Source organism: Sceloporus occidentalis, unplaced genomic scaffold (genome assembly GCF_023333645.1).
Source record: "Sceloporus occidentalis isolate IW3139 unplaced genomic scaffold, rSceOcc1.0.p SCAF_370, whole genome shotgun sequence".
Lineage (NCBI taxonomy): Eukaryota > Metazoa > Chordata > Lepidosauria > Squamata > Phrynosomatidae > Sceloporus > Sceloporus occidentalis.
In genome coordinates, this window is record NW_028317350.1 from 184,122 (window position 1) to 245,968 (window position 61,847).

Sequence of the window (61,847 nt, forward strand, 5' to 3'; positions counted from 1 at the left end):
CTGCAAGCAAGTAGACGTGGCCTGGTTATTCCAACCAAGCTCTATCCAAACCCTTCATCATATATTTTCAGCCCTCTCATTCTTCCGCAGGATTACTTGGATCAGCTAGTAAGACACATGGGAGTTGAGCATTACTAATGACCAGTCCTACTCAAGATGGAGACTCATTGCAACGTCGAGACAAAGGTTATTAGGACAAACCAGGCCAGATGTTCTGCGTAGGAGGTAATGACTAACATCTCCAGGAGGCGAGTTTAACATTAAATGGGTGAAATTCTTGTTTGACGCCCCAACTGGCAAAACCAACGTTTCCTTTTGACGTTGAGGTTTATTCCCAGATCATAAATTAGGTAAGGTTTATTCCCTCATGTTATCTGGAGGGCAACCAGACGACAATACTTACAGAAGTGGTGGATCATCTTCGGAATTGTTAAACCGAGTTTCTGATCTGAGGTTCTATCAAGAAACAGAGTTTCCCCGACTCGGGCACGATTCTTAAACACTCAACAGATTCAACGACCAAATATCTGCTGACCCAAGACAAGAAAACAGCAAAACAGAACCTATTTTTTAAACAATATTTTTAATTTAACACTAGGCCAAATTTTGATTAAAAAGAGGCAAAAATAAAAAAAAAAGTCCATCCTAACTTGCCTACCCTCTCTAGACAATTTTGTTTTGAAACGGCCAAAGTATCATTATTTGGCACGGAGTTCCATTCATTGTTCTCTCGGTAAAAAAAATAGTTATATGCTGCCTACTATAAACATGGCGTGAGAACGTTCAACAGCCTGCTGTGTTGATAAGACCACCTTTCAAACTTTGTATTAGAATTACCTTTTTTGTTTAATATGTACGCTGTTTCTGTGTCATCTGAAGGGTCTTTTTAAGGGTGAAAAGTTTTTTGTTTTTTTTTTATTTATTTTAGAATTTTTTCTTTTGCTTTACTTTCACATAAGCTTCCAGTGAGGAAACAAAAAGATGGCCTATGTTACGCTGACAAAATACAAGACAAAGTAAAGGATATATCGATGACGTAACAAGATAATCAAGCTTCATACTGTAAATTTTCTGAGAGGAAAGAGGATGCATTAAATCACATCTCTGTTGGTTCTTCCAAAAACTTTTTTTAAGGCAGATTTTGGCGTGGTAATGCAAGACATTCTGGGATCTGCTCTTTAATCCATAACAGATTTAAGATTTTTTTATATATATTATACTTTTTTAAAACAGCATTTCCCAACCTTATTTAGGGACTTGATGCTTTGTCCGTGTAAGCTTTGTCATGTTGAATTAACATTATATATAGGCTTATATAGCACCATCATGTTCCGTGGTGCTGTATGACATGCTGGCAACAATGTTTCTTACAAATGTATGTCTGCGTTTAAGAAATTGTCTTTTTATTTTTCTAGCTTTTGTTGTAAATGCGTGTTTTTTTTTAACTTGGAATAATTGAAATGTTAGAGAACTCTGGACATTATCAGGATTAAAATAAAGTTGCTAATCTTAGATAATACTTCTTAGTAGACAGAAGATTTCGGTGAAATCAACTTTCACGATCAACTGTGGAACCCAACTTTTACTCCGAATTGTAAAGGTTCTGTTCCACTTTGTACAACTTTTTTCATGGCTATTTAAAGCACAAAGGAGAATCATCCATGCTGACATATGAATGTGAACTCTCTGCCCATAGTAATTATAGAACCATGTGAAGTTGTATGCATTCATATATCCTCAAATGTAGGTTGAAAGGCTTCATGATGTTCCAACGATCAAGGAAAGGATTATTAGACAAGTCTTCTGAGTTGTCTTCACATAACATGAATAACGTTCAATGTCTTGTATAGGTGGCATATAACCTTTTGTATTGCAAGTGATGGGTTTGCAAAGAAGGGTTCCTATACTTATAAGCTTTACCCATTACCCATTTTATCTTCTATATTGTAAACTCACAAGAAGGCTAATCTAAAGCCCACCATTCTTGCCAGGATCTTTGTGTAAAAGTGCCATAAGGCTAGATGGTATTTCGCAGATAGGGTGCTCAACTCCTGTGCATTTATAATCTTACCTATGTATTTGCCAACCCCTTTATATTTAAATTGTACAATGATGCACTTAATAAATAAAGAAGAAGAGTGATATTCACCAGACAATTATATCGGCTGAGTTTGTAGCCGATCCAGGTTGCCATAGGGAAAGAAAATTTAAGATGAAAAGAACTAATTTAAGATGCTGACCCTTTAAAAAGAAGCAATCATGCTTATTTCCTGTGAATTTTTTTTCTTATTAAAACACTTTTTTTTGTATCCCAATTTCTCCACATATTTTTTTTCCTTCAAAACACATGTTGACTTAAATATTTTAAAACAGTTTCAAATACCATGGTAACTGTTCTGTTGTGTGACGGAGGATGATTTGTTTAAACCGTGGGCTTTGTGTGGAACTGGTAATTCTAGCTCTGTGTGATTCGATTCCTGATCAAAACCAGATTGCTCGTGATAATCAGTTTCTGCGAGGGGCTTCTTTTTAACTCCCACTCATGGGTTTGCTTGGCGTTCTGCGCTGGACACAGATGGGGTTTGGCGGAATTGTTTTAATTTCATGCTTTGGTGGAATAAATTGCTTTAATTAGAGCAGAAAGTTCTATGATTAGTTAAGTGAAGGGTACTGATGAGGGAGTATTTACTAAACAATGTAATTGCAGGTGAGTCAATGTTAACGGAATGATTAAACCCACTGGATTCTCTATACATATTAGAAGACCAACCCGAGACGCTACAGAGATCCCTTCATAAAGATAATGGCTGTCAAGTTTATTGAAAGTAAAAATTATAATTACTTATATATCACCAACATAGTTTGCAGCATTGTACAAAATAACACCTACAACTTACCCTTGCCTAAAGCAACACATGTCCCCTTAAGCTATCTCAGGAACTGATCTTCTAAGTGGGATGACCAAGCTTCCTTTGCTGAATGAATGTATGAATATTTTTTCATACAGGGCACAACAATCTGCATATGGGGCTGTTATAATTTAAACACTGGCCCAATTCAGTCTGATCTGGTGGCCTTGGCCCCCTGTTGGAGGCCAGCACCCTAATTGGACTATGCATCGAATCATCCTTTGCCCAACAAACACATATGGCATCTGACACATAATCTCTTTATGGGCCAGATAAAGCAATATAAAATGTATGGCTTGCTATCAGGACGTGAACATTTTATGTACAATCAGCAAATTGCAAAAAAAACCCCAAAAATTGCAAATTTCTAAATAATAATGACTGATTTCCAGCAGGATCTGCCAGAGGAGTGGAGCGAGTGGGAGGCTTAGTGCCGATCCCTAATGCTCGCTGTGTGTACATGCAATCTGGTTCTAATTTGGACCGTTCCCTTCTGCTTGGAAGGCCGTCTGTAAGATTGCTACACAGCCAGCGTGCCTTTCTGTCCTTCCCAAAACATGACTTTTTCGTGCTCTGTTCGACATGATAATGAGCTGTTAAGCCTGGTGACAGTCGGCAAATGCGTTGGTGGGGCAGAAAAGTCAGACCGACGTTGCATTGAGGCAGATTAATACTTTGGCAGTCAGGGAATGGGGTAATAGATTGTTAAAAAAAAAAACCCTGCAATAAATAATAGGGTATTTTTTGAAAAAATATGAATGTTTTAATGTTGGCTTTTAGGGAGCCTGGACTAAGTGTGGGTTTATGTGCCAGTCTCCAGTTCCATTTACTGTCCCAGATTGGGGTCTCACACCCAGTTGTTAACCCACTCCTGAGATCGCAGGCATGGTTAGGGCTCAGTCCTGCAATAGAGGGCAGCTGCCGGGTTCGGCAAGAAATAATAAACATCCATATAATCCAAAGGGATTGCGGGGTAACATTAAAACGCAAAGCCCATAGTCTAGACATCTTGATCCCATTAGGGACGTCTGTTTCCGAGGACACTAGGATGTGTCATTTTTATTAGACATGGAAAACACTTTCTGTAGACCAAGGTGGCAATGTGGTGACCTGAATACTACATATTTTACACCATATAAACTCATCATGGATATTTTCCATTCTGTTCAATTTTGTCTTCGAAATATATTGAAATTCTAGATTAATGTATCGTGTACAAATATAACGTGCCTTCTGCGCCTTTTAAAATGCCATATCAACAATAAGATTATTATTTATAAAGAGCCAACAAATTACGAAGCGTTGTACAATTTAAGTGGGATGTTTAACACATACAGACACATCAAGGGTTGGGAAGCCTGCCTGTGAGCTTGCCATCTAGCCTGTGAGATTGTTGATTTCACAAAGATCCCAAAATACAAGACTTTATTAGCAATGTTCTCAACGAAATGTATCCCTGGCCTCTGGAAACGGCACGCAAGCCATCACAGATGCTAAAAGATGACTGCCCCAGAGACCACAGATCTGCTTGCTATACTCATATGCAGAACATGTTAAACTCTATGACTCAGGAATGTTACCCCCCCCCCCAATCCCGTGTACTGGACCATGAACCTTTCTCTAGGGATTTTGGGGTGGGTGGTCTGGACCCACAAAACATTATCCTCCTGTAGGAGAGGTGTAAGGTCTGATTGAATGTGTTTCCTGCCTTCTGGGGCTTTGTTACTAATACGTTTAGTGAGAAGTATTATTAAGGGCTTAACAGAACAACCATTTCACTGTAGAAAGAAAAATATGTTACAAATAGAAAACTTTTCCTGGTCCTAAATGTTCTCAGGTGGTTCTTTGTTCTCCTGTGAGTTGGATCTGAGTTGGACTATTGAATAATTAATGTCACTATCCTGAGAGATAGTGTCCAGTAAGATATGTGTGCACATTGTCCCAAAGTACACACTCCATATCAAGGTCCATCTCAGCCCTTCCCAGCATAGACTAGCCATCTTCTCATTGTTACACCAACAAGAGGAAATGTTTATCCACAATTCATGTTTACTGAACAGTACTCAAGAAAAATATCCCACATCATTCATCTAAGGCACCCCATTACCTCTAGCTCTTAAAACTAAAGATATGAAACGCACCGGGTATCAAAACGGAGAGACAACAAAATATGACATGAATGTGTCTATCTTATGTAGGCTTCACCGAAATAAACATGGTAAGTTCATCAGTGTTTTTGGGATCCTGATTGCAGGACCAGTAAATTGGTCTTTCCAGTCTGCCTCAAAATGTCATTGTAATTCCTCACGTATGGTATTCCAGGCTACAGTGGATGGCGAGCGTAGCGTTCAGTAAGAGTATTTTCCACTACTTAGGGAGTACATTTGTGTCTTTGAAGAACAGGAAGCCGTCTTGCTAGACACTGGGGTGGGGAGCCTACAAATTCCTTGCTGTTAAGACTTAAGAAGGAAGTGAAAGCCATCAGGTGGCGCTGCACGCAGCATTCTTTAATGACCGGAAGGGTAACGAAGAACAAGCATAGTATCGATGACGTTATGATTACGGAATGTTAGACATCTCCAGAGAATAAATTCCTGCCCCTCATTATCCATCATATACTGCTGTGACAAGCAGTCTACATACACAATGTCTTATGACAGGATGGTGGGACCTCATCTTCAAACGTATCAAATTATAACAATATAACATTATAACATCCAAAGCTGGGGGTCCCTATGCCACCAGATGACCTGTAAGAGTAATTTACATATGATGCAGGTTTGGCAATAATCCAATTATTTTTATCATTATTTCACTGATGACATCACGCCTGGCCCCTAACACGCTTTATTTGTGAGTGTTTTAGGATAATTTTTTCCATATGTTCTGCCGTGTGATAGGATGGAGAGTAGTTGTTCTTATAAGAAACCACCATAGGCCTGGAGAGTAACAGATATTGGGGAAGTTTATTTCAATCCATTTCTTTTTTTTTATTTAACCCATGTGCCCAAAGAGACGATGTATAACTCGGGCCCCACGCTCTGGCCTTTAGGCCTCTTCCCTTTAAATTTCGTAACATGCCTGGAATTCTTCCCCTCTGACTAATGGAATAACATTGCGTGGATATTCACAGTGACATCAGGCTTAGCGTTGCACCCAGTTTTGTAGAAATCTCATTTCCTCTTACACAGAAAAGCTTATCGCACCGAGGCCATGGGTCTCGTGCTGAATCATTTCTACATTGTCTGTAAGTTCTATCACAGAACTCTGTAAAACCCTCAACAGAAACTTTTTTTTGTAGGTCAGAGACCAATTTAGAATGTTTTTTTTTTAACACTTTAAGTACTAGAGGTCTTAACTTGGTCTGAAATCTCTTAGCTGTGATTGGTTGAAATCTGTTTTTACATTTAAACAAAAGCTTCCATGGAATTGAAGTGCTGGCTGCTGTCAAGGACGGAATGGCAATGGTCGGGTTGCCCTGACATTTGAAGGCTGGTCTCATAATTTGTGGCCAGGCATATTAAGCTGGAGTATGCAGTGATGTTGGCCAGTGTCTAGGCATTTGCCCGGTGTGCCAGATGGCCAGTCCAGGCCTGGGTGCTTTGGTCAAGGTCACAAAAACACAAGAGGTGTACTTAGTGAACCCGTGACATAAAAAGGTAGCAAGGCTTATATCCTTATTAATGAAAAACTATTCATCTCTTCCTTTATTGTTCTAAAGAACCCAATTTACTATATGTTCTAATGTGAACTGAAACACAGAGAAAGAATATGCAGCCTAGTTATCATTTAAAGGGTTAAGACTCAGCTTTTCATATTAAACGTTTATTAACGGCCCAAGCACTCGGAAAGATGATCACTTCCTGAGGCTGACAAAATATTTGTCACGATTTGATATGTGTTTCCATTCTGCTTTGTGACCCTTTGGCGTTCGTCTAATCTGCACTCAATGCGTAAAACAAGGACATATCTGCTAGCAGCATCCTGTCGCTTGCTCTTCAGACGTTACATCTTGGGCCCCACAATGTAGTCTAATTTACCCCTAAAACTTATGTCTTGATTGACATATGACAAAGCTACTTGACTTCCCTGCAGGGGCTCGGGGGATGAACATCTAACATTACCCAGTAGCTCCACAGCAGAATACAGCGATTAAAAACTTACTGTAAAAATGAACCCGGAAAACAGTCTGTGTACTTGGCAATAGATGAGTTTATGAAGAACGAGTTTTAATTACACACTACAATGTCACATTTCCCGCAGGTCACACAGCTGGGCACGCTGAGCCCGTGGGGTGGGGGAGATGCTCCAGCAAGTTTTTATTCCATTATGACTGTGCATACACCTTACCTTGTGTATGTATGTGTGTGTATATGTGTGTGTGTGTTTATATACATATATAAATTTAAATTATATATTGGTTTGTCTTAGTATGTATTGCAAGAAGTGCTGCCTAAATTGTTGGTGCTATATAAATAAAAGATAATTATTATATATATATATATATATATATATATATATATATATATATAAATAATCCTCCATGGAACTCATGATACAGGTGAACTTAGAACACAAACATAATTCTATATCCTGTTTTTTTAATTAGTTAGAAAGCAAATTCCTCAAAATTTGGGGCACTCAATAAGAGGAATCGTGGTGCTGGGGATTATATTTTTAATAGAAACGACAGGGAGTTAACATGTAATTAAAGTGTTTGTAAGTGTATGTGTATATGTGTGTTAATGGGCAGGTGTGTGTAAGGGCAGTGTATCTGTATATGTGTGTTTATGGGCAAGGGTGTGTATAGGCAGAGTGTAAGGGTAGTGTATGTGTGTTAATGGGCAGGTGTGTGTAAAGGCAGTGTGTGTGGGCAGTTGTGTGTAAGGGGAGTGTATGTGTATATATGTGTGGTAATGGATTTTTTTATTTTATTTGAAAGTCCATTATAACATTAACAGGTCCCATAAATTCTAGTTGTAACTGGGGAAAGTCAACTGAAATACATTCCTAGGGTGACCCACACAGTATTGTAGACGTAGCAATCTGAACCCTCAGATATGTCTGTATAGTAAATAATTTCTTATAATGCTAAAGATTTCCCTTTATGGCTCTGCCATCCGTACCGAGGAATGCAGAATGGATACCAGAAGAAGTCATGGAAACTTCAGGGGGTATTTATAGTGCGTTATTAGGAAGATGCGGGCAAAGTTCAGACTTGAGAATGTTTACAGGTCATGCTGAATTTAAAGTGTTTACAGTGTTTAGATTATATGTACTAAATAGTAACACAGTGACCTAATACGTCCCCATATTATGTCACATCCACCCTGTTCCTGTCCTGGTGCTATCCTTCTGTCTTTTCCTGCCCTCTCTTCTGAGGTTTGGCTGCAATCCTTCTGTATTGTATCTTGGTGTGAGTATGTTCATTGAGACAGAAACCCTTGAGTTTAGTCTGATCAGTTCCTCTTTGGCACCCAAACCCCTATTTCCCTCTTTCTCCTCCTCTGATGTCCTTCTTTTCTAGGAGCTCAGAATGTTTGCTGGCGATGAGGGTATGACAGGGTTCTACAGCCCCAAAAGCCCCAATAATGTCTATAAAAATAGCAGGGAGGGTTTATATATGCAAGTAAAATCCATTATCATTTTTGGAAATCTCTTCTTAAAGGCTATCAATAAGCCATAAAGTCACCTAATAAGTTTATGTAAAGCCACACCCTGGCCGTACCTCTAACCACACCCCCTGAAACAACTAACCACTGAAACAAAAGTGTCTTCTTTGGCCATTTGGAATGTTGTGAAGCTCGCAGATATCTCTAGATTCCAGATTACGTTGCAGCCTTAATAGACTGACTAATGTTGGTGTCGCCAGACATTTCCTGCCCTGGATGGTGTTGATATCATGTACAGATGTCACTCTGTGGCTTTTAAGTACACAGAGTCCCCGATACCCCTTTGGTTTCACCGAAGAGCTGATCCTAACCGTGTCTCAAACACTGATTCTACCCTTGTTTTTGCTGCAGTTAAGATGCTAGAGTGGGGCTTTCTCATGAATCATTTTCAGCCCTCATTGGGGTTATGAGAAAGCATTTATTGGCTCTCACCCCGTCACATTTTAGATCACATGTCATTATGGGAAAGTGGCTTCGTGTAACTCTAGCATGAATTCTGTTTTAGGAGAACATTTGATGACCCGGGGCAAATGCCAGCTACGAGAAGCTGAAAACGTAAAAGGAAATGTAAATCCTTAAAACAGACAGACTCTGTATTAAAGGGAGAACTATCAGGTTTTTTATCGCTACTATCAGATTAAAAAAAAAAGTTTTCTTTTTATAAAGCAGTTGTCCTTTTGCCCCATAATATTATGCTACATTTCAGCCATTTGCATGAGTTCTCACTCTGTTATCAATCTACTAGACAAACATTGTGGGAAACAACAGAATGGCTCAGTCTTATTCACCCAGATGGACACTCTTACTAATAAAAGCATGAACTCAGTGTTGTGTTTGAGCCGGGAAAGTCACCCAAAATATCACATGACTGACAACAATGGTGGCCTCCAGGTCTGCATTACTGTATACAACACTCTAGGTTATTACTGTATATAGCACCAGGACCGTAAGAAGGGTGAGGCGCAGCTGCGAGGGCATGCACTGCCGCCCGATGGTTGGGGGGCTGGTTGGGGAGATCACAATCTCCCTCTAACCAGCCCAACATTAGGGAGCGCGAGGGTCCCTAATCACTATGCGCCAGCAAATGATGCCAAGTGCCGAGATATGACATCATCCCTGCACTCTGCATCATAGTGATGAGGGAGCACTAAAGCAGAGGCCTTGAGTGACAGACCTCGCGCTCCCAAAATTGAATGGAAGGTGGAGGGTGGAAGATGGAAGATAAGAAAGGTAAGATATGTGTGTGTGTGTAAGAGCAGTGTAGGTATTTGTGTGTGTATGTGCATATGTGTGTGTAAAGGCACGGGTGTGTAAGGGCAGTGTGTGTGTGTATATGTGTGTTTATGGGAAGTTGTGTGTAGGGGCAGTGTATGTGTATATGTGTGTTTATGGGAAGGTATGTGTAAAGGCAGTGTGTGTGGGCAGTCGTGTTTAAGGGCAGTGTATGTGTATATGCGTGTTTATGTGCTGGTGTGTGTAAAGGCAGTGTATGTGTATATGCGTGTTTATGGGCTGGTGTGTGTAAGGGCAGTGTATGTGTATATGCGTGTTTATGTGCTGGTGTGTGTAAAGGCAGTGTATGTGTATATGCGTGTTTATGGGCTGGTGTGTGTAAGGGCAGTGTATGTGTATATGTGTGGTTATGGGCATGTATGTGTAAAGGTAGTGTGGGCAGGGGTGTGTAAGGGCAGTGTATGTGTATATGTGTGTTCATGGGCAGGTGTGTGTAAAGTGTGTAAGGTCAGTGTAAATTAAATAGCCTCTGTAAAAAAATAGCTGGGGGGCGCAATTTTCCATTTTTCCCTCGGACGCAAAAGGAGCTAGCTACGGCTCTGTATAGCACTATGGGTTATTTTTGTATACAGCACTGGGGGTTATTATTGTATACAACACTCTAGGTTATTACTGTATACAGCATTGTTTCAGTGGGATGGGCTCAGTGTTGGGTTACTTTTGTGCTTTTGCCCCCACCCCCCTTTGGTCGTCTCTCACCATTCTCTTTGTGGTACAGCTCTGTGCCTTTTTTCCCAGAGTGGTGGCTAAACCTTCCCCGTCTCTTTCATCTCGATGTAGCATATTGAATTTGGCAAGTCGTGAACTCAATGTGTTTAACGAGGAAGTACATGACAATTCACACACTGCTCAGGAAGCACACGGTTTTGTTTAAAGTTATGAGGCACGCCGCCCAGAAAAAAATAAACTGTAACATGTATACTGGCCTGTAACCCATCCAGTATTCATCAGAGATACAAAACACAATTTGGCTTCTCAAAAAATGCCCATTTTGTATTTGTAGAGTAAATTAAACTAGAGTGTAATTAACCTTTTTTTTTTTTATAATTTTTGTTGCCCATGTATTATTATTTAATTAATTAAATGATTGTAAGCCTTTTTATTATTTTTTTTTGTAACTGTATCAGTATTTATTTATATTAGTTTTGCCCATGTATTATATAATGTTGTTGTTTTTTTTTAATTGTTATTATGTATAAGTTAAACTAGAGGAAAATTTTTAGTATAAAAACTTTATTAAAAATGTTTATTGTTTTCAAAATTTTTTTTATTGTAACACTGAATCAGCATTTCTTTTTTTGTTTGTATTATTTATTTGTGTTGAAATGTTGGGTGTCCAGTGGGTACAAGTGGAGGAATGCAATGCATCTATTTTAACAGATTTTCTAGTGATTAATCCATTACAAAAAAATGAACATTCCGTTTCACCAAAAAGTGGAAGGGGGCCACAGTTGAACCCCTTCCCAGCCACAAATACTTGCTGAATTATTTACTCCTCAAAGCCTTTTTAAAGGGACACTCCAGATATCATATTCACTTTAATGCATACATTAGCCTAGTGTAACCTTTAACTTAACGTTCCCCCCAGGCAAATGTGTTTCTCCTGGTTCTTGGCCTCTCCTACATATAATTTTGGGTAGTTTCAAGGAAATCTAACAGGCTGCAGACTGTGAATCTTAGTTTTGTTTCCAGAATGCTGTCCTAAAAGGCTTGTGCTTATTTACATCAGTCAGTCTTATTTCTTCTCTTCTAGACCTTCAGTCCTCAAATAAGACCCTGTACTAAAGACTGCATTCAAGAAGCAGAGTTAGCAGAAGGCACCTTAGGGTGTTTGGGCTTTGGGCACCTGCCCCTGTGCCCGGCGATAGGACGGAGACATGATTGAGTCCTTGGCGATTATCCGAGGTAGGTACGTATGTTTCTACTAGGATCTATTATTAATGTATGCCTTGTTAAGATGGGTCAGGAGTAGAGGAGGACGAAACAGGTTCACTAAATCATATCATATTTCTACTAGAGAGTAATATGACCGCCTGTGACCCCAGCTGGTTGGAAATGGCAGGTTCAATTTAACCATCGTGCTAAAGTTCATTGGCTCGTTCTAACAACATCTGAAAATACATTGCAATTCAGTCATATATTATAGGCCCCCGATGCCCAATTAACAGCATATAAACATATAGAGTTTCTTGCACTAATTGACGATATATGTGCCAGTCGAGGAGGTTTTTTCTAACATAGCTAGTAACTCATTGGCTGCTTGGCGATCTGTTTTGGAAACTATGGCCCAGCATAAGACATGATCACGTATTTCCACCCGATGCTGATGCTCTGCTAGGGAGCAACTCATTGAATGTCCTATCTGTCAAAACCTTTTCTTTGATATCATATCATTCCATCAATATGTAAAATTTATACTTGGGTGTAGACTCCTTTTATTTGGGTGGCCATTACACTTGACTGCTTGAACATCATAAACTTAGTGTCTCTGACATCTTCTGCGGCAGAGAATCTTACGTAACGATTGTGTATCTAAGATAAGTTACTCAACTATATCACTACGTGTACATTTTATCTGGTACGGTTACAGCAGGAGTACAAAAAGGTTGTGGTTCTAGGGTTTGCTGCTGTGGAACCAACCCTTCTTGTATCTGCTCAATTTGGACATAGCATGTTCTATTCAAGAGGACATTAATTCTCCTGTAAGCTTACGTGGGAAATTAGTCGCGGCTATTAAATATGTATCCTTGAGACCTAAAAAGTTTCTTAATATCGCCTCTACTCAACGGGGTCTCGCCCAATGCACTGGCAAGTGGTCTCAAGCGTTTGGAACCTAATGAAATAAACTTTATCTACAGTAAAATGAGACCTTACTCACCATGTTTCATCTTCAGTGTGTAACTATCTCTATAATTTGTTTGCACACCTTGTGGCACGTTAATTTTACAGTTATCAATATATATATATATATATATATATATATATTATATTCCAAAAACGGCTCATCATTTTTTTCATAAGTATTGATACACTGTTTTTTTAAGAACAGGTGTTGAAGGCACCTGCCTTTTATCACATAAATCCATAAATCTAGATTTTTTTACCTATTTACATACAGCTGACTTTTTTCATGACTTTGCCATGCAGATGACCAAACATTAACATCCACGTGCGCTCAGCTATGAATTAATTCCAACCAGGTCAGCAAAAGGATTAATGCATAGCCATTGTAAAGACTCGGTACCTTGCATCCAGGTGAACAGGTGCATTGTGGGACATACAGCTGATTTTAGTGCAATCGTAACTTGTTATTCCAATACATAGACTTTACCGAATCCTCAGTTTTCAAATAATGGAATTTAAATTGTATTATTTATACTTTTAATACAGTACTTTTGAAATCTTTGGAATCATCCGCATTATATGTTTGTATTATTATTTTTAAGTTTCATTATAGAAAATGTGATCAAGTGGACTGCTAAATGCCACGGTGCTATTAGGCTGCCCAGGGTTTAAATAAATACTAGAGTCCACCTAACAGAAGGTGTGAAGTTCTGTGGTTTTAAGAGCTAAAGCAGGTGGGAAAGGTGTGTTTGAGACGATGTTGATGGCACAGTCAGGCATAATAGTCTGTATTTTAATAATAGGCTCTTTGAGACTTTGCGCATTCTGTATACCTAAATAAAACACAATATTTTATATGAAATAAATAGTTTTCTGTACATTCCAACACAACACTACGCCCAAGCAATGATATCAGGTTATCACCAAAACCGGCTGTTTAGGGGCCCCAGAAAACCAGAGTTGGCTCCATTACCCCAGTACTGTGGCTGTAACATATCACATGATGGCTTTACTTGCCGAGAGTATAAAGTTAAATAAAACTCACTTTTCTGTTGTCCCGTCACCTCTTTATTGGATCCTGAAAGCTTCCCGTTACATTCCAGGGGGATCAGAGACTCTGACCGGGTTCAGGGGACTCCTGCTATACAGAAGGTGCTGCTTCTTAGTCGGACTTCTGCAGTATTTTCTTTTTTTAATCCGTTTTCGTGTGAGTATCGAGGCAGCTCAGTGCTGAATGCCTACAGGACAGCGAGATAATAACTCGGGAAAGCGTTTGTGCCGTGCATTATCTGGGGCAGGGAGGAGCGGTGCAGGAAAAGTTGTTGGAACACAGAATTTACAGGAAGTTTTGACAAGGAAACTCTACAGAGGATGCTCTTAGCAGGAATTCTGTGTTTTAAGCAGGGATTGGGAAGAGAAGTCACAGGACAGGCAAAAGGCACTGGAATGAAGAGCGTCTGGGATGGGCAACTGTAACCCTTTGCATTCTGGATGAGTTGCATAGCACTCTGGCATTTGTGGTGTTAAAGTACATCCCTTTCACAATATCCCACAGCTCTTTGATTCGCTGGAAGCCAAAGGGTGGACAGTGTCATGCAAAGGGTTATATTTACTTTTGTCTCTTTTAGTTATTTTCTTTTTTGTTAATTTCCTTCTCTCTTTTAAAAAGTGTATATATATATACATATATATATATATATGTGTTTTAGAGTACAAACTCCAGAGAGATTTAACCAGGTGGATTAGGACCAGATTAAACAATTATACTTCATGGTGAATCGATCAACTTCATGGGGGACACACTGGGTAGTGAGAGGGGTTAACAGTTCCCTGGACAATTGAATCAACAGGCATTTGTCAGTAGATCCCTGAGGCTAACTTCTCATTGTCACAAGATCCCTCTGAAGGTTTTGATCAGGTCATACTGTAACCCTTATTCGTATTCTGTTATTCACTTGCGGTTCCTTCCTCTCGCAGCAGCCAAAAAGAGATAAGATATTTTTTAAACAGTCTCTGATAAGGGTATTCTCTGATGCCTGAGTCAGAACCCATATTGCTTGATATATCCATAAGCGAGAGGTTTGCTGGATTTACTTGATTTACCTTTTCTTTTTCTTTTTTTGTAAAATGATAAAATAACTGGTTGTGACTTTTGTGTCATTAATCATTTACAACATTTAACAAGCTTTTGTATTATATGTGTGTATATATATATATATATATATATAATTTAAGTTTGTTACCAGTTTGTTATAGTTTGTGATTTTAAATTTATCCTGCCGCCTCTGATTGTACAGCGCTATGAAATCTGCTGGTGCTATATATAATGTAGTATTAATAATAATAATATATATACACTATATATATATATATCTATCTATATATATACATATATATCTATCTATATATATATATATATATATATCTATATATATATATATATATATATATATCTATATATATATATATAGTGACATCTAGTGGAAGAATTGCAGTATGCATGTATACATGTTATTTACTGTTCAATCAGATGACAATTATGCGGCTTTTTATTGAAAAAAAAATAAAAAAGCACCCTATAATGTTGAATATAATAATTACAAAACACCAAAATCTTCTAACAGCCCCCTACAAAACCCAAATTAAGTCTACCAATATTCATCACTTTTTTGTTGTTGTTTTAAAAATGTCTTCTTTAAAAAAAATTAAAGAAAAAAGATTTAATAACATTAAGATTGTGCCAAGTGGTATATGGACATTATTAAAGACTGTAATATATATTCTGGGTAGGCGCATGCAAACAAGGTCAACAATGATCACCTTTTGCCTCTTTCCCGAGTTTTGTCTAAAGGCTGTCTTGTACAGCAGGCAATTACTTTCAAGGGATCCATGTATAAAGTGGATATAGAGGCAAAAGGTGATCATTGTTGACCTTATTTGCATGTGCCTACCCAGAATCCCTTGTGGTTGTGGCAGCACCATGAGATTTCTGAGGGAAAAAACAAGCCTTCTGGCTTGTCTGGTGTTTGTAGATTAGTGTTTAGCAATGCTTCTACTACTCCCTTAATTTTAAGTGGAGGGGTTTTCCATCACCTTTACCCACTATAACTTTTGCTTTTGGCATTATATATATATATATATATATATATACATATATATATATATATATATATATATATATATATATATATATCCATTCTGGACAGCAGAGGGCAGCAATAATCCATATGGCAGAAGTAGGTATCGGGAATACAGTATTAGCCGTTGAGAAGAATGCATTAGGCTTAGTCATCATACATAAAACCGAGCACAAATGTAAGTATTCTTACAATTGCAAGCTGCTTAGGTACCAGTCATGGAGTCTTATGCCTTCTTTAATGAGTTGACTCATGGACTCTTAAATAGCCCACGTCAAGCTTGCGTTTCAATGCAAACATGTTTCCAATAGAGGTTCTTGTGGGAAACACTAATATAGCAGGACTTTAAGATATCCTTGGTAGAGTAATCTAGATTTCAGCAGTTTCGCTATTATTATTATTATTATTATTTTTACCATCATCATTATTATAGATATAGCATCATCATATTCTGCAATGATGTACACATACACTGCCCTTGCACACTACATTTACACACATCTGCCCATAAACACAGATATACACATGCACTGCCCTTACACACGACTGCCCTTACACACTGCCTTTACACACACCTACCCATTAACACGCATACACACATACACTGCCCTTACACACACCTGCCCAGTCCTCGCATTCACTATTGTTGGTCCGGGTTAGAGGGGGATTGTGATCTCCCCAACCAGCCACGGGGGCGCCCGATGAACAGGGATGGTTGGGGAGAGCACATTCGTGCGGCTGCGTCGGCACTTCCCTGATGACCGGCCCAGGGAAGGTGGCCTTTCTGCTCGCCCCCTCCCCAATAGATACACTACTGTTTTTTTAGGGGCTTCGTGGTGAATCACATTGCTGGTAGCAATGTGATTCACCACAGGGCCCCTAGAATGCTGGGCCCCTGGGCAACTGCCCTGTGTGCCCAATGAGTTTAGAAGGCAACCTTAATGTAGGCTGGTTAGAGAGATCCATGATCTCCCCAACCAGTCCTGGAGGCTGCAGCTGCTGATTATGTTATGTGTGGGCACTTTGTCCTATGTGGCTCTCACACATATGATCCCCAGTACTATACGTATGTGTGTGAGTTGAATAGTACAGAAAAGTCACTCTGCTCTTGCTCCTTATTCACGGTCATCCATCAAGGAACTCTGACAGCATCTTGGAACGGCACCAGGAAACCTTTTGGTTTCTCTCTGAAATAATCCATCTATTCCCAAACCGCTCATCAACCATCTCCATCAACCATCTGTAACGTACTCGAAATGCCTAGGAAGTGAACCTCTTGGGGGCCATTTGTACAGAGAACAATTGATGTTCCTAAGAAGCCCTGCCTACTTTGTAGGGACCCCCAGTCTTTCTCAAAGACTAGGTTGGACTCATTGTTGGTTGGGCCATTTACCGTTTCGTGGTATCCATTATTTTTCCATCATTATTTAACGGGCAATAGAGACAGAATTTGGGGATACAATCATAGGACCCCTGTGTATTTCATACAAGAGAAAAGACGGACACTTTGGTTTAGGGGCCAAGGGTTTCCCAGGACAGGGACACTCAGGTCAAGGAAGTCTCTTTGAGGAGGAACATGAAGTATTCTTGAAGATTGCCTTTAACAGAGAAGCAATAAGAATAAATTAACAAAATAAAAAATTCTTCCTTGTATCCCATCCACAAAAACCCGATATTTTTTTCAAGATGTAATTGGCGTTAATCATGGGTCGGTCCCTACAGTTCATGAGAAGTCTGGTAATGAAACGGAATGCTCAGCTTTCTGCTACCTTCGCTATGCTGCTACACTTAAGGACTCAGGAGAGGTGCTATCAATATCCTTATTACCTCCCATAAACTGCTCCTTCAAGTCGCTATCGGACGGTTATCGCTTTTCTAGTAAAACACTAATCATTGGTAATGATTTTTCACAATTCAAAGAAAGACCCCCCCCCTCAAGCACATTAGAAATACCTCGGTTTAATTCCCAATCCCCTCACAATTAACAGAAAATGCACCTTTAATGTGTCTTTGGAGGGAATTGCTCCATGTCCATGAGCTCCAAGCCCTTAGCCTGAGGAGGGACGATGGCGGGAGGCATTAGGCTGTCTTCCTCGTAAATCACAGCTATTCGGACTATAGCGACAGCCCCCCCTCCGAATATGGAATTGCCGTTCCACGTAATGTATGTTTCTTACATAATGCAGTAAGCAGACGTCGGACCATTACAGGGAGAGTACACATCTACCAAAACATAGTATGAGTATGAGCTCACCACCATTCTGGCTTTATTGTAAGCTCATAGGGACAACTATTATGAGTAGTATTTTAATATTATAAGAAATAATATTACAAATATTATGATAATAAAGTATTAAAAAATCATCTAATATGTTGGAGCGAAGTACACCTCCACTTAAAGGCTGCTGCATATGTGTGTGTGTATATATATATATATATATATATATATATATTTATATATAAAGTCCTTGCAATCATTGTAAAAGCTGCCTACACAACAACTGTGAGTCCACAAGCTTTACTTACAGCTCCCATTTACAGCGTCTGAATCTTTAAATTAAGCTTTTCTCTCATTGAGGATGTTGACAAGGTATAAAAACTATATAGGCATATATCGATCTTGAGTTTGCTTGGCATCCCCCTCCTCGAATCCTTAAGTACAGTATATGCAGAATAATTACGGTCTTGTGGTAAGGAGAACCGACCTGTTGTGTCCTTCGATGGAGCCGACGGTTAATTATAATCCACCGAGCCATACTCTAAGTGATTCAGATGCATGGAAGCCCTGTATATAGGTATACACCGACGGTTTCAGAAAACATTTCGCCCATTTAACCATCAACCTATTGATGCAGAGAGTCTGTAATTCTGGCCAGCAGCACTTAAAATAAAATAAAGTTCATTATTTGCCGGGGTGATAGAATTTCACAGATTCTATTGGATTTTTGGGAAATTCACCCCCTGCTTGAGCCACATTACTCCTGCCTATTGGATAATTGTAACTTATACATTGCAAATACGCTTTTAATCAGTAAATATTTTCCACAGATGTTAGATGTTGAACGGGTTAAACATGCTGTGCTTGTGAGTCCCTTCACCAGTACAAAAAATGTAAAACTCTTCTATAGGTTATAGAATGTATATGGAAAACGTGTGGCCAACCATAGTTAGAACCATGGGTTTTCCATTCCATTGGTGAATTGATATTTTCCGCCGAGCTTTCTTTTACTAGGTCTCCCGGAAACTACGAACTTATTGACCTGGAGTTTTGAATATTTGGAATATGTCATACCCTCGTTATGTCTGAACCATGTAATTACCAACAATGATTCAAAACCTCATTCTGGAAGAGAATTGATTTTTCAGTCTACGTTCAGTTTCCATAGCCCTGTATAAAAAAAGGGATCAAAGGAAGCAGACCATAGCAGAGCATCCATAAATTGTCTCAAGTAACTCTGCACTGCACATAAATAAAGCAGAGAGGCGCTAAATGCTATATTTTTATAATGTGCAGGAGAATTGAAATACTATTCTAGAGACAGGAGGCTCCATTTAAATGACCTCCCTCCCTGGTAGAAAGGCTTTTCCCGGACCCCATGGAGATGATGTTTGCAGGTCAGAAGTGAAGTGAGAGGCGCTCTCGTAATGGCCTTAAGTCTATAAGAGAGTGGAGGCTACCAAGAGAACGCAGGACAATAAATCACACTCTTATCCCCTACGTGATTCATTCTGTAGTCTGTAATACTCAGCACGTCGGGAAACACAATGATTCTTACAAAGATTTAAAATACGTTGCCCTGTTTAGATTTGATGTATTAGATGTCAAGGAGTTGATGGGACCTCAGAATCCCAAAACATTGGTCTGGTGAGGCATAACCGAATGTCATGAAGAACCGAGCATGCTAACCCGATTGAGAGCCTCTTTTTTATTTCGGTTAAAGGTTGGACCTGGGCAACCCTCGGTAACATTAATATTCCAAAGATTTATTATAAATCTACACCATAATAATGCATAAGCCATAAAGTAGAGGCTCTCCTGATGCAATAAACTGGTGGCCGAGTACAAGGAGACAATGCCACAAAAACATGCTGTATGACAAGCTTCTAGGCCTAGGGGAAAAATAATAATATTGATAATCAAATAATGCATTTGTGATCAGGGAATTGATTTTGTTTCCTTGACTTCATAGTTTTCTATTCAGAGGCAGTTCTATTGTGATATCTTAGATAACATGTCATGTTTTCAGCTGTCTGATCTGGTTATCCATCTTTCCAATTACTTGACATTAATATGTCACCTGTCAGACTTTACTATTTATTCTTTTGAGACTTTACTTTACAAAAAACGAAGAATCCACTGGCTCTTCCTGAAACTGGTTCTTGTTGGAAGGCTACAGGCTATTAGATGAAAAGGGGTGAATAGATATTACAGCGGATGGATATGTAAGTACAGATATGATATATATTTATCTTATTAACATATGTCCCTCAGAGACGAGAGTCCAGGTAATGGCTTATGAAGAGTAGTGAATAAGTAAAAAGGTTAGTAATCTTTTCCCTACGTGGTGTCTTATCTCCAGTGCTAGAAGCTCTAAGTTCATTGTGGTCAGGGATAATGCACTCCACTTACAGAGAGAACCATATTAATGTCCACTCCGTCTAGATGAGTATTGATTGGACAGGACAAAGAGGAAAAAAAATATAGGTTGAGATTTTAAGATGATCAAGGCTCGGTTCTGAAACAAAAGTAAGGTTTTCACACAATCCCCAAGCCTAACGTCCCAGCGTAGAAGAACTTTAAAGTGGGATCCACAAAATCATAGCATAGGTTGGGGTTTTTTGGGTTCCAGTTATTGTCATTTCAGCATAAATCTGTGCCCCTCGCTATGCGACATTAATGGTTTCCACTCCAACTGGTCACAATATAAAGTATCTCTGGTTGTGGATTCTCAATCTTCATGCCCATCCTGCTAAATAGATATAGCTCTTCTTACACCTTGTGTAAGTCATATTATGTTCTGGAATTAAGAAGCCTCCATAAACATTTTGGATAAAGAAGTTTCCATTTTATTAATCCCATGGGCATCAATTCATGTCTTAAAAATATAGGTAGCAGTTTGTGAGACTGGCCCAATTTGGAGAATATCCAATTACTAAATTATTTAAAAACAATATTTCTCTCTCTTCTAGAACTACAAGGTAACATTTGTACTTTTTAGAATATTGATTTTTATTTAGACGACACGTTTGGTTTTCTAGTGAACTTTGAGTCCATGGTGTTCATCAAAACTGGTGTGTCTTGGAGTGACCGCCACTTAAAGTACAATGATTAAAGTTCAACACCTTGCCCATAGTTATTATCATTTATAAAGCTTCATAACTGTCTTTTCCATGTGTTTCGATAAAAAAAAAAATGTGTTCTAACTGCCAACAACTGATACTTTAGTGCATATTTGCACGACATTGACCAGTGTTTTAATGGTTTAGAGACAGAATATGACCGTGTACGATTCCACCAAATGTGACAACCATTGGAAATCAGAAAGATGTTATGGTGCTCCGGTGGGGGTAGTTATAGGAGGACCTCAAAGTATTGCGAAAGGACAGGTCACCAGACTGATGACCACCATCCCCAAAATTGCCACAGGCTGCCTGCTGTGCTACACATCCCCTTTCTTATGATAGAACGGTGGAGAGATTGCACAGAATGTTGTTTCCACGTGGACAGGTGCCAAGGCAAAGTGGCTCCGAGCCAATAAATCTAATTTCTCCATCACTCCGTTAATGACCCTATCTGTTCGGCTCGCTGGTTAAATACGACGAATGTAAGTTTTCACGAGTACAACTCCTGATAGGCTTTCATTTCGAACATGAATGCCAATTTTAAATACACTCTCTTATCGGCAATCAATTAATTTTACATGAGATAAAGTCAGCCTTCGATTTATAGCGTAACTTTTAATGAAAGATGGAAAGAACTCCTCCTGGTCTTCTGCCATCTGTAGTTATGGAGAGGGCAGATTACATTGCAGTAAACATTTCATATAAATGCAGTGCATTAAATATAAGGTTCTCTTGGCTCATCTTCTGTTTGTTACTCTTAAAGACAAAGTTCCGTGGGAAAATATTCTATCTCTATCGGAGCATAAGTTGCATAGAGAAGTTGCGTCTTATGGTAGACAATTATCTGTGGGTCCAAGTTGGTGACAAGTATAAGTTTCATTTCCAGCCTCTTAAACTCTGATTTATGGTCCACTGGCCTTCAAAGAACGTTTCTTTTCAGAAATGACAATGTGTCCAACCCAAATGTTTAGTAATTGGAATGTATAACATTCGTAACATTATTATTATTATTATTGTTATACTAAAGCAAAGTGCCTAGATTAATGATTATTAGGCGGTTTCTTTATATTCTAAATAATTTAGAGATGATTTTCTTCTCCCTCAGCAATTCTATAACGCCAAATGCCAATAACAGATAAATAGATCATAGATCTCTGGTGTAAATAAGTCATTTGGTATTCTCCAGCCTGCATAGAGGTTAAAATAATTTCCGCATTAACATTTCCACCGACATATAGGTCTGATCTCAGCACCCTGATCAGTATCAGTATTGGCTTAAGTAGTTTTACATTTCAAATGGAAACTGTTTTTTTTTGTTTTTTTTTGGCTAAATGGGACCAACCCTAAAACGTCCCTAATGGAGACCATCAGAATTTCCATTTTACTGTCCGAGCGTAGAAAGAATAAGCAGAGGAGAGGGCTTTTGGAGGAGAGAACAATTGATTTTCCATTTGAACGGCTAGTGAAATATATTAGTTCTACTACCGTGACTACAAAGAAAAAAATTGGGAGTAGAAATAGGGATTCACAGGAAAACTGCTTTCAATATATATATATATTTTTAATATATATATATTTAATATAATATTGTGGCAAAAAACTTTATTTAGTGTTTAGTTATTTGTATTCACCTCTATTCTCTGGAAAAACCTCAACTGTCAACCTTTCCTTTACCCTCCCAAATAGCGTTGGCCATCGTAGTCTTTTTATATACATTTGTGTTTTCATTTCCCGTCTGAATGTAGCATATCTGAATTTCTCAATGGGGTTTTACAACATTAACCGTGAAACCCCCCCTTCCCCAAATAGCTAATCTCAGGTGACTACATATAAAATAAAGCCAAATAATTGAAATGTATTATTTTTCTACGCCATTGGAAAGTCAAAGGCATCTGAACGGATTCCTTTGCCGTGGCTCAGAATTCCATAAGAATTTTGCTAGGCATCTTTATAGTCTTTATTTAAGGTTCATCTTTCACGAAATATTCATGGCATCCATAAACCCTGCGTGCATCAGGGAGCAGCACCATCTGTTCTCATACTCTTACCGCAGGAGAGAGGACATTTCTCCCCTGGGCAGTATACGTCCTACAGGTAATAATGACAGATTCTGCACTCTCGCCGAGTCTTCAACACTCTCGGAAGAGCCTGGCATGTCTCACCTGTATGAAGTAATCAACGGAAGGAAGATTTACGGCGTGTTACCGGTGGCAGGAGGGAGTGCGGCTCTGATGGCTTTGCAAACCAAGCCCAGAAGAATCAACAATTCCATTTCGTCAATAGATCCACACAATCGGAGATTTTATCAGGAACCTAGATAGTGGAGGTAGAACGTGTTCATATGGCCCGTCTACCTATCCTCTTGATGTCAGTTAGTTATGTTTCCGTTGCAGGCATTCAGAAACAATGTCTGTTTTGTGCAGCCACTGCATTATCTGTAAATAAATGTGATATATATAAATTGTCCGGTATTATTTCTAAACCCACTCAGTCTATTGTCTGTACATAGCTTGTTCTTCTTGACATTACATTTCTAAAAAACAGTTTCTTCTTGTGCCTTGTCAGAATCCCTTGATATAGGTTATGTTTATATTAATTCATTGTCTCCCTCTCTTTGGATTTCCACATATTTGTTTCAGGTGAGTGTGATTTTATTTTCAACAACACCCATGTGTTCCTAATTCTAACCCCTCTTCCTCCACGCCCAGGTATCCCGCCAGCTTCATCCTAGGTATTCTCTCATTGCGCACTTTTATATACCAATATTATGAATGAATGCCTTGTCCATGACTGAAGAATAATTTCTTGAAAGGGATTATCCAGCAGTACTAGGAATGGTGCGTCTGTTTAAAAAAATTGTTACAAAAGTGTTAAGTTCGTCATGGTAGGTGGAACAGCAGCTTTAATAGATCCCCGGAAGCCCTAATATCTTGGAGGCAAACGTTTAACCCGTCAGTCTGTAAATCGTGACACTGTTGACCCATTCAATAAACACTCCGGCACCCAGGCATTCAGATATACCGTTTATTCAGAGAACTGATGTACTTCGAGATGCGTTAAAACGGCAATAAATATTGTTATAGGATTACACAACAATGACGGCCATGATAAGTGCTACTGACATTAACAGACACGAAGATTCCCTGCTCAAAGAGCTTACAGTCTAATACAATGACATATGATTACAGCAAGCAAAGAAGTATGAACCTGTCCAAGGCGGGTATACGCGAGCTGTGCGTTCATGGTTTTGGATGAAAGACATATTATTGTGCTATGAGATAACTTTGGCACAGAAGATTCCTTCCAGTTCTCTTCCTGCTCTATCGAAGACCTTGAGTCTCCCAGTTCTCCCCCTTGCACGCTGTGTTTCAAGGTGTATTGTGTGGAGGATAGCTATCCTACTTTCTGCATCCTATGTACCTTCTCTATATTAACTATTTTTGTGGTGCTCATCGCTACACGCCAATGGCATATGCTGACCTCGACTGGCTAGGTCTACGACTGCCGGTCCCTGGGAAAGGCCTCTGTACTGCATTACCAGGGGCAGAATGCCCTATTTGGAGATTGGGCCCCTCCAGGACTGTGGCCCTGCTCCTCGGACAAAGTCTCCATAGAACCTCCCCCCTTTCACCCCTTTTAACAGTCTACCAGCACAATACAGGGAGGGAATTGAAACATGTATGAGATAGGCATATGGCTCCCGAATCTAAGACGAGAGCAACGACCGATTAAGGGTTTTGTCTTCACAGCAGGAAAAACGGGCCAAATGGATCTGATCTGCTGGCAGATTCTAGCCTTTCATCACATTCTGAAATGTAACTTTAATTTTATTATACTCTCAATCTCAAGGGCATCTCTAGGCACATTAGGAATACTTCTAATTTCCACTATATTAGTAGGAATCAATTCTTCCTTGGATCATAAATCCTTTCCTGTGCTACAAAAAATACATTCAGTGACAGCCAGTAGTTTGTAAAGTTTTTCAGTTTTCAGTTCAGTAGTTTCAATAACTTGTAAGAGATTACCCAAATGGATAATATTCATTATTCAGAAGAGGTCAGTTATTAAGGAATTGGAGGGTTAAGAGTTGTGTTAAGAAAGGAGAGAAGATAAAACCAATCGGTGGACCATTTCTCTAAATGTTAATGGAGCTTATTCAACATTTTGGTTGAATGGAATGTTTTTTTGGTGACCGATCAGCTCTTGGTGCATTTGGTTAACAAATTTGACTAAAGCAAATAAATATTAATTGGAAGAGTTTTTTTATTTCTACAATTCTATGAACACTTACCAATTGAGTCTGTTCGGGGGGGGAACGGATATGTTTAACCGGAAAAAGAATATTTTTGAAGTGGAGTTTTGCGGAATTTGTTAACTCTCCAGATCTGTTACAATGAGGACAATTCTAGAATTATGACTATTCCTTCTTCCTTCATTTGTGGTGTCGAAGAACATAATGTGGTTAGAGATAGTATACTGGAATGTGTCCTTGCCAACCAAGGTGTCTTGGAACCACATAAATTCAATCTGAATACGCTTTATGCGTGCAAGAGCGTAACTAAACAGCCCACCAGCCAGAAGGACATTGGTGAAGGTCGTCGGACAATCCTGAGCAAAAAAGGAAAGTGATCATGTATAGAAGTACCTTTGAAAGCCATTGTTTTCCAACTCCCACCATTCTTATATACCTAAGCTCCAAGTTTAAGCGTAAACCTCACCGACCTCTCTCATCAGTCTCTAAGATCAGCAAGAATATTGATATTTCTATGGCATTGAGATATTAAAGGCTGCAAACACGTTCGGCATCGGATTACATCGCGGAACCTGGTATCATAGGAGTAAACGCTAAACATCTGTACTTTCTTGTTTCTGCCCAGAAGCTATTTTATTGTACAAGAGTTGGTTAATTATCATGGACTGAGGTTGGGGACTCAGCCCATACTTTTGGTCATTTATTCTGAACTAACATGCTTTTATGTACCCTTAATATGTTTGTAGACCCCCCCAAAAACAAAGTTTAGCAGCCGTCAAGTAACGCACTGCGGTCCTTGATTTTTCTTGAATACGTTAACATTAGTTGTCCTTATGCCAGTGATGTAGGCCTCAGATGCCTATGAGCTTCGGATGTAGGAATGGGATGGAGGTATCGTAGGACCAGGCGGCTTCGACAAAGGTGAATATCTGTCTTCGGCAGCATTTGCTGCTCGATATATGAGCAAAGCATGAGGCTGTCACTGTAACCCATTAAATAATGCACGTCACGGAGGAAAGGAAACATTGATATCATCTTCAGCAGCGCCCGTCTTTGTCAGGTTGACCCACATTATCTGCGGACCAGCAGCGACACAGCTTTCTGTCCATGCAATACCAATGTGATACTGCCTTTGCGACATACATTAATAGAAAGCGGCAGGGAGTGGTAGGTCCCACCTAAACCACAAACTTCACAGATCTAAGTTTTCAGTCTTACCAGGTAGTGAATAGTCTTTATAACCAGCCTTTCTGACGTGCCAACACTTTTTCTTTCCTTTAAATATTTTTAGCTTGTATTTCTATTTCAACCCATCAGGTTTGACTTCATCCTCGTTTATCTGGAACTGTCCTCCAGAAAAGAGTTAAATTGTAGAATTTAAGCATTAGCAGCCTATAGAGTTATATGATGGTATTGAAGCTTTTTTTTTTTCTCCTTCTTCTTCTTCGAGTAAAGACGTTTTTTGCCTTCTGAACGAGTCTTCTTATCACATTGTTAAGTCTGTTCATTCCAGGATGTCTAGGTATACCGGTGGGGCCTTCACCAGAGCCTGAAGCTTGCTGTGGACCACTTTGATGTTTAATCTCTGCTGAGGCTCTCTGTGCCAGCAACCCTGCATGATGTTGTACACCTCCGTAGGGCAAGTCCGAGGTCTCTCTAACTGCCGGCCTTGGGTGATGCATTCAATAGCCTGGAGTGAGAACATAAAAAAGTTACGAACATTTCTAAGTGCGCCAAAATTACTCTAAAGTGCTACAAAATATCTATTATCCCTTTTAATATGGGCTTTATGATTTTTTTTCTTTGAAAACAACATATAGACTCTGTATTTTTTTTTTATTTTAGGAACATTGTTAAATTGCACATTTTATTACAATTTATAAAAAGAAATCTGAAACAAATGATCACATGTATCCCAATTTTTTTGTTGTTTTTATTTTTTCTTTAACATTTTTACTATTCTTATTAAAAAGCTAAACTTTGTCCAATACTGTCCTTTTAAAAAAAATTCTGACTATCCGTACCTTATCTGATACAAGGCTGGGATTCTGAAATACTAAGGCATCTGTTTCCAGAAGTTCATATCAGATAAAAAAAAACTAACAACTTATCTGTTGTCAAATTCCTCAATTATCTGATTTACAACGTTAGAACCTGAGCAACACTCGGCTCATTCTGGCAACGGAGAAGTTAATCTTTCATGCCCAGTGGAATTTAAGAATTGCTAGTATCTTTAAATGAAATTAGTTGTCAATTTGTTGTCAAAAATAAATAATGTTGTGTTTGCAAATTCCCCCCTCTCCCGGATAAGACGCCCCAGGCCCAGGGTAACCTGATGCTGCCTGATGGAGAGAGAAGGCACTTATCTGGGTGTCTCTCGAGTTCATTAGTGTCTGTAGTTCCTGAGAAGGTTGGTTACTAGCCCCACAGGGAAACAAAATTGAATTATCTTGTTCGCGTATTGGAAAAATTAAAATTACATTTTTTTTACATTTATTATTTTTTTTTTCAGAAAGCTTTCTTGGCTGTTGAACAGAATGTCATTCTTTGTTCCCAAGCAAGAGCAGGTGGGGTAAAATTCACAGGCATGAGCCCTTTTTGTTGAACAATTCTTAGGGTGGGGAGTTTCTGGGGCTTTCTTGGACTTTCCTAACATGAGCGCTGTGACATTTAGGTCACGTGAGCTCCGGAGACATCCAAAGTTCCAGAAGAGTGACACACATTGTGACATCAGCGGCCAGAAGATGCTAACTGGACCCTCCTTGGGGGAACGTCCCTGTCCCTTTTTTGTTCCGCTTACCTCTGTGTTAGAGAGCTGGTACCATGGCTGCTTCCCGCATGTAAATATTTCCCACAGCACAACGCCAAAACTCCAAATGTCGCTCTCAGTGGTGAATTTTCGGTACAAGATACTCTCAGGAGGCATCCATCGAATGGGCAGCATAGTGCGGCCCCCAACCTGTGACAGGAGACAGAAAAGAAAACTAATAAGAACATGCGGCAGGCGGAATTTACCATGAATTAGACAAAAGAGAGGAGAATTATTTGCGGTCCCTTTCAACATGGGACACAAACTGTAAAATATTTTTACTTTAGTTGTTTTATTACTAGGACGCACACCTGGACTCCGATTTTTGTAATTCTACACATTCGAAACCTTAGTTATTCCAAATAATTTAATATATTGAATGTCCGCCTTATGGGGAAGAAAGTCAACGGGGAGGAATAGGAATTATTGTCTGGAACTGGATGAAGTTCTGGTTGATAGATCACGTCGGACCTCAGCTCACCAAGAAGTTGAACGTGAGAGCATACTGTATATCCAGAAAAATGTTAATTAATCAGGATACACAACTGGATTTATGGATTTGCGATGTAATTAAATATATTCTATAATAAATCTAGCATTTGGTTAATGTATCCAGGATGCTAAGACAATATACCTGCACTGTAATCGCAGTGATGGCGCTCCATCCTCTCCATCCATCTATTTTACTAGAATAAGACTTTATTTTCCATTCACTAAGTGATTTATTTCCCCCCTCATTCCCATCAAAACACGACATTAAATATGAATAGGACTCTTGGAAATAGATGCACTAAAAGGGAAAGAAAAGACCCTTTCCATTGAGGATGTCACAAGATGAAATCCCGACTGGGCTGTTAAAGGTGATGAAGACGAATGGCCTGTTCTGGTCGCACAGCAAGCATGCCAGTTACTTAAGATTAATTCAAGCAATAAAAATCTCCACTTCTGGACAAACGCCACGTACAGCACATGGCAGGCTTACAACCCATCCTATCCGTTGTTTGCAGACGCTAAGCTGTTCTTGAAAGGAGGTCGAAGATCTAGAATGGAATCCTATGATTTAGAGATTTATCAACCGGAGCAAGGACATTATTATTGTATCATAAAACACTACATTTCTAATGTAAGGATTTAAAGAAATAATTTATAAATACTAATTATGTATTATGATAAGTCGGCCACCATTGTTTAGTGAGGATACATCTTGTAAGGTTCTCAGAGCTTTCCCCATCTAAAGAACCTCTGGGGTTCAGAAAGCTCATGTGCCATCTATATCTATTTCTAAATTGTCCCAAGAGAATGGATAACCTAAACTTAACTAAAGGCTCGGCTTTTCCTGGACCGATATGGCCATATCCGTTTTCCTTTTTTTCTAGATTTTAGGTCACAATATGGCTTTGGGGCAAATGTTTTAGTGACTTGCAATTATTTAAAACGACTCAATTCTCAGAATATTTATCTAAACAGCTGTCCGCAGTACATCTGTGTTCTCGTCCCTGGAGTCTTATATAATTTTCTGTTGAAAAGTCAAGTGGTTGGTGATCACCATTAAGCTCCCGTGTCGGGGAACTTGTGTAACACAGAATTCCCTTACACAAGCTTTCACCGATAGATTAGGACTTCGAATTTTTGGCGCCGAGGCCACAAAGCACTTGGCATTTAAAAAATGACAGACGTTAAAACAAATACATCTTCTTAGTCCATATTTATAATAACGGGCAAAGTTTGGGAAACGTCATTTTCTTAGCTGAAGTTTCATATCCCTTTTTTTTTTTTTAAATTGACAACTTAACAATGCACATGAGTAACCTTTCTTCTTAATTGTTCTAGTGTGGTTTTTTTACATAATGGTAAAGTGCATTTTTTTAGCATGAGAAAAATAGAATTGTAATGATTTTCTTGTGGTTTACCACATTTTGAACTTAGGGTTTTTTATTTATCTGGTTACTGGGTGTTTTCCGTGGTGGGGTAGCGGGTTTAATGAATAATATGTTTGTAAACATTTAAATATCGTATAGCATGGTGATGATTATTGCCACTAAGTTGTATTTCTCGATATCTTTGAATCTTTATAGCCTTCGCGCAGAAGTTATTTGTCATGGAGAGGCTAACATGTCTCTTTTTTTTCTTATGAAATCAAGTTATAGAATCGTACTAAGGAAAAGAAAAACCAAATCTGAACCCGGGTCAGATAAAATTGAAATAACAATTGAGTGGTTAATTGTTAATAAACTTTGTTACAAGATTGTAGGCTCTGTTTAAAGGTATTGGCTGATTGGATTGACCCTGCTGGAGTTTTTGGCCACGTGTCTGTAACCCAGGGTGTTATATTCTCTCCTCCTTTACCCCCAGCCACCTCGATGCTGTGATAAGGATCAGCCGTGTGGGATTTTGACATCGATCCGAGTCTGTCTGTCTCTCTTTGCCTACACGATGTTAGCGAGGACAACGTTGGTCTAACAAGCTCTTGTCTGATCATCTCCTGCTTCTCCGTTACAAAGCCAGAGGCTCTGTGTCAAAACCATGCTCCTGAACGAGAGGCAGCATCACAGCTTTGTATGGGATTACAGAGTAAAACAAAAACACAAACGAGGTCTTAAAGGTGATATCGCATGAGGGATTTCCTACAATTGTAAGATTTAAAAGGACTGTCCTCCTTGTCCTTCCCCAACACTTCAATGATTTAAAGTACCCTACCTAAAAAGTAAAATACTTTTATGATGTGGCTCCTCTTAAAGCCAATGGTGGGTTCTATAAAAGTATTAAAAGTCGAATTGTAGCAATTCTATACTTCAACTGGCATTTTACCCTGTAGTAATCTGTACTGTAGATATCTCTTGACATTCCAAAGTCACCGATCTTGACGACCAGATTGTTGCCCACGAGACAGTTCCTTGTGGCGAGATCCCGGTGCACAAAGTGTAGAGAGGCTAGGTAGACCATGCCAGAAGCTATCTGAGTGGCAATCTGCAACATCTGTGTTAGGTTTAGCTGCCCGTATGTCTGTCCATTACCGTTGTCCAGAATCTTGGCATCTGGTCCATGGGATCTGGTGGAAGAAGATGACAACAATATGTGAATTGTGAGGACATCAACCTCACCAAAAGTCTAATTATCATTGGGCTTGAGGACCCCCAACAATGCCTTCCATAGGTACAAAATACACACCTATGATATTATACCTAATTTGTATAATATAGTTAAGGTACTAAAACCCGACTCTGTACCACAGGGCAAACAACGTTTATGTCCTTTATTTAGAAGCAGGTACATGCTTCCAAAGTGGTTTAATCTACCCATATATACACGCTCAAATAACTACATGAGTAGATTTGATAAACCTAATCAGATTTATACCTCACATGCTTTATTATAATATAAAATATAATATATATTATAATATTTTTGCCCATTGAAACATCTGTGATTACAGTTTTTAATAGTTGCTATCTGTAGTAGGACGTGTACTTTTGAAATGAGATCTTTATATCACGCTGCACTGTAACAATAATCATAAAAGGACTATAAAACAGTGTCTCTGAGATTCTGCCATCAGAACCTGGACACTGTGAGATGCCACTGGCAGCACATCGTCTGTCTCTAATACCTGCGGGGCCAATCAAAATGTCTCTGTTTATTTCAACTGATGGACAATCTCCTTCTATTTAAACCTCTCAGACAGCTAATCTAATCAATATTGCAAGCAGTACTGCATTAGCTGAAGAGAGATGGCAGTCTGAGAGACCGTTAATAATGGAAAGAGAGCGCCCGGGGGGGGGTCCAGGGTGGGGTTGTGTTGGCAGGGAAAAATGATAAGAGAAAAGGAAAATTACAAGGAAGATGGCGGTATCCTAAACAAGCCGACGGCGTGCAGATATCCCATGGTATACAGCCATTCCCACGACTTCCAAATGAAGACAAGTGTTCCGGACAAGTCGACCGAACTTCCTGCTGGACACGTGGTCCAATTCCATACGCATTTGTTATATAATGAGTCATAAAGGGGAATCTCTCCTCTAAAAAGCACGTCTAATGGAAAGATTCCATTGGAACAGTATTAATGTACTGTTTATTAGCAGAGACTTCCTTTCGTGGGTCCACTAAAACTTGTATACTACTGCAACATTAAGCCAAAGAAGTCACAACATTACATTTTTTATTAAAGGGACCTTCTCTCCAGCTGAATAACAGGAAAATATACAGATTGAGACAAAAGGGATGACAATAGAACAGTTGACAAAGAGCATATGAAAGCATCGGTAAGGCTATGGGAGTTTGTAACCTTGGCTACACTAGATTTATTAGAACATTATCAAACATGAGAACAAAGAATTATGTCATTATATATATTCCAATCTGTGTAAAAAGCCAAGTCCAGACGTTAGTTGCTTGCAAAATCCTTGACGTTCTCACCTGAGGAAGCGATTGAGATCTCCGTGTTTCATGTACTCAAACACCATGATGAGAGGTTCCCCATCCGTGCAGACCCCGTAAAACTTGACTATATGTTCGTGCTGAAGGACAGTGAGGAGCTCCGCTTCCCGTTGGAAGTCCTGGCGGGCATTTTCTGTGGCTTCTTTCAGAGCCTAGAACCAAACAAACATTAAGTACCAAATATTCTGGTTCTTATCATTTTGAGACTTTGCATCTTTAATTTCAAACCAATGGCTCCACCTCATATGGTTTAGTAACTACTAAAGACCGTCGTAGGAAAAACCTTGAAAATCGGCTTTACATAGACTAATAGAGATTCGATGTGCTTCTAGAACATGACAAAGATTGAACTTAGCAAACTATGTGACCATTCTACATGCTGGTGTCCCTTTTCATTTTTAGAAGTGCTGGTCCTGTATGGTGGTCCTGTATAAATACAGTGGAGCAAAAAAGTATTTAGTCAGCCACCAATTGTGCAAGTTCTCCCACTTACAAAGATGAGAGAGGCCTGTAATTTTCACCATAGGTACACTTCAACTATGAGAGACAGAATGAGACAACAAAGTCCATGAATCACATTTTGAAAGAATTTTTTTGCAAATTATGGTGGAAAATAAGTATTTGGTCAATAACAAAAGTTCATATCAATACTTTGTTATATACCCTTTGTTGGCAATGACAGAGGTTAAATGTTTTCTGTAAGTCTTCACAAGGTTTTCACACACTGTTGCTGGTATTTTGGACCATTCCTCCATGCAGATCTCCTCTAGAGCAGTGATGTTTTGGGGCTGTCGCTGGGCAACTCGGACTTTCAACTCCCTCCAAAAGTTTCCTATGGGGTTGAGATCTGGAGACTGGCTAGGCCACTCCAGGACCTTGAAATGCTTCTTACGAAGCCACTCCTTCGTTGCCCGGGCGGTGTGTTTGGGATCATTGTCATGCTGAAAGACCCAGCCACGTTTCATCTTCAATGCCCTTGCTGATGGAAGGAGGTTTTCACTCAGAATCTCACGATACATGGCCCCATTCATTCTTTCCTTTACACGGATCAGTCATCTTGGTCCCTTTGCAGAAAAACAGCCCCAAAGCATGATGTTTCCACCCCCATGCTTCACCGTAGGTATGGTGTTCTTTGGATGCAACTCAGCATTCTTTCTCCTCCAAACACGACGAGTTGAGTTTCTACCAAAAAGTTCTACCTTGGTTTCATCTGACCATATGACATTCGCCCAGTCCTCTTCTGGATCATCCAAATGCTCTCTAGCAAACTTCAGACGGGCCCGGAGATGTACTGGCTTAAGCAGGGGGACACGTCATAGTTGAAGTGTACATCTGGTGAAAATTACAGGCCTCTCTCATCTTTGTAAGTGGGAGAACTTGCACAGTTGGTGGCTGACTAAATACTTTTTTGCCCCCACTGGAAACAGGGGTCATTTATTCACATTAAGCTGACATTTAGGTCAGACTCGCCTGGTGCACTGCGATACACCCTAAAAGTGGCAGAAAGATAATGGAGATCTTCTAGAATGATTAACGCAATTTACCTTTCCCATATGCATGTTGCAGAGGCGCCTGGGGATGTCCATCATTCCACACACGCAAATAAAATAAGTTAATAAAGTCATTGATCTGTAACTTTGCTGCTATCAATTTCTTGTTTATTGTATGGTATTTTTCTAAGTGGTTATTGTGAAATGATTCTAGATGAACTCTCAAAGAAAAAAAAATCTAATTTGCCAAAGTAAAATTCTATAATTTGATTTCTAGATCTATATTTACGCTTACAGTAAACACATTTAAGATTGAATACATATGGATTATATCCTGTACAAGCTAAACAGCTCTTTAAACCCTGCTTTATAGAATAATTATAATTTTTGCTGGTATTATTAAATATAAAAGTAAATGAAGCATGCAGGCCAGATTTCATGAAAGTATTGCCCTCTTAATTGTACCTAAGGTCACTATAATTAAGGTGAAATACTAGTTTTATAGATGCAGTGTATATTTAAAAGAGAAGTTCCACTACTTTTATGACATCATGGCTGTTGTACGTTTCTGTGTAGTGGAAAAGAAACACGCAATGACATTGAGAATTAGCATTCCATTGTCAAAAAAAGAACTTAATACCATTAAAATATTAATATTGGGGGATTCTGTTCACTAAAGGTCCAGTGGGCAATTAAATCAAGTCACCAAGGGCAACGAGAGTGGGTTTCTTTTAATGAAGCACCGTGGTGTTTGGTAGAGTTATCTTGACTGCCAATCCAAATAGTCTGGGTGGCTGACAGAGATGAGAACAGGTTTCAGTTCAACAAAATCAACTCAGCTGCTGAAATTAAGTTGACCCAGAACTTGCTTCATTAAAGCCAACTAACGAACTTGACCGTAAACTCTTGCTGTTTAGCCCATCTTGACAGAGCTGTTGAATGAAAGATGCTGCAACTTTTAAACCAAAAAGTAATTAAGAGACATGAAGCCACATCACCTTTACAGCCACAAGCGTCTTCTCATTCTCTGGGGTCAGGTTATAACATTCGGCCAAAAACACCTTCCCGAAAGCGCCTTCTCCGAGCTCCCACTTCAGCACAATATCTCTTCGTTTGATGTGTTGGACGCCTGCGCATGGAAACAGGGTTATCATGCTTTCATTGAAGGACCAATACATTCCACTCTGCTGAGTCCAACCGCACCAGTTCTCCTCCGTGAACATTTAGATGTTGCCCTGGAGGCTTGGCAGTTGTTTGCTACGTTTGGAGCCGCTGTGTGATTATATGGCGTGTATTTGGCGTCCAGAAATGGAACATGATCTGACAAAGAGGAAATTGTATAACTCACAGGCATCACAGAAGTACTGTGGGTTCTCGATGAAGTTGGGTTTAACCCCGTCCAGTTTTCCCTCTGCTGAGCTCAAGGGACTGGCGCCAAAGTTCATAAAGTGGAGGGACATCGCCAGGTCGTCCTCTTGAGCCAGAACGGCGGCTCCTGGAAAAGTAATCATCAAAAAACGCTTATCTTGTTGTATATAAATATATACAGCGCTGTATTTAATACTTAAAGAAGAATATTAATTTATATTTCTCTTTAAACAGACACATAATTTTTTAGTGCTGAAGCAGAACTTGCTTTTTCTACTGTGCAATCTCTTCTCCAACAGCCCAGCCCTGTGGGCCCTTGGGATACAGACGGATCAAACCCATTTAGGCCTTGAATCAATTTCAAAAGTGAATTAACAGCTTCTTATTGCATAGCGTGGGGTGGGGGGGGGGGGCAAACACTAATGAAGAGTAGCTCTCTAAGCTAGAAGATGCAGTTAGAGAGTAAGATGTACCGTAGGCAGGTCTTGTAAATTGAATGTCTACTACAGAAAACAATTGGGACCAATAAACATTACATGAAAAGAGGTGCTGGTGAACATGTAGTATCAGGGGGACTGAGCTGTCTGGGACAATAGAGGACAAGGACTTGGCAGTAATTATTCCTGAGGACTAGGCAGGCAATGCAATACAGGGGCAGAAAAGGCTATCAGGGTGCTGGGTTGTATAGCGAGAAGCATTAGTAGCACTAAGAGAGAAGTTGTACTGACACTTCGCATATCTTTGGTTGGACCTTACCTAGGGTATTGGGGACAATTGTGGAGACCCCAACTCGAGAAGTAGATTAACATTCTGGAGAGATCCTATGCATGCTTAAATCCCCTTACTGTGTTAACCTCTACAACGTCTACTGGAAGGCCCCTCCACTTATCTTTGTTAAATCCCCTTATGCATTTTAATATTTCCGTCTCATGCCCTCTCTCATCTCTCCTTCAAGTCGTACATATTGAGACCATTGAGAGTCTTTGCTGATCATTTTTATCCTGCAAACCATTCACCATTTTAATTGCCCTCCTCTGAACTCTCTCCAAAATGTTAATATCCTTCTGGAAATGGGGTCTCCAGAACTGTCCCTAATACCCTAGGTGAGGTCTGACCAGAGAGTGTCAGAGTTCTCTCCCTCTTCCTGCCACTAATGCCTCTCGCTATAGAACCCAGCACTCTGCTTGACTTTTCTGACCGTCTCTACCATTACCTACCTTTCAGTCTTCAGAGATAATTAATCCCCCGTAATTATTTCCCAATTGCCGTAAATATTGATTGACCTGTAAGTACCCATCAGAGGTCAAGGTGAAGCCACCCTAAACGTTTTCGCTGTAAGGGCAGGATTGATAGTAAAGAGGTGATGTACGAGCAAATGCATATTTAAAAGGACCAGATGTTAACAGGGGGTTAAGTCCTATTTATTTTATGGTTCAACAGCTCCTTGACCTCAGCCCTTGGGCTTAAAAAAACAAATCTACTGTATGTCTGGGGTCACTTAAAAGAGGTCTGAAGACCATAATACTATGACAGGTGTAAAATGGATTGAAAGCTCCATAGAATGTACTTATTCCCACCATGTAGATAATTTATGGAAATATCATTAGATCTGACACTTGGAAGGTCTTGGAGACCATGTTAAGGTTAAACATTCATCTCTTGCACTGTCCATTTGCTTGTATTTTACTAAAATATGAGCCTCAGATTATTATAAGAAGAATGAGAGGGGGGAAAAAGGGGTCGTACCGGATGGACAATTAATTTACTAAGGGATTCCGTTATAGACAACATAAGAGAGATACAGTTTTAAAGGGACATTAAAGTTTATATTTGAAGAGAACGTATGCTTTAATAGTAAGTGTGTTTAAAACCTACAACAATATCTGAGCAACAGTACAAGAAGATAAACCCTTTTACTAACGGAGCAAACGTGTTTTTATTATTAAAATCTAAATAACGATGGCTGTGGCTTTCACAACAAGAATAATAAAATGCGGCCACGTCAAAACTTTTTGGCAAGATACTCATTGTCATTTTGTTTAAATCCTTTTTGTTCATCCCAAACTGTTCACAAAGCTGTAGTGTTTTTGGCCCAGGTTGGAACAGCCTCATTATGTTTTTTGAGAGGGTGTTAAAATATTGAGAATTAAGCCAGGTCCAACACTTTGCGTATACCTCCCAACGTTTCCTTCAATTTATAAAGCCGTTTCCTGCTCTTTCTTTACACATACTCGGGGCTTTTGGGGCTGTAGAACCCTGTGATACCCTCATACCCAGGGAACATTCCGAGCTCATAAGTGGCAAACACTTGAAACTTTTTTTGTAAGCAAATTTTGACTTCACATGTATAGCGAAAGACGATAACTCACTATTAATTCCAAACTTGGAATGCTGTCCGCATTTATTAAGAACAATGAGCATGAGGAGGAGGAACAGGCAGGCGAACGCGGCCAGTCCCACCGCGACTGAGACCTGACGGGAAAAAAAAAGTGAAACAGGAAGAGTGAACCTGCTTATTCCCATAAATCAGGAGTAATGTGAGAAACCCCACAGTGCTTCAGCCCAGATAAGTGTGCTATAAATTATTTAGGCTTGATAAATGTGCAGTCACCTGGGGTACACGTGGAAAATTCATAAAATAATAAGTTTATAATAAATGCATAAGTATTACATTGAAACTATTCACCGGGTCGGTAATGATTAGAATTAATCGTTTGTGAAACCACCCCTGCAATTTAAGGGCTGATTTCAGCTTCTCTTTATATAATGTTTGTGACTCTTATGATCTTAAACTGACTCCAGGGCCTAAGTTAGTCTGTTGGTCAACACAAAGATTGAAGAGCAACAAAAGCACATTATAGAGGACTTTATTAGTGAACATAATGGTTCTGCCATCAGGACGAAGACCGGTCCTCATGGCGTAGACTAGTTGATTCCTAGTTTTTTAGGGCATGTGAATGGTAGCCAGAAGGTTTAATATGAGTGGTTGGGTTGGCAACAGATGGTCTATCTGATGGGACTTTGCACCTTCCTCGGGTCTTATTGATTGTTCACAGAGTTCTAAAGGATAATGAGGACACTTCTAGTTATTTTTGGCCGGTTCAAATATATGCTAGTATATAATATAGATGAGACTAATTAATCTCCAATAATGAGCCACAAATCAGTAATATACAGTATGTCCCTTTAAAAAATTATTAATGTATCAGAAACCTAAAAAAAATATTAATTGGGTGTGTAACATTTTTTAAATGTCTGTAGTACCCCTATATCAGTGGAACTTTTACTACTTCTGTGATATTGCTGTATTTCATTCTAGAGACAACTTAGATGGTATTTTGTGTTACTTAGTGGTTTGTTCTCTCACTTGTAGAAACTAACCACGTAAAAATGACCAACTATTTAATGACGGACAATTAATTGGCATCCAATTAGGGAATTGAAGGATTACAACAAGCTTGTGGTTCCTCAGAGCTTGCAAACCACTAATTTAAAATATTAGCGCCAGTAATAATGATTCTGGCGGTGAATCTTATTACATAAATATCTCGTGCCTTGCCCCTACCGAGCCTTTCCATAGGTAACAACATTTCCATTATGAGAAGGAAAGTCATTGAAGCTCTAGACTGACACACTGCATTCAGCCAATAGGAGATTAAACCTCTACACAGTTTGTTTCCGATTGGCCGCTCAGTGTTCTAATACGGAACCTCGACATGCAGATAGAGCCTCTTCTAGATATTCACTATGACTGTCTTTTTAGTTCTGTTAAACTCACCCCAAATGTGTTTTCTTCAACTGTTTCCACTGGGTTGACATATGTGCTGTTGCCTCCACCTAGAGGGCAATCGGACACGGTTGTTAAAGATACAGCAATCTTTTTTTGGATTTCTATTGAGTCTTTTTCTAAGGAATTTACAGGTAATATTCTCACCAAGGTGAGCAGCTGATGGAATTGGGAAGCTATCTTATTGCTTTCTTTAAAGATATTATAGGCTCCAGGGGATGCTATATGCAGACTGGTTTAAGGCTCCATCAGCAGACAAAAGAAGGAGGTAGTGGGGTCCAAACATACAATAAGACACCCCCAGTAGTTATAATAGCCAAACGTGAATGTTGAGTAGTTATTCCTATAATGAATAACGTCAAATATCTAGCATTCAACTACAGTTACAGTAATAAGAAACACTGGCACCAAAGGTAAAAACAGGGGTCTGGGGGCATTTCCAATCTTACCCCTCTCCTTCTTATAGCTGGGTTCTTGTCTCCAGCATTTTTGATGCGTTTGAAAACCATATTGGCGCCGGGTGGATAACCCCCAGGCACTACTAGCTTCTGGGATTTTAAGAGTAGGAACTATAGTATTTTATTACATTTGAGAAGCAATAAACAAATCTAATTCACTTTATAATGTAGATTAGGGTCTCTTGATTTCACTTAACCTTGGAGTCCTCCATAAGTAAAATGGGGAGATCGCATAACTTAAATCGAAGCAGCCTGTCTTTCTAAGACGCAGTAACGACGCGAATGTACAGGAACGAGGGCATGGAGCCAACAGACGCCATGCAAATGGCATGCCTTTAATGTACATTTAGCAAGTTAATTAAAAGGTCAACGTGCCTGTGTGAAAATTAATGCAAGTGGAAAGAAATATCCAGAAAAAAATGGTTCAAGTTAAAGTGTGTGAGAATTCTTGAAATGCTTGAGAAGATGAAGGGTTTATGGCAATAAAAATCTACCCTGTGAAACTCATTTATCAACTTTAAGGGAACCTGTGAGGCCCAGGCAGGACTTCTATCATGCTCTAAGTATTTCGGTCTGCCTGTCTTCATTGTGAAAAAAACCAGTTTAAGTAGCTGGGACATTTAAAAGAACGTCTTGACGGTTTGGCCCATTGGGAACCCTAAGGATCAGCTTTAGAGATGATTTTGTAGCTTGAGTCAGATACTGTAAAGCTGTATAGCTTTTGAGATAACTATAGAGTTAGCGATAAAAACGGAGGCTTTGAAAAATGTACTTGTGTTTAATTTACATATTGTTGATCTGGGTAATTTTGGCTGCCTGTGGCTTCATGTAGGGTTTTTTTCCCCCTTTGGGCAAAAGTGGCATACACTTACAGGGGTTTCTGATTGCCCTAATCCAGGTCAATGGAATCTTGGATAGTTTTAACTCCAAGGACATGCATTAATTTTTATATTTTGTATTATTATTATTATTATTATTATTATTATTATTATTATTACCAGCTTTCAGGGCATGTCAGAGGTCTTCAGCTGTGTTCAAGCAGTTCTTTTAAACTAACAGACCAACTAAAAGCATTCATTTATTTAAACTCACAAATAATGGAATAGTTCAAAATAAAATAAACAACACTTACCCACTGGAGACAGGGACACTGAAAAGTAAACACGAGAATACATATTCGTTTCAGATGAATGTATTTATTGGCATTAAAATTGCATTGACAAAATACCGGGAGATTTTCTCATTATCAGATGACAACATTTTGGCAGCGCTAATCTTTCAAGCGGGCTCTGGCTAATGGAAAGCAGTTTTATTGCATTTAGAAGGACACATTGGGTCAGGAAATATGCATATCTGCTGCAACTTTATTATTCCATGAATTACATGGTACCTACATTTCCTTCCTTCAATTCATAGACGGCGTTTATTTCACTAACGAGCCAGAGCATTTTACAGCAATTTAGTGAACAACTTTTCGAAAGTCGGAGGGCAATGGAATGATCGTCTAAATGCGCTAAAGGAAAGTCTCGCTGAACATCAGTTTTGGGAACAGAGGTTGGGCACCAATACCTTGACATAAGACCTAATGTTGATTGAACCCTAACCCCATTTTATTTGACATGATGTTCAGAACAGGCCGCTAAGCTTTAAATATTAACATTGCAATACTTTTTACCTGGAATAGGTACTTCTGGGTTGAAGTTAAACGGGTTGTCCATAAAATGGGCTTCGATTGACTGAGATGCAGATCCTAGCATGTTCCAGATAAAAAGAGTGTAGTTTCCGTTGTTGACATGAGTGGGCTTGTTGAAGTTGAGGCAGCCGTGGATGGCCGTGGAGTTCTCAAAGTCATTAAAATCTTTCTCGAAGATAAAGTGGCCCAGCTCGAGGTTTTCCCCATTAAACTGCCAGTGAACCTCTGGGCGAGGGTTTCCATCAATCGTGTACGGGATACAGTCATGGTGCCCTCTAAAGGGTTCTGTTAAACTAATAATTTTGGCAGGAACTGTAAAAGAGACCAAGGGAGTATATAAAGACAACAATTCAATTTTTATTTTGTGCCAAGAAGAGCTAAATAACACTTAGCTCAATTGTCATACATTTTTGGAATTAAATGCAGAATTTAGGTGGACGCCGTGTAGAAGAAAAATACCGGATTACGAGTGCAACAGGTCATCGTCTACTTACACAGAACATCTATCTGCACTGAGGCTTCCTCTCGTCCAACTATGTTTTCTGCCCTACAGGAAATATCACGTTTGTTGAACCCTGAAGAAATATTGAATAGATGCAGGTAGATCTCTGCTTCCGGAGTGTCCGATTGCTACGGAGACAACACAGAAAAACAATGCAGTGTTCCCAATGTCTATAAAGATGCAATCACAATGTGTCCAAAGTTCTCCCTGCAATCAAGGCGACCATTGTGTTAAAGAAGAAGTCCACAGCAGAGATTTGTTTTACATCTGTTATTTCATGTGCCTTTTTCTTTTTACCGGCACCTTTGGTTAGGAATATCACCATCCCAACCATTATACGTACCTCCATTTCTGCTTCTGCATTGATGTTTGGTAGAATCCAAGTCACCGTAGGACTGGGCTGCCCAGCGATGTTACATACGAGGGTCAAGCTCTCTCCTTCCAAAACCGTCAGGTTCTGTTTCATGATGCTAACCTCTGGCAAATCTGAGGGGAGACAGGTATAGCCTCTGAAATTATCTGGCCACCATCAGAATGAAGTCAAAATAAAGAAGAAACCGAAAAACCCAGAACTATAGTGGATATTAAATAGCATATTTACAATTTAATTATTTTTATGTTTTTAAGCCTGTAGCCCTTACATAGTCTTTATTTTATTAGTGAAGGGAAATTGCTTTCAAAAGCTGGAAATTAAAGCAAAAAGGTTGAAGATTTACAATTAGACATATTACTGTGTTGACATAAGATCAGGTGAACAAACATTTGGCCAATATTTGGCCCATAAAGTCCATTTAGCAAATCCAAACAGAAGAATACATCTAAAGAGAACTAGACCCTCTACCCCGAACACATTTCATTTGTTCAGAACAGTGTTCTAATTGAGAACGTGGGGATTCTACATAGCTGACAAAGTTTTAACTGTATTAGGAGGGAGATTTACCACACTGGGAGATGCGAACGTTTTCCAGCAAAATCTCTTCCGTATTGTCTAAAAAACAGCTCAGTGATTGGTTTCCAAGGTCAGCCCACTCGCTGTCAATCTTAATCTGTATCCAACGTATCTCGCAGGAACACTGTAGAGGGTTGCCAGTGAGAATCCTAGGAGAAGGAGGATTCAGTGAGTGTGTCTGAAGTGAGACTGAATGTCTCAGGTGTCCACATGCTTTGGGTCATGAAGTGTACCAACGATACCCTATCAGCAGCTGTGTGTGGATTTCTGATGTACGTGTACGCTTCCAAATCAACGCATAACAAATGTATACTTCAGTACGTTCATACAGCTGACTTACAATTCCTGGAGAGTCAAGTTGTGAAATGTTCTCCATGAAAGTGAGATGAGGGCATTAGAAGACAGGTTTCTGTGGAAAGAAGAAGACCGTTTGGTCAGGATAGACATTAGACATAGGTTTATCTTAGAGTAGATCTTGCACCTCTTTCGAATATAACACTTTTGCTTTCCACATGTCCTTTCCTCTTTCTGGCTTGATATCGTTCTAGTTATAATCACAACTCTCAAAGAGCTTTGTCAGTGTTACCCAAAAAACCCAAGGCATCGTTATAGCAAATAAACTAAAGTAAAATCCTAAGAGTTTGCTTTCTGAAAATAAAACTCCGAGGGGGTATTTATTGTCAACGCAGACGTTTGAGAAGCTGTATAAATATTTAACCTTTGTCCACAGTGGCTGTCAGTCTGTCGTTACACCTTCTTCAGGATGGTGGCAGACAATCAAAACAGCTCTTAATAGCACCGCATCTGCCTACGGTCAATGAGTCACTCGCATGCAGCTCGGGGTAAGTCGGGTGGGATGAATTTCAGTCTTTGTCAGGTCAACGATTGGCCCTTGGGGACTGAAAATGAGAATTTGCTGTCCATCCTCACGGTGGGTCCCTGATGTACCCAGCTGCTGAGGGATTGAATTCCGCTGTAAGCATTGATCTGCACAGCAGACACATCTGCCTGGAATCAGTTTTCATTCTACCTTCCAAAAGCACAGAGCTGAAGCTAGCGGTACAGGCACCTCCATGCTCCGCGGGCTTGGATATTGTACATGATACATTAATGCAACATGTTTTAGCAAATATAGTGCTTTTCTCTTTTTTGTATAATTTCTCGTATTAATAACCCTGGTTAATGCAAACAATCAATGGGTCGTCTACCACGAACTCTTGTGCTTCTTGAGTAAATTATGACAAAGTCTTCCGTGGACCAGACTTGAAGCTTGTCAGGAGGTGCAACCTTTCTGTGCTTTTGGGTGGAATTTCCAAGATTTGTTAGGAACGAATGAAACCAATCTCTTCTTGATGTCCTACTCCTCCCATGGATAAAATAACCTGTAGGCTACAGACATTAATTTTCTTTTTGGCTGCAATACAATAGAAGAAAACCAAATCTTATGGGACACAAGTTTACTCGTTATCCATCAAAGTTTCATCTACTAATCATCTGTGACCCAGAGATTCTTAGCGAGGGACCTTCTTTGTACTCGGGAAAGTTTATAGCGTAATATGTATCAGCCTTCACTTGGGATAACTCATTGATTGAGGTTTAACCCCTTTGCAACTAGTATGAAACCAACTGATAAATTTCTTAAAACATAAACAGACAGGCTTTGGATTAAGTGAGCAATAAAACTGAATATGGTTTCTCTCCAGGCACTGGCGTTGGGAAAATTGCATTCCTCTTTTTGAATTTGAGGTTAAATAATTTGTGAATTATATACTCATAAATCCAAAGTTTCTGGCACATAGTTATAATAGCTGAGTTTCCTACAATGTTATCCCTATTTTTAATCTTAGGAGTGAGTTTGGCCTCTCGTCTTTCTTTATTGAAAATTCTCTTTCTCTGATCAGTGGCTCCGAGGTAGTTTTTGTGATCGGACACAGAATTGGGACCTGTATGGGTGGAAGCGGGCAACACGAAAGCCGAGATCTGCTAGGGTTCTCACATCTAACATAACATGAGTCACTTAGTTTACCCCTATAATTCTCTAATACTTATATAATATTTTATAATAGCTCTATAATATTTTATAATAATTATGTTGTACAGTTAGAGCTCAACTGCTACAAAGTTATCCCAGTGATAGGATATGACTGCTCGCGTCTCCTGGAAAGTTGCTTTAATCAATCATGACTGAGGCTTAAAAGAAATAAACAAAACGAACAAATGAAGCATTAATGCAAGAACAACAAATGAAAACACAAGAACAAGCTGCAAACGTAAATATAATCGCTAGCAGACGAGGGCTCTCTAGCAACCCAAAATGTATCCGTTTATGGGATGAATGCATCTCTTGGACACGTCATGTCTGATCATAGCATCACTGTACATACTAGAATTACCATCTCTGTCTCTGGCAGAGCATTATAGGAGTTGTAGTTTTGGACATTTTTTGTTTCTTTATGTAAGGGATGGGATATAAATGGTCCCGTAAGCCCATTGGGACAGGCTATTTCAGTCTTGGGCTGTCTTTGTTTTTTGAGATGAAGAATGGCTGTTTAAACATGAATCAGTCGACTACAAAGAGGAATAAGCCTGATTAGCTTTTAATTTCTTCCAAACCTCCTGTCCGGCCACATCCTCAGAGGCACGGTGCTTTTTTTTAGCAGAGAGGTTTGGAGCCAGAAACAAAGTTTTAGCGTAACTTTCCTTATTCCCCGACGGACTTTAACACAAATATAAATCGGTATGTTTAGAACAGGACAATGTCCCAATAAATGTGCTTTCAGTAGACAGCTAAAGCTCATATATCATGGCGGCTGACCAGAACACGCACAGAGGAGGGTAACCTAACCACAGCCTGTCTCTTAATGGGGCAACAAAACGAAAAGTCCCCAAGCCTCAAGTGAGTTGAACTTAAAAGGTATATTTCACTTTGTAGCAGCAGATAAGACTAGTCCTTGGTCTCATCTTAGATTCAGGAGCCATATGCCTATCCCATGCATATTTAGATGCCCTCATTGTATAACCTCTACCACGTCTGCTGGGAGGCTGTTCTACTTAATCATCACCCTCTCAGTAAAGCAAAACTTTCTTAAATTATCTAATTGGTTAAGATAAACAAGTGTGAGTGAATGAGAAGGAAGAGAACTTAAGTGCAGTAAATGGATGGGATGATGATAGTTCAGGCATAACTTAATGGAGTAAATAAGATCCCCCCAAACATGTCCACTGATGATAAAAGCTGTAACGGGGACAGCTCCCCTTTAAGGTGAGGCTTTAAATCCTACGGGGGAGTTTTATGAATGCTGGTCGTAACAGGAACATAACGCTGAGTTTGTTCACTAGAGACTGGAACAAAGAGCTTACCTTGGAGAATGATGTTGCTGTTAGACAAAAAAAGATACATTTGTGTGTATTTAATGACTTATTCAAATCACCTCCTCAGTGTGATTTCCATTAGCGCCGGTTGCGCCGTGCCAGAAATGCTCTCCGGCAATTAAAAACAGTCCAGGAAAACACTTAGAACTTTGAAAAACAACGAGACAAACGCACCCTATTCTTAATGACAACATTTCACAAATGGCTTAAGAAGCAAGCAGAAGCTCGAGGCTTTTGGACAAGGACAGGGGAGTGGACTACAACTCCCAACAGGCTCAAATAACCTTTTTGGAAGAACTTCTTCTTCTATAAGGTTTGAAGGAGACTCTAGGTGACAAACACCCTCTACAGTGTATTTTACTTGCCTTTGATGTCCTTGTCCAATGATCTAGCAATAATCTGCATTTGTGTTATCCATAGACACATCAGACACATCTGGCCCATCTAGTCACCCGTAAGATTTACTTACATGTGAGTTACCCGCGGGTTCATTTCGAAAGCGTCTTCTGAAATGTACTTCAGCCCAGTATACGAAATTGTCCTGCAATTCAAAAGAAAGAAAGAAAAAAGTACCGTTAATTCTTTGTCTTTTTTTAACCCTAACCCTTATATATATTGAGTGCAGAATAGGTATTAAACTTACTCTCCTGTATAAAAAACCACGAGACTTTTGTACCAGTCAAGGAATGCGGTTATAAAGCTGGAAATAACATCAACTGACAGCCCACCCCACTTATACCAAGCGTACGGCCATGTTTGTGAATGTGGACGGCAAATGATTCCAATATTCTTGGAGAATTGGTGTCATTGCCTTGCTGCAGAAACGCTGGTTTCTACATGAAACCTTTCAACAGGTAGCTGGTTATCTACTGGAACTTCTGGATACTATGTATCTGTTCTTGAACTCCTAACCCTCTGGAAAAACACAACATTTCATGGAACCTCTTGCTATGGTCAATTTATCCCACAAAGTTCTCACTAAATCAAAGGTACAAGAGCTACGATATCGCTCATACAGGTTAATAAAAGGTTTCACTGACTAGCATGACCTCCCCACAAACGCCATGCAACATAAAGTGCTAGAATGATTACACCATTCAAAGGGTTATCATTAACCCAATCATCTGTTAGGAAGTTAAGATCGGTGAACTGAACTTGGTCCTTGGTCTACCCCCAGACACATTCCTCCTTGTCTCACCCCAGGCTCAAGGTCATGCGCCTTCTCCTTCAACTTCCTAAATCATCTGTCTTTTGTTACCCTCCTAGCACTAAAAGCCCGGGATGACAGGAGATATTAATGTCTCCCCCGCCTGGAGAGGCTGGAGGCTCGGAGCTCCGAATAGAATACTCACAGGTTTTTCAGTTCTCTGAAGTTCTTCATGTCGACCTGAGTTAGGCTCAGCAAGTCCTTCTGGTTCTCTAAAACTCTGTTGGAAGAGACATATGCATCAATCAAACCTTTAAGGTCCCCGGAGGGGGTGAGAATTATCCAGGGAAACCTCAAGGCTAAAATGTTTCCAAAAAAAATGTCACTGCCAATATGCAACCTCAATCATGAAATGGCCATGCGTCACTATGAACGTTAGCAGGCTCCATCCACCCTAGACTTGCCCCGCATGGTGGAAACTCTATTCTGGAATACACAAATCATCTTAAATTACATTCTGGGGTCAAAAAATTTAAATTGTGTCATTCTTGAATTCAGCGCTTAGTGATATTAATAATATTCTTATTACGATTGTTCATTAAGAGTGGTCAGGCACAGGTTTGACGTGGAGGCCTGATATGTAATTTAATCAGAATGTAGCCAAAACCCACACACAATTAGTTAAAATGTTTGTAAGATATTTTAAAATTCTATTAATATTTGTAATATTTAAAAAATTCCGAATCCGATGTCCGGCAGATATTGGATTTCTATGAGCGCCGGGGGTACATAAGAAAACTCTTTGAGATAGAAGATTCTTTTTCAGAAATAATTTCTAATTCAGCCACAATGCCTGTAAGCCATTCCTACTAAGTGTCCCTTTTTTCAATCCAAATCCCTATACCCCCCTCCTCTACTCCCCTTGTATAAAGATATAACACAGAGCGTCTCAGTAATTAAACGCAATGCCCCCTTTAGCCTTTTGATTTCTTGGGAGGGAACGTAATATTATGAATATTGTAAGAAGATAAACTGTATTATTTTAACTTCTCAAAAAATGCCCTTTTTTTGTTGAATATCTGCACAAAATTCTAGAATTCCCAGAATTCGTCGCCGCCTGCCCTGTGTGTTCCCACAGACAGATGACATCTTTCTTCTCAGACAGCTATTACATTTCTTGCCCCCCTCCGCTCTCTCCATCCCAGCCCCCCACTCGAAAACACTCACACCCACTCCTAAAGTGTGCGCTTCTAATGAAGTGGGTGTCAGCTTTCACCATTAGGTCACCGCTCTCCATCTGGAAAAGAAGGGTCACCCTTTTTGTCACCTTCCCTCGATGGGCGTTTTGATTTCTCGTGAACCTGATCACTGAAATGAAAACATTGCATGGGATTAATGGATCCTCTCGCCCAGGCGGGGGTCATTGGAAATTCTTCTACTTAGTCTTTGTTGTGTCAACGCAATCAGTTGAGGCTGACACCAAGGGAGGGACGACGGGAATTTATAGCATGGGGGGGGTCTTGAAGACCTGTACACGGTTAGCAATTCCGAGGGCATATCCTTGTTGAGGATATCAATATCTCCGGGTTGAGACAGTTTTAATATAACCTTTTATTTCTACACACATAGCACTGCGATTATTCACCGAAACTGATACATTGTGGCATATTCTTACAATATAAATGTCTTGTACTTGTACCATTAAAATAATGCATTACTAACCCTTGTAACCTGTAGACCCCTGAAACGGGATGAAAATTGCATGTCTGCCAAAACTGTAGCCAACCCTTGTCATGGAGTTACTATTTTTTTTATTTTATTTTTAATCAAGGGGTGTTTTTGGCCTGAGCAGTAATGGTGGAGATACAATGGTAGAAGGCCATACAAAATAGGTGGAACAAGAGGTTGGTCAATTTTCCTCATTTAATTTTAAAGGATGCGGGAGTTCGGAGCTCTGTACAATTACAATTCAGTCACTGAGGCCTTTACCATAAATTATGAGCTATAACATTTTGCCGATTTTAAACTCCTCTCTTAAACAGTTGGGGCCCCTTGCTTCTGCCTGGAGGCAAGGCCGTGGAAATGCTTGGCGGTCTCCTGCTGGCGTGTAGGGGTTAATTAGCATAAAATCGTAAAGGTTTATTGACAAGTGGATAATTTCATTAGGTCTGGTCCCTAGTTAAAGAGGAGCTGCCACCATTTCACAGTCTATGGAGGAATGGACTTTATTAGCATTATCATAAAGCACGGGGGGGGTTATATTACTGTACTCAGCGCTGTGGGTTATTACTGTACTCAGCGCTGTGGGTTATTACTGTACTCAGCACTGGGGGTTATTACTGTACTCAGCACTGGGGGTATGTTCCTGTGGTATGTTACAGTATACATCGCTGTGGGGTTGTTACTCTCCACAGTGCTGGGGATTATTACTGTACTAAGCACTGGGAGTATATTAATGTAGTAAGTGCTGGAGGTATATTACTGTACTCAGCGCTGGGGGTTATTACTGTACTCAGCACTGGGAGTATGTTCCTGTACTCAGTGCTGGGGGCTATTACTGGACTCAGTCCTGTGGTATGTTACAGTAAACAGCACTGGGGGGTTGTTACTCTCTACAGCGCTGGAGGTATATTACTGTACTCTTCCATGCCTTAGCAGTTTATTCACTAAGCCTTGACTTGCAGTTAAACAACATTGAGGTGAAACATGGAAGCAACAATGTATTTATGAATATTTTTGAACAGGCAGCGTCCCAGTCGCCCCTAACTGGGTGTGTAGCATAGACCTGTGGCCCTTGTGGTGAAGTGTATGGGAAAGTGGTGGATGGGATATATATCTCACCTGGTTTCCTCAGCCAGGCACGGTAGCAAACCCAGGAGCCCTCAGGTGAGGCTTCCTAAGCTCATTACTGGGGAGGAAGCCTTAAAAGAGAGGGCTGTTGGGTTTGCAGGGTGGAGGAGGGACTGAGGCAGGGAGCAGCTACGGCCAGCGCTGCAGCCCACCAGGTATGAGGTTTTACCCGTGCAAAACCTGTTACTTTGTGCCAGACCGTAGGCTTGTAGAGAGGTATCCGGATGTTTAGTTAGAGCCGGGCGGGCTTAGAGTTTGTTTTATTTTCAAGGTGCTGTGTGAATACTGTCATTGCCGCCCCATGCGTGAGCTGTCCCCTACACCCTATTGGCCAGCGCTCCACCCAAACAGTTTCATATGTATCCTTTAGTAATTGTGGATAGCAGTTCCGATAGACCGGATGCTCCTAACTTCATTATAACAAATCGACAGAGTCCTCATGTGAAGAGCATCAGGGCGATGCGAAGAATGAGCTGCTTATACATAAACGGATTGTGATTGATCTCCTGCTCTTACGAGTTCCTCTGTTACAATGCCCCTAGGTATGTCCATTGGCCTGTTATATTAACCCTCCCAGTGCTGTAGAATGCATAGGCCCGACTCACATGCAAGTCCAAATGGCTTCTAACAGTCATTCTGTTTTCCTGGAAATGAGGAACAATAGGTGAAAGACAGATGCTCTGCAATTAATACTGATGATAAAGGCTGTTTCACTTATAGGATGATTCGTTTGCAGCTACGTGGGCTTTTAGGGCTGTAGAACCCTGCGATACCCTCATACCCAGCAAACATCCTGAGCTACTAGAAAAAAATCATGGGAGGAAAGAGGGACTATCCCTCCTATGCAGGGACACTTGGGAGGTATAGTTATATATTCCCATTCGTCTGCCTTGTTGTCACTGTCAGGAAAGGCTTTTGTAATTATACACAAAACATTTGGCACTTTATAAAACAAACAGCTGACGGTGAACTATTCACAAGGTGCTGAGTTTCGACCTTCCCTGGGAGAGAAGCCTTTTAGCCGGGAGCTGATTACCTCTAATAGCTGCTAATGTTCCCGTGATTCGATTAGGAGCAGTGATTAAACTTGGCTGCTTCTCTGGTCGATGTTGCCTGGAAGTCGGCGTAAATAGAATATACTGCTGTATACATTGTACGGCGCGTGTTTCGTGTACACATCACTTCACCCGTGGCTCCGTACACCCCCCGCTTACTCTCGTTTTCCAAACCTTCTTACGCTGGGGTAATGTGAATCGCCCAGAGCACCTCTTACAAGTAGGGGCTCCAGTAATGTCTGATCTTATCACGCAATCGTTCTGCTCTACACGTGAATAACACGCACTGCTCAGCACGGGCGCATCCATTCCACGTCATCTGAAAAGGATATTTCCCAGGGTCTGGCCCTTGAGCCGCTGGCAGGTTAAACTTTCCTTACTGCGAATTCTATTTAAAAAAAAAAATTCTAAATTCAGCCAGTGTAGGGTTAAATGACCTGGCTGTATTCACCTCTACTGGGAAGCCGTTCCACTTTTCTGCCACCCTGTTCGTGAAAAACGATCCATTTGTGTTATGTTTCGTGACTGTTGCAGGGATGGTCACCGCTATTATTTTGGCTTTAGTGTAATAGGGGATGAGAGATTAAAGGGCTTTGCAGACTCCATTATTCCCATCCTATAAATTAGCCGAGATTTTGATCTGCGCCTGTTCGGCCTCTTTAAACGATGTGTTATCTGTGAACGAGCGTCTAATGGAAGCCTTCTCCTAGCTAATGTACTTGGTTAAAGACCTTCCTCTCCCTTCCTCGCCTTCGGAGCGGCGAAAGATCAAACGAGCGCGCTTTCCACCTAATTAATACGGCTGTTTGCTGGCAGAGCCGTTAACACGTATTATCAGGGAGCGCTTTTCATTTATCCCTCATAATCAAGACGAGGACACAGGGCTGATCTTCTCTTAGAGACGGCTACGTAAAGTCAAACTTAAGTCAAAGACGATGATTGATCGGAATCATTGTTTCCCCTTTTTCTAATGTTCATTCTAGATTTGGAACCCTAAAGGTTCATCTCATGGAGAAGGAGTCCACATCTTTGTTACTTTCTCATTCACAGAATGTTAGAACAGGAGGTCATAATATGAGGCAAGAGAGGCGTAGATGTAACGTAAAGAGAGAGTGGTAGATGGGTAGAAGAGCCTCCCGGCAGAAGTGGTAGAGGCTAATACAGTGAGGGAGTATAAACATGCATGGGATAGACATATGGCTCCTGAATCTAACACAAGTCCAACAACTGACTAAGTCTTTACAGCAGGAGAAACGGGCGACTAGACGGCCGAATGGGTCCCTTTTACTGTCCCTTTAATTTTATAGCGATGATACGTTGAACGCCAGCGAGTGGGCAGGGTTGCCCTTCCTTGATCTATGCTGTCCTCTTCCATCAATCAGCCGCTGAAAGATATGTTCCATTTCTGATCTCCGGATGGGGCGAATGTTAAATTTATGAATAATAACAATAGGAGTCATCGAATCTTATGTGACAGCTGCCCATTAACCGCTAAAGTCTCGGTCCGCATGACACCTCATCCCCCTTCTGCCGCGGGGTTAATAATGTGGATGATAATGTGCTCTGAGGTTCGGAGCAGATCGTTAGCGAGAATCTCTTCCCAGAGGGGATCCATTAAATAATAAGCCAAGTGTTCAGGAAAAGCTGCCATCACGCAGGGATCAATGCGAGTCTCTGCAGCCACGGGGGTGGAAGGCTGTGTACTAAACAGTCGGGGGTCTCTCTGTAGCCGATCCCTCTCGCAATAGATACGTCTCGGTTTTGGCCCTAAACTAAGACTTAATCTCGTCTTAGATTCAGGAGCCATATGCCTATCCCATAAATGTTTCAATTCCCTCGCTGTGTTAGCCTCAGCCAAGTCTACTGGGAGGCTGTTCCACTTATCCACCACCCTTTGAAGAATAGCGGTTATAACCAGATGATAAAAGTATATACCGAACAATTACAAATACAAAAACGATCTATTTGCGTATAGATGAAGCTTTAGTAAATGTCTCTTTCTGTCATTGATTGGACTGCCATGTTCTTCTGATTACTTTATATGGTGATGTCATTTTTTGGGTGGAATGAGATCACAAGGGTCCAGTGGCTTGATTAATTCTCTAGTGAATTTGAACATTTTGCCTAATGTGTATTAAGCAAAGAATGTAGATGTAGATGTCTGTGTGTGTGTGTGTGTGTATATATATATATGTCTCACTCTAAAACAAACAAACAAAAAAATACTAATCTATTATCTTCTCGCCTGTCCATTACAGACGTTGTTCTTGGAATTAAAAACATTCTTCAGCCCCAATGGTTTTTTATTTAATGCTGATAGATAATAATTTTATAGTTTTTCAATTAGAATTTTTTATTAAATCCTGTAGATTCCAATCTATTTTAGATTTTTTTTAACATTTTTTGTTTCTTTCACATGAATATCTTAAGTGTATGTATATTTAAAAAAAAAAAAAGGAAATATCAAATCCTAAAAATATATTTCATGCATTATTATTTATTGTTTTATATAGCGCCAGCATTTTCCACAGCGCTGTACAATGGGTATATTTTTATATATATATATATATATATATATATATATATATATATATATATATATATTATATTTAATTAATGAATTTCTTTTTTTTAAAGGATCGATTTCACCCCCTCCCTCCCAATACTTTGGGCCCAATTTCTGCAATCTGAGCGAGCCGCTGTATCTCTCCTCACGTGGACATCTAGCTGTACAAACAACACGCCAAACTTAAAAGCCGCGTAAGCCGATACCTCCCTTAAGCCCCACTAAACAGACGTGTTCAAAATTACACTGTGACCTACACTTAGAACGCGCATTGTTACACGAGGAGCTTCGGATCAGTTAAGCCGAGAGGTTAACCCCTCGGTCACCGTCGGAGCACATACAAAATAATCAGACCCCCAAGCGACTGATCCTTAAACCCTTTTTGTCTCCCAGAAGGCCTGCGCGACGTCGCACACAAAGCCTTATTGACACCCAAGATGTCACGTCAGTCATCCTTGGATGATGGCCGGTGCCAATCACAGAGACCTCTAAGGAAGGGGTAACCCAACTCCGTGGGTAGTTTGTGGTCAATATGTTGAAAGGTTTGCCTCTGTCACCACCTAATCCTCTTTTAATATAGGCGACGGGGCATATGGTTTAATTCAGTGAGCTCCTTCTGGGTACTCTCCCGAGCATTTATTATTATTATTACTTATCGGATGTTTACCCAGTGGTTCTGGGTAGGGTCAAAACTCACTTTTTTATTTTTTTATTTTTTTTTTTAGAATTCTATCCATTTTAATATATACCCTGTATTATGGATTAAGTATAATGGCAGAGCAGGTGCCGAAGGTCATATCATCTATATATCATCAGCTGTTTAATCTTTTGGGACTCCTCTGTACCACTTCAGCTGGTTGACTGTTCCACTTATCTACTACCCTCTCAGTAAAGTAAGACTTCCTTTCATTCTGTCTTAGCCTCCAACATTCTAGCCATAGATTATGGCCTCTTTGTTCCTGTAAATAATGAAAATCAAAACTGTGTACCTACTACTTGAAACAAACTTTTTTTAATCCAAAAATCTCACTAACGCTCATTTTCAATCAAAAACTCCACCATAAACATGGAATTTATGCCAGGAGGTCAAGTCACCAAACCACTACGCCTTCAAGTCTGCACTAACCCCCCCCCCACCTCTACACTCTGGAATACTGTACTTCCGACGCTCCCCGTTGCTCCCACCTCTGTCCCCTGCTGATCAGGGCTGTTGGAAACGTTGATTTCTCTGTTTGCTCTCGAGCGTTTATTATCATAACTTCTCGTATGTTTACCTTTCATCTCCAGAGATCGGCGGGTCTGTAACCTGACATAACTACGAGTGTCTTTCATGTACAGTTACAGCCGGAATCCCACTAAGAAACCAAACAGCCCAAAAAATTAACTCTGTCGTTGACGGGGAAAAGCCAGAATTCAATTCTTCTAGAAAACGAAGGCTTGGTCCCCTCTCTCCCACTTTTCTAGGTTGATTTCTTCCAGATCAAGCACTTTGCACCAACATTCTCCAATATTCCTTTGATAAAGATGGCCGATTTAACACCAGAACTAGACGCTCTGTTACCGTTCTGGAGACCCCATCTCTAGAAGGATATTGACACATTGGAGAGAGTTCAGAGAAGAGCAACTAAAGTGAGGAATTAGGAAAGACTAGATAAGTGGAACAGCCTCCCAGCAGATGTGGTAGAGGGTAATACAGTGAGGGAATTTAAACATGCATGGGATAGGCATACGGCTCCTGAATCTAAGACGAGACCAACGACTGATTAAGGGTTAAGACTCTACAGCAGGTGAAACGGGTGACTAGACGGCTGAATTGGGCGGCTCTTGGTGCCCCGTAGCTGAGAGCGACTCGTTGAAAGAGCCATGAGATACATGGAGAGGAAGGCCGATACGTCGTCACAAGTAAAAAATGAACTGATCCTTGTGATACCCTTAAAAGCTGCTACGGTTGCAGCAAGTGTTTTTGTGGCTCCTTGGGGGGCAATCCATCAGACTCGTTTACTGCCGGATCTGCCTTTCAAATCATGCCATTACTAAATCATTACCCGTGCTGGGGGGCAGTCATTACTCCGGGGTAACACCATCGCTCAGGATGTGCGAGTTACCTGACCCCTACTATAGACATACATGTTCTAATTAAAGGACGCTTTTAGTGCTAAGTGTCTAGAAGAAGCCCCGTCGCACAGCGTGATCTCCAGCAGCCTCTGAGCACTAAAGGCATTCAGGACACAGGTGGTAACGGGACTCTCCAGCTGAACTCAGGAGGAAGGAAGGAGTTGGTGAATTCCTCCAAACTCCAGCTGTTAAGAATGTCCGTCTCGCTCAATTCACCGGCATCAGAAACAGTTTATGGCACGAAAGAGCCGTTCAACTCAACTTCTACTCCCTCAGACATTACTTGGTCTTCAGTCTCGTCTTAGATTCAGAAGCCGTATGCCTATCCCATGCATGTATAAATCCCCTCACTGTATTACCCTCCACCACTTCTGCTGGGAGGCTGTTCCACTTATCTACCACACTCTCAGTAAAGTTCCTTCCATTCCATCTAAGCCTCCGACCCTTTACTATCTCCCTCCCATCTCCTCTCTTCTCTGAACTATACTTATCGAGATCCTTTAGTCTCTGTGGAATATCTTTATCCTGATAGACGACGGATCTCAGATTAATAGAAGAATGGTGAAGTTGTCAATAGAGCGGACTATTCTGTGCGTAAGAAGCCCATGATACAGAAATTAAATGCTGCTCTTAGGGAGGGCATCACCTCCACGACCCACACTTTATTAGGAGTAGGAACACTAGTCATCCTGACTTGTTCTCAACCTTGTAGCCTTTCAAGAAGCTGCCATTGGATACATTACTCATACACAAATATTACAAAAGAGACCGCAAAACACATGTGTAGCAAACGCTGTCCAGGAACCAAAGTTTCCTCCTTTCTAGAAGGTGTCGGTGAGCCGGACCAGCTCTGGTCTAGAATCAAAGGCCACGACGCGAATGAACTCTCAACATCAATAAAATACGAGACTTCACGGTACGCATCATCCCACAACACCAGCGACATGTTACATTTTATTACGAGGACCTGTCACCTTCGCTTAACTGTCTTGAAATTCATTCTCACCGACCTTTCACAAACACCACACATAATTATTCTTCCGACTCGCAAACATCCCTTTCTTGGACCCCATTACGATGTTAATAGATTAAGTATTAAAATAAGTTTGAAACAAACAGGGGTTTGGAAGGTTCCGTAGAATTCCGTGTCTTCTCTTCCTCGTAAATTAGCAGAGATCTAGACAGATAAAATGTCTTAAAACAATAATAAAGTTTTGTTCTAGAGCATAACTAACCCAAGCTTTGCTCTAGAACCGAGACATTCTGTACATGTATCTAAAATGTAACGACGTCGTTAGGGTTCAGTTACTTTTAATTATATCTAACTTGGTCTGTGTAGCAGATTTGCTGACATAGTTATGTAGATAAATCTAAAGGTTCATTAATAAGGTTATAAAATGATTAGAACAATAGGCGGATATGTCCGTGTTCCAAAGACAAGAAGATTAAGAAGGTGATGTGTCTTGAGGCACAGGGAAGGAATACACTTACATTTCTGTGACGTTCTCCATGTCCCCCAGTACGGAGATGCTAGAGATGGTGTTGGGTTCCAGGCACTGGACCAAGGGCCCGTAGCACCTACAGGTCTCCGGGCAAGGGTTCACCATGGTCGACGCGGCGAGTACAAGGAGGCAAGCCAACGTCCAGCCAGTGGCATGCCTCATTCCTAGAAACCCTGTAGTGTCCAAGGAGGGCCAGGTCCTACAGCTTGCGACGGGGTGCCTCATGTTCCTTGAGGACTTAAGTGCTGACACTCAGCGCATGTCCTAAAAGCTCTTCCTACCACTGGATGCAGCACCCAGACCCATAGGATGCTGCCTTCTCCTGCTTCTTCCACTCCTAACACATGTGAGCTACTGAAGCATCTCCTCCACTCAGCCTAAAACGGGGAGGGGCAGGAATCGGGAATTACGACTCCCTCACAGGACACGGAGAAAAGTGGTCACCATATTAATGAATACTTAATGTGAGGGATGTAGATGTCCACAGAACATATTTATCTCCCATCTGCCTCCCCCTCCCAGACCCTCACGCTCACACTTTTCATACTGCCCCGGGTTGGAGCACTGAGACAGAGGGCTTATGCGACGGCACTGGTTTAAAGGTCCAGAGAAAGGCGGAGATGGGGGGTGATATTTATAGTAATTATTGGGGTATTGGACCCAGGGACAGAGGCAATAAGATGCTGGGGGTAGATAGATATTTATATTTTATTTATGTATGAAGTGAGGCTTAGTGCAAAGGAGTGAGAATTAAGTAAATGAAACCAAAAGAGAGCAGAGGGGCAGATGGAGAGGAAACGGGGCAATATTCATTTAACTCCTCCCGTGATACATTATTAAAACATGCTCTGTATTACTATATAACAGCAGATTCTGCTGCACACATTGTAATTTTATAACGTTATTTGTATTTGCACTCAATCAGAACCAGCAGGAACACGCAGTCCAACCCGATGCCCAAATCTGACAACTTTTATTCCAGACTCTTTTTTTTCATCCTCACGGCAGCGAGTCTTGTATAGAGAGCAATTTTAGTGTACAAATAGTGAAATTACCATGGCAACCAAATTATCATTTACTTTTATCACTTTAAACAAAGTCGCAAGATATTCTAGCATGACATTTTATTTTCTACTGCTTCTGATGGAAGGCTATTCCACGCATCAACTGCCACTTGTATACATCTCTTTGATATCATCATAGTTTACTTCATATCTTCCTTCAAGCTGTAGCGTGTTCCTTCGAGCTGTAGCATGTTCTCTTGAGCTGTAGCATGTTCTTTAGAGCTGTAGCATGTTCTTCCGTGCTTATATTGGTTAGTGTTTCTTAAATGACCGTTCCCCGAGATAATAAACTTGCAATTTTGAAAAAAAAGAGAGACTCTACAATGGAACAGAAAGAATTTAAGTTGTGGAAGAATACAGGATGAACTCTATTCCATATTTTGGAGTGATATGGACAGGATCACTCTCATCGTTCTGATTAGAATGCTCATTCCCACAAGAATTCTGGACACCTATCTTGTTTATCTGGGCTTTGTTGAAGCTTTGAGAGCAGGTGGTAGTAGCTCTGGCATCTGAAGCACATGAGAGCCGTTACTTGGAACAAACTCTCAATATGAAAGTCACACCTCAAACTGGAGACACATGAACGCCCGTTATTAATGATCTGCATTCCGAACCAGAGAAGGTTTGCGTGCGTGACTTTTATATATGTAAAAAAGAAACACTCGTGCGAGGTGATGAATGAGAAAGCTTAGACCGCATTAATATCCATATGGTTGGCGTGATTACCCGTCCTAAGGAAATCCTTTAGAATCTATGGAGACCGCCATCAAAGACGCTTGGAATTATTTTTAAAAAAAAAACACGAGCTTCTATCAACACCTTGGGCCATGTTTAATGAATGAGCCAACAGACCCGTCTCATACACTCAAAATGAGACATGTGGAAAAGGAACATATCAACACATTAATATTAACATGTTAACTAAAAGGATTGAGCCTTCTAATAAATAAACATATAACTCATGATTGGTTGATCTCGGCCTCTTGTATTTTGTTGGTATATCTATTAATGTGGTAGGTTTATAAAGAGAAGACTTATTGCGCCACATCCAGTCACAGCACCTACGTTCCCGGATTCTACATAAGTCAATATACCATTGCGTGTTAGTTTATGATCAACTGGCTATTAGGCCAATGTGCCTGACGGCTGCTTGGTGGGACTCTATTGTTGGATCTAAGGTATTGAGGTGTTTGGTGAGCCTGACTCAAGCACCCAAGGTCCACCTAAACCTCGAACAAATACCTATGATTTTGATTATCTTTTTAATTTTCCAGTAATCTGGTTTGACCGCTAAGAATCGGCGTGATTCTTAGCTGTTCCTCTGACGGCTCTTCTATAACTCACTCGTTGGCTCGTAACCAAACCTTACATATCAAAGCTGTTCCCAAGATCCCCAGAGGTGCTCATCTTGCTGAAATCATGCCCAGGTCTCCTGCCTATCTAGTCTTTAAAAGCTTTGTAATGAAGCACTTCTCTGATAAGCCGGGTTATTGAAGCCAACTGGAGAGGCTCATCTTGGCCCTTCATAATGGGCTGAGACGGCAAAAGTTCCCTTCAGGAGCACGGCGCCTCCTATAACGGAGAGGAAGACTTCAGTGACACAGAACAGGTAGGTAGGACCACAAACGCTCAGATGCAGTCCGTGATCTGCGTTAATTTAATATCACCAGAGCCTTCTCAGAGAAGGTCTTTCAAGTATTTATGGGGATTAGAACAAACAGTTCTGAAGGGAAGCACATGGCCTGTCTTGTATCTTTTCTGCCTACGGGAGATGCACTTTTAGGCCTACAAATCATCTCAAGCTTCTCCTGTACCAAACAGTTACGTAACACTTCATTCTCAATTTATTCTCTAAGCCTAGAATTTGAAGGTGACTTGTGGCTTATCTGAAACATTCCAACCCATTGTCTTCATAATTTAGTGACTTTCTTGGAAGTCACCACAGAGATTTAACTCAGATGGCCGAGTAACTTGGTGAAAGTTCCAAAATTCTATAATTGTGTACATGTTAGCCACCAAGGATATTTTAATACAGCTTCTAAACACCTTCTACTATTCCAAACGTCTATACTTTGTTTCAATTTCGAAGGAACTTTGCTAACATATGGAAGGTGGTATTTAGACGTGGGAGTCATTGCCTTGAGCAATCTTGAAGAAACATGAAAAGACAGTCAGATGACATGCAGCAGTTTGGTGGCCGCTGTACCCAGACTAGAAACCGACTTCCTTTTATTTTAATACATCGCAATTTGCCTTTAACAACCCATCCATCTCACAGCCAGCTGGCCTGTTTCCGATATATTCAGAGATAGCGTCCAACATGCACCCTCCCGCTATATTATCTCGCAAGAATAGCCATTACATTAAACCTACAAAGGCCAAAAAAGTGAGTGCCAAGATAGAATTCATTTATGTATTTTGCCCCATTCTTGTCCGGGGTGATTGAAGAGATCCTACCTCCTTAGAACCCAGGTCAACACTTGCCTAGGAAATGGGACAGTGGTGAGGATTACTGGGTGCCAAGCTAAGTCTCTTCTTCTCCTTGCAAGTCTTACTTTTGTTTCATTTTTAGGCAATGTTTTCACTTGCAACCTTTCAACGGAATGACCTCCGCTTCCTCCGGCAGCGATCAGGGTATGGCATTTTTTTCATTCTGCTCTGCCCAAAACCACACATTTACTCCACGGCGTGAGTCGGCACACTTGTGGACAGAATAAGTCAGTGTGTTCCAGAAAATGCAATGGAGGGGGGCGCTATTCTTGCCTGGGGTAGCCTGCAGACTAACAAGGGATGTTTCTATATGCCAGTATTAACCCCTTTCTCGGTTTTATAACACTTATAAAAAGACACAAATCTGAGGATCGCAGCCAGCCATGAGGTTTCTAGTGCCCTAGTCAAACTGGGGCTCCGGCTGCTAGGCCTCTCAGTGATGGCCCACAATATGTTATATGAAGTATTGCGTCTAGGCTCGGCCATTCCAAGTATCTTTTGGAGTTCATATCTCGTAGATCTTACCAACTAGAAGCACAACCAGTTTCCCAGATCCATTCGGATTTACTGAGATAGTGGTAGATAAGTAGAAAAGTCTTGCAGCAGACATGGTAGAGGTATAGGATAGGCATATGGCTTCTGAATCTAAGACGAGACCAAAGACTGATTAAGGTTTGAGAGAAAATGGGCAACTAGACGGGCTGAATGGGTCTTATCTGCCATGGGTTACTTGCACGTCTAAG

General features: G+C 40.3%; 1 protein-coding gene across 1 annotated transcript; it reads right to left on the reverse strand.

Moving 5' to 3' along the window:
* Positions 1-26,954: 26,954 nt before the first annotated feature.
* LOC149273521 (high affinity nerve growth factor receptor-like) lies at positions 26,955-57,652 on the reverse strand. The gene is made up of 18 exons (XM_089506207.1): positions 57,537-57,652; positions 51,346-51,422; positions 47,665-47,770; positions 46,782-46,853; positions 43,281-43,349; positions 42,932-43,089; positions 42,347-42,477; positions 41,984-42,119; positions 41,472-41,801; positions 40,929-40,946; positions 39,330-39,388; positions 37,921-38,023; positions 35,532-35,678; positions 35,182-35,312; positions 32,673-32,845; positions 31,068-31,308; positions 28,251-28,409; positions 26,955-27,140 (listed from the first exon to the last, which is right to left on the reverse strand). Exons 1-18 carry the CDS (start codon positions 57,650-57,652, stop codon positions 26,955-26,957), a joined length of 2,412 nt encoding a protein of 803 aa, XP_089362333.1.
* Between the last annotated feature and the right edge of the window lie 4,195 nt (positions 57,653-61,847).

Coding starts and splice junctions, on each gene's coding strand:
- LOC149273521 (XM_089506207.1), bottom strand. CDS start 57,652: ATGGTGAACCCTTGCCCGGAGACCTGTAGGTGCTACGGGCCCTTGGTC. Junction 42,478..42,931: donor CGTTCGCATCTCCCAGTGTG/GTAAATCTCCCT, acceptor GTCTCCCCTCAG/ATTTGCCAGAGGTTAGCATC. Junction 42,120..42,346: donor TACCAAACATCAATGCAGAA/GCAGAAATGGAG, acceptor TTGTCTCCGTAG/CAATCGGACACTCCGGAAGC.